Here is a 72,089-nt window from a genome sequence, read left to right on the forward strand (position 1 = left end):
TAAGTAATGCAAATGTCTTCAAAATCTAAAAGTTACTGTAAAATTTTAATTACTTATCCTATCATAGTCAAAGTATAGATTTTCTGAAGGGAAATTTGACGAGGAATCTAAATATGGACATATTTTTTCAGTATGGGTTAGGGGGAAAATGTTTAGGTTCAAAATATGTTAAATTGTAAAAAAATCTAACATACTTTGGGACACCCTATATTCCTAGATTACCAAACAGCTGTGATTTTGGTTTCTTCCAAAGTCAGTTGGCTCTCCATATCCTCTAACCAAATGAATGTTGTTTACTTCCAGTTTATTACTGTAAGTTGGTAATAAGCAATGCATTGAGTGACCCATTTGTTATCAAAATCTTTTTTATTCCACCCTGTATAACTTGCAGGTCACCCTGTATAATGAGTTGAAATGTATATATGTGAATTGCTTATGCCTTCAGCTTTCCAAAAATGTATACTTTTGCTAGTTTAGGGTTGATGATTGTCGAGATAATCTAATTAGAAACCCGGTTGGTGCAAAAATTCATAATATTTGTCATGTAACGCTAAGGGTGGCGAGTTCAGGACACATGGCCGTGCATATGAGCTGTTTGTGTGGGTTACATTTTCACCTCTTACCTTAACAATAGGTCATTTTATGATGTTTTTGTTGTCACATTTGACTATAATAATTGTTTTGTTTCGGGTTTTTTTTTACTAACACTATGGCAAAGTCCAATTTTTGGAGAATACTGTATGAATGGGTCATATTTTTGGAGGTTATTTATATATAAGAATGGGTCATATATTAATTATTTTGTACAATTTTACAACGTTTACAGTAAATTAGGCAAAATACGAGAAATGAAAGGGGAAGTTGTGAAAATTTATGTAGTTAAAAAAGTGATATATCCTGAAATGGTTTCAATTTACAAGGAAAACATATACTTGATACGTTTTAAGCTGTCATCTTGTGTTGTATTAGCTCTGCACTAATTGTTTCAAGTCTGAATTTGTCTGTTTGCTTGTCCATACAGCATGTTACAACTATAATATGGAGGCAATTGTGTCGTCTGTAAGTACTTAATCTGTAATATAAAACTTGCATTTGAAGAACTGTCAAGTAGAAGGATTTTGTGTGTTTTTATGTTGTGATTTTATGTAGAATTTGATTTTTAGGTGTGGGACTGGGGCTACAATTGTAGCATCTCTGAACATTTATATAATATTTTAATTGCAACTGGGTGCAAGATTGCATATCATGCTATTTCGAGCTGACTTCCTTAAGGGGTTTATAGGCCAACTTTCTTGGGAGGGGGCAAAATAAATGGTGTCTAGGCTCTCAACGAAAGACCTATAGTTTCGAACTGCTGTCCGCACATCCTGTCACTTCCAAAGTCGAGTGCCCCCCAGGGTTCTCGATATGGTAACTGACCAGTGGCGTAACTAGGGGGGGGCAACATGCCCCGGGCGCTACCGTTAGGGGGGCACCAAATTGACCAATTCAGCCTGGGCCAGCATCGATTCTGCGCCCCTCCAAGTGATGAAAGTCAAAATTTTCACGCGCTTCGCGCGCATTTCAACACAAAATCAATTGCAAGAACATTTTAAGACCGATATTCAACTTCTAGTAACCAAAATTAATTAGTGGTAGGCCTTATTTGTCCAAAATTTCGCGCGCTACGCGCGCAATTCTTTCATAATTTAACTGAAATTCTCGGGGGTATAGGGCGCCAATTTTGATTCTTGCCCCGGGGGCTACCGACCCTAGGGGTCTTTTATCTTTTCAGTTTCCGTAAGTCTTTTGTTCAGATACGAAAACGCAAGGGATTCAGTAAGTTACTATAATCTGACTTCATTCTGACTAACTCTGAAGTACCAATCAGCTTATTTCAATAGAGGTGATTGCTTATGTCAATAAAATCGGGAGAGAACAGATTATGTTAACACCAGTGTTTTTAATGGCCTAGCGCCCTCTCGTCTTTAACATTGGTAAATCTATATTAATTTGACAAAATGCATGCCAATCCGAATGACATAGTCCACTTTTTTCTGTAAAAACGTTGCAAATAAGCCCTAAAATCACAAAAGGTCCGCTTATGAGCCTGTCGAACCCCAAAGCACGTGTGCATGGCCACAGTGTCGCCCTTCCATCAATGTCTATCTCCTATTTTGCTTCCTCTTGCCCCCCCATGATCAGTCTCCCACCTCCCTCCCCAGTCCCTACTCTCTCCTCTCGAGTTCTTCTCTTTCTAGTCTTTCAGTCTCTCCTCTCCTCTCTTTCTTCCTCACCCCTCTTGTTCAGTCTCAAGTATTTCCCTCTCTCCCTCCCTCCCTCCCTCTCCGTCCCTTGCGAAATTTATCAGTATGATCCATGACTGAAAATAAGCTCTGCAAAAATAAACATTTAAAATAAACCCGAGCCTTGCATATAGACCCAACCAATTATCAGATTAGCTTGCCAGTGATACGAATGAATAGAATACATTATCTTTGCTCCAATGCAATTCTTTTGTTGTAATTCAATATAAAACATGATTACCAAATCACCACTTGTACAGCGCCTCATTGGGAGATATTTGACTATTTTAGGCGCTTCGTTTCATCGCCAATATGAAAAACTTTTGCTTATAACTTGGCAAATGGTTAGTATATAATTTCAATGCAAGACAATTTTTACGAGCCACTTACGTCTAGGCGTAAGTGCATATACACTAAACACAAGTCAATTGAAGCCGTACAATTTACATGAATTTAGGACCGTAAAATTTAGACTCTTCTTTTGTCTATATTAGCACCCAACCGCACATCTCAAGGTTTTATGTAAAAAATCTATATAACTTACCAAAACGAAAACTGAAATTCACGAGCTTCAAATTTTCAGTAACTAACAAAAGGCTAGAATAAAAGATTGGCCACACCTGGGAGACTACCACTTCAGAATAACAATGACTTACAAAAACTATTACGGTTACGGAAACAGAAACTGAAAAGATAAAACGACGGTAGTTACGCCACTGTAACTGACTTCAGGATTGTGTGTCAACAGTTGAATAGTATACTACAGGTTCAAATTTGATGTCCTTGTTCATTTGTTTGACAACACTTATTGCGTAGGAGAAGGTGTTCGCTGCTAAACAAGTCCATATTTGTGGTAACACACCTCCAACCGTGGACACACACCTAAACGTGGACTGTGCACGGTCTGTCGCTAGGTGCAGGAAGACGGTAATGATATAAAATGCTATTTACAGCACTCTCTCTCTTTGTGGTTATAGGGGGTGTATCCCCCTAAGATACCCCTTATGTCCACAGTATGTTGAATCACTGTCGGAATGTCCTTGATTGGATAGTACAGTGCTTTTTTACTTTAGGGCCTATACATCCTCGTTTGGAGGTGCTTAACGGCGGGGGGGGGGTGCATGTGTGGTGATTGCTACAGTGGGGAAAAATTAGAGGGTTACCTCAAAATTCTCTTGGACAATGAATTGATGTACAGATACTGAGATATCATTGGAAAGGTATTAATCATTCTGAGTCACCCTGTATACAGTTCTTGAAATTCACAGTTCACAGAGGGGTTGATTTTGGATTAGGTAGGGATATGCGGCTGGGATTCCAAAAACATACCATTATACAAAATTTTACCAAAAAAGACTCAAAAGGTACCTGTTTTCTATTATTTCTTTTCGAAATTTGCGGTAAATTAGCCAATTCTAAAAAATTGATCACAAATTCAGCTAAAAAACAGTATAAAATCTGTACCTTTTCCACATTTCAGAGAAAATTTTGGAAAAAAAAAAATCCATCCCTAAGCTAGTTTTCTGAAAATGGCGACACAAATATATCACAAAAAGCCTGAAATGCACCCTAAATCTGGGACATATTCCCATAGCCACTTTTGCACTAAGAACCTGGGTTTTGGTACCTCTTGCAGTTGTCAGGTAAAAGTAAAAGGTCAACTGTTAGGGCCAGTTGATTTCCAACTTGGCAAAAGAAAATACGAAATTTAGATTTGAAGTGCAAAATTAAAGCAAACACAAAACAATTTCCCAGCAAACACAAAATGTTTTGGAGATAATGTTTAAATGGTCATATAATGCCTTTAGAGATCCAAAGTCAGTGTCGATCGGTCGGTTTACTTTTGTTGTTGTTTTTTTGCCACCTTCAATAGCAAGAAAAGTTCACCACAAAATACCATGATTTATATGGTTTCTTAGGCTTGATCAGAGTTGTCAGTTGTACAGTACGAAACTACAAATTACAAACAGGAAGAACATTATTGCAACATGTTTGTGTATTTTATACCAACTATGAAAATTCAAATATGGAAAAAAAAAGAGACCTATTTTCGGTCGAAAAAAGGGCATTACAAATCTTTGTTTTTAGAGCTAATGGGTAAATAAAGGGTATAAAACATTTTGAAAACTTGCTGCAAAATATTGTAAACAATGTTATTGAAGTGTTTACAAAATCAAAATGTTCTAAAAAAATGTTTGCCAAAACTTATTTTATAATAATATTTTGACAACATTTTAAAGATGTTGAATTAGGGTTTTTTTCATATAGAAGCTTTTAAAAACATGGTCATGGCCTTTATATAACTGGACATTAATGTTACTAAAATGTTTGGACCAAACCAGAACATGTTTATAACCTAGATCTATTTATAACATTTTTAAAAACATTTTTCATATTTTTACATCAACTAAAAATGTTCCACAAATTCTACTGAAAACAAACAGCAAGAAAATCAATTATTTTGTGAAGTTTCAAAGGAAGAAAAACGTAAGGTGAAAAGACATAGAAAAGGAAAAAATATTTTCTTAAAATCACAACAAAATCAAATAATCTTTAGTTGATTTTGATCCCATGTTTCCTTTAATCTCAAATGCAGTGAACATGTTACTGTCGGGTGGTATGTTTAAAGCAGCGCACCGTAATCCTGCTTGTAGGTCACGTTTTGTCCATACTGAAATTTTTATTGCTTTACATGATGAGACAGGCAAAGCCGCTTATAAGCTCTTATAATTGCTTGCTTTTGTCTCTGAATAGACTAATTCAGTTTCAGGTTTTAAAAATTTGGTTTTGAAGTGATTAAAGCAACTTGAAATGTAGGTAAATGTCACATGGAATCAGGGCCGTCGCTGTACTGTACGAAATAGGAAAAGAACTAATGATTTTGCAAGATTGGCCAAGTATGTGTGTGTCCCATCACCCCCATCACACTGCACTCTTCATCAGCACCAATGGAGTATCGCCCAAGGGCAGGGTGGCCCGGGGTGGCAAATTCCCCTCCATACACACTCAGTCAACAGAAATATTGGGACCAAATTTGGGGTTTCCATCTTCCTTGTGGTCTATTTTAGACCCAAAATTAACATACTTTTGGCTCCTTTAGCATTAAAATGCCAAATTTCAGCGTGCGATCCCGGTAATTGTAAGAGCAGATCAGTGAGACGGGCCCCAGGAAATTTGCTTTTTCATCTTGAACTTGGTTAAAAATCAGATCTATAATTCCATCCTCATTATTGAAGTAATGTAAACCCATTAATATGTGTGGTAGAGCAGCTCTCCTGATGCCTCAAAGCTAAACTTATAGAAAACAATCAAGAAAATTATACCAAACAAGTCTTCAAGTGTGGCAACTTCAATTTCCAATAAGGGTACATGATGATCAAATGATAAAGCGATTGCCAATTAATTCAATGAGTACTTTACATCTATTGGTACTCAACTTGGCAACAAATTTAATGATAATATAATGTGTGTTCTAGACAATATTGTAAAGTAAATCAGTTTAAATTTAATGAAATTACACCAGAACATTTGCTGAATTTGCACTGCTGTCTCCTGGACCCCACCATGCACCTGAAACGTACGGATCGGAATCAAGGAGGGAGGGGAAGACAAATTTGCTCCACCATACCCTAAAAAGAGGATGCTAGACCACAAAATGCCCCTTTAAGGTATCCAAGTGAATATGTGACTCCTCGCCACAACTGAGCCCGGATGTCGCCAGTGCCACTATTGAGATATGCTCCATCGAACGTAACAATAAACAATAGGAAAGAAAGGATTTATTGACTGTTTTATTGATTTTCACTACTTAAATGTCAAGTACTATAGACATGATATACATCATTTTAAAGCTAATTTCAAGCAGAATATTTTGGTTGAATATCTCAAAAATGATGATTGGCGACATCCGGGCTCAGTTGTGGCGAGGAGTCACATATTGTCTTAATCCCATACTCCTAATCCCATAATCTCTGCTTTGTATTGATTACTCTATAGGATTATGTGCTAATCCATGTCATCCCTGAAAAAAAAAATTGTGTTGACCTTCAGTAAATCATAAATAATTTGTTTTCAATATGGCTAGGATTTTATGAAGCTATGTCAGTTTAATGATGCATTCAAATGAGTACAAACATACCTAGTATTTGGACTTTGTAGACTATATTAAGCCTATATCACATCATGGAAGTAAGTCCATCTTCAATAGCTGCCATTTGTCATATTTTTAGATGTGTACAGTATAGAATGCAGAAATTGTCAAATGTCTATGGGGCAGCTATTGCACTTAAGACCTTGCGCTAAGCCCTTGACTTCCATGATCACATGAACAAGATGAAACTCAAGTCTTATCTTTGATAACAATATAAACCTTTGAATGTTTTTTTTAATTTCTCTTATTTTGAATAGAAAAAGACACAGAGCTACACAGAGATCAGTTTCAGTTGCGTAACCATGCAGAACTTTTTCAGAGGGTGGGTAAAGGGGGGGGCAAGGCAACTTTCAAGTTAGACAATTTTGACGAAAATGGTCAAAAATGGGCTAAAAAGTACAAAAAATGCCTAAAATCTTAAATATCAGGGCAGCTGAGCTGTGAAAAATTATGAATACAAATATATAAAATTAAAAATGCTATAGTGTGGTCATTCCTGCATATAATAGCTTCTAGCCTATTGATGCATTATAACTGTCACAATCCTGTTACGTTTGGATTAAGATTATATCTTCCATCCTATTTTTTGGAGGTCTCTCTTTCAGACATTAAAAAAGCCTCATGCACAATGACTAAGCTCATTAGTTACATAACACATATTGCTGAAAAATTGTATTTTGCTTTCTGTGTATTATAAACTCATGTGCTATATATTCAACTTCTGTGTTTGTAAAATGTAAAGGTTATAAAATTGAGGTTGCAGTTATTTTGTCCTGCGATGACATACATGTATTCCTTATGTACTTCGAGTAGTAAAGACTTTTTCTTTCTGTGGGTGTAAATTTAGTATTGACTCCACCATCATCATCATTATGTGCATCTTCTTCAAATGGTCATTGCAAATTGTGAGTTGTTTTGATCCTGTGAGCACTCATTTATTGAGAGTATTGACAAGTGTGCATGCATATTGTGATAATGCAGTTTTAAACACTAATGTAGCAGATTTATGTACATTTTGAAAGTTGCTTTGGAATAACATTTTGTTGTTGTAACATCTTCAGTATGCAGAGGATATACTGTAGACAGGATGATTACAAATTGGTTTAACTAAGTTACACTTTATGTTGAATATATTCCTGATGAAATTCTCCATGTATGGATCTGGAAGGATAACAAGGTATATTGTTGTTTATTATAACCTTTTAATTGTTTTGGTGTTGAATATGATTGATTGATTGATGCATTGATTAATCAAGAGAACATGGTGGCTCAGTGGCCTTGGACTTATAATCTAAGAGCTTGCTCAATTCAGGTCCGGCAAGGCCCGCAGAGCTGGCATAGTATTTGTTCGCGGGCAACTCAACCCAAACCTACACGTGGTGTCGGATGGGTAACGCAAACTTGGGCAATGGGGAACGGGCTTGGATGCGAGGAAGTCAAGCTAGCGGAGGATCATGTAAAGTTTTGACCACGTTCTAGCCCTTCCTCGGCTGACTCAGCCTGGTGTGGCTCTGAAGAGATACCATTTGGTTTTTTACCACGTCTGCAATGAAATAAATTTGGATTCATTGTACGAATGTACACATACAGCAAGAGACATACAACATGGCACAATAACTAAGATGCAGTGAAGCATATAACGTTTTGTGACAGAATGAAGATATACAGGTGCAATTTGACAAAGTTGCGCGTGCATAGCAACCAGCTCAAGGAAGGGGAACTACACATGCGCACACTGGTTTTGCAAGGCTATTTCCCTTGTTTGACATCTGTCCAACCAAGAGCATGTGCATGAGTTTGAGTCCCTGTCCCACCACTGTGTTCCACCCTTGGGCAAGGTGCTTTGCCTCGCTTGCCTCACCCCACCCAGGTGCAATGGGAAGCTGTTAGGGGTAGTCACAGTCATTCAATATGCAGAGGATATACTGTAGACAGGATGATTACAAATTGGTGTAACTAAGTTACACTTTATGTTGAATATATTCCTGATGAAATTCTCCTTGTATGGATCTGGAAGGATGATAAGGTATACTGTTATAACCTTTTCATTGTTTTGGTGTTGAATATGATTGATTGATTGATTGATTGATTGATGCATTGATTAATCAAGAGGACATGGTGGCTCAGTAGTTACGGCCTTGGACTTTATATAATCTAAGAGCTTGCTCAATTCACTCGGTCGGACAGGTCCGGCAAGGCCCGCAGAACTGGCATAGTATTTGTTCGCGGGCAACTCAACCCAAACCTCAACGTGGTGTCGGATGGGTAACGCAAACTGGTGTGGCTCTGAAGAGATACCATTTGGTTTTTTACCACGTCTGCAATGAAATAAATTTGGATTCATTGTACGAATATACACATACAGCAAGAGACATACAACGTGGCATAAAGAAGATAGGAAATAACTAAGATGCAGTGAAGCATATAATGTTTTGTGACTGAATGAAGATATACAGGTGCAATTTGACAAAGTTAACGGCGTGCATAACAACCAGCTCAAGGAAGGGAACTACACATGCGCACACTGGTTTTGCAAGGCTATTTCCCTTGTTTGACATCAGTCCGACCAAGAGAATGTGCATGAGTTTGAGTCCCTGTCCCACCACTGTGTTCCACCCTTGGGCAAGGTGCTTTGCCTCGCTTGCCTCACCCCACCCAGGTGCAATGGGAAGCTGTTAGGGGTAGTCACAGTCATTGTACTGATAAACACTGCGCCATTTGTAGGCAGCAAACGTGGTTCCGACATATTATATAAGTTATAAGAGATATAAGTTGAAAAGCAAATGAGTGAATTGTTTGATTGATCGGTTGATTGATCATTCTTTGAACAAGAGATGTGAGATATACTTTTTTATAGGTGGGTAAGCAAATGAGTGAATTGATTGATCGATTGATTGATTGATTTATCAATTGACGATTGATCAAAGAATCAATCCGATATCAATCAATCAATTGAGTGGTAAAATGAGTGAGTGAAATTTATTGTTTGATTTTGAACAGTTCTTTTTAGAATAGGCTTTAACCACGGATGTAATCATCCAAATTCCATGAGCCATAGATAGCTGGCAGTTCCATGAAATGATATTAGAAGAGAAAATAGCCATGCCACAAGGAGTGTATTAGTACTAGTGAGGTTGAAATCCATACTTACTAGTTTTATTAGACCAAAATTGGAAAATCTATTTCTGTCTATAATATGTAGAATTGTTTGATATCGGATATACAAGGCATACGTTATGTTTAGAGGGGTTAGTGCAAGATTGAGGCCCAATCTGTGATAGCTGCCATTTAGATGCATATAATATAGAATGCAGAAATGATCAAATGTCTACAGGGCAGCTATTGCTGGTAGGACCGTCTTGCGCTAATCGTGATATTGATCATTGAGTATTCCATCATGGGAGTAACCTGATGTTTATTGTATTGTTGTTTTCTTCTTTACTTTATAATTGACAAACTTGACCTAAGGCCAAAATAAAAATGTTTGGTTGTCGTCCACCGATTGACCCTAGTTCTCCAGCTAACCCAAAACATATTATTTAATATTTTTATTTTATTTACTGTTTATAAACCATTAATATATTGCCACAATATAAATTAAGAAGCCCAAGAAATTATGACATAAATGATTTTATGAAGCTCAGGCAAACTTACATAAAATGATAATAAATTGAGAGAACAGAAAAATCAGGACTCAGCGGGGTTTGAACTCTGGACCTCATGATTACTGGTCGAAAGTTATACCACTGGACTACATGAGTTCACAGTTGATATAAATTAAACACAACATTTTCAGGGTACATAATATCAATATTACTTAAATGACTTAATGCTATCATATCTTTCTCATGATGAGATCTTAAGATATTTCTGTTCAGCATAGCTTAAACAATAAGTTGTGCTCTTGTTTACTGTGTACTAGTTTGATTGTCTCAAACCAAAATTTGAAAGTGTTACTCCTCTCTTGAGCCAACTTCATTGGTTCTCTGTCAGTGAGATGATTGTGTATAAGACGTTGCTTTATCTCTGAATGGGCTCACTCCCCAGTACATGAATAACTGTCTCACTGTGAAAAGATCGGCAGATTGTATTTCCTTCTTGGTGCTTCTTTCTAAAAAGGGTGCTCGGGATAGAACCTTTTCATTGGCAGCTCCATGTTTGTGGAACACCTTACTGGTTCATATCAGGAATGCTGCTACTCTGGAATCAGTTAAAGGTCAGGTATATTGCTCGGACAACATCATATCATTGGCAAGGTAATATTATGAGGACAATGAAAATGACTCTTGTTTTGAGAAAATAAGACGTTTAAAATTGACATTCCGCAAAAACCAACTCAAGCGATGAGTTCCTTCGAACGAGACAGATTTGGCCTAGAAAAAAATTGATGTCATGAAATGACTGTGCCTGCTCTGCGAGAGGGACTATAAACATTCTCAATGCACAGAGCGTATAAGTTGTTGTTCACAAAAAAGAAATATTACATACAAACGCATAGTAACAATACTGTGTGACGCTTTGTTCCCCAAATGAGAACAATAGTCTGCATATTGTTATGCAGCATTGTTATGGTAAATAATAGTACAACTCATTGTTGCTAATGTCAAACTTGTCAAAGTGATTGTGATTGTATGATGAGAGCATGGTGCAGTGTCCACTTTATTTACTTACGTCATCAGCCAAACGGGGGAAGAACATGTACGCTTCAACGGGGGAAGATTGAAGAACACATGTATACGAGGCTGAACTTTACCCACACAATTTCTCCTTTTTCAGGAGAAATACGCATAAAAAAATTGCAACGAGTGTCACAACTTGTAATGTAATAATTATTCTCTTCGAATAGAGATTAACTTGTTTTTGCAATAGACCTGCCCTTTAAAACTATGCTTGAGACATCTTTTTTCATAATATTGTTGCCTTTATTTATTGTATTTGATCATTTTAATGATCTTTTTGATGTTGCTTTTTTGCACTTTGAAGACATTGGAAAAGGCACACAAGTACTATAAAATGTAGTAAGTTAATAATTACTCTGTGTAGACATCACCAACCACCCCCTTCACCAGATTAATACAAGCATTCAAAAGTTGACAACATTTTGGCCATGTTTGAGGACATACAACCCATATCATGTGCAATTAATGTTTGCCATTAGATGATTAGATAATGAAGAAAGAAATCATGCATAGATTTTCTTTCGTTAAGCGTCATTTCCATTTTCAAAGTCACGACAGGACACTTCATCCATTCACATGATCTATGATAAACACACTCTCTAAAGCATGGAATGTTGTGCGTATGAAAATTTCATGAATTGCACAATTGGGGAGGTGTTTGTAAAACTGTATGCTCTCAAATATTTCATTTTTCTGTGGAAGCTAAAAGGTATACTAAAAAATTTCACTTTTTTGGCAAAAAATTTGTGCTGCAGAAATGAAGTTTTTCCAGAATCGCTAAAATATTTTGCCGCAAAAATATCGTGCTTTACAGAACCATTATGCAATCAAGTGAAATCCCAGGAGCAGCCAATCAACTCAATCATCCTTCACTAATCAGTCCACAATATTAGAGACCCAGAGAAGAACTCGTAGACATCCCATAATGCCATACAATATTTCCCATAATGCTTTGTACCAAGAGGCCACCGATAAACTCAATCATCCTCCACTAATCATTGCTAATCAATCCATAATGTTAGAGACCCAGTTTTGGGCTCCTACAATTTTTACCAAATTCACATTAAAAACATAGGCCTTCTATGCTAAAAATGGAAAAAAGGGAAAGGGGATTATGTTGCTCAAATAATCTGGATAAAAAATTGGATTTTTGGGGTAATTTTCTCCAAAACTGAGCATTTGTACTCAAAGTTGATGTTACAGATGGATTTGTCAAGTCTTTGCCATCCTAAATATGTATACTTTTGTATTATTCCTGGGTTAAGACCAAATAACCATAAGCTTGCACTGCAAAAACTTGGGTGTTAAAAGTAACACCTGTTGGAGTCAATAGAGCACCACACCCAGGTGTGTTGTTTTTTAACACCTTTGGTGTTATTGTTATACCTTCCAGGTGTCAAAAATGACACCAAGAGTGTAAAAATAACACCTAAAAGTGTTAAAAAATAACACCCCTGGGTGCAGTCTACTGACTCAACCGGTGTTGCTTTTAACACCCGAGTTTTTGCAGTGTAACTATTTCAGATGCTGACTAGTATTTTGGACAAACGTTGTGTACATGTTAAAATTGAAGGTGCCATTTTTGTGAAATCACACAATGGCCCTTTAAAGCAGTTTGTAATTTGCTGCTGTAGCAATATGTTAGAAGTTAATTGTTTTTTAGTAATTTTGTTATTTTGTATTATGTTGTTTCAGATATCTATAAAAAAGGAAATAAAAACCAACACAGATGGAATATGGACAGAAATGTGCCTTTTCAAGGTAAGAATTAAATCATTGTCATGATCAAATTAATTAATAATATGTGAGTGGGCGCGGCGAATCAGCCGTAAACTCGGCAAATTGTATTCTGAGTTAAAGTGTAAAATGTATGTGAAGGTCGTATTCATAGGTGTATCAATTTGTTGCGACAAGTATCTTATCAAACGCTGTTTAAATCAATCAATAATACTACTGCTGAAGAGGATAATAAGCTTCTACCTATTTCTATAGAATAGTTCATGTCTTTGTTTGCTTTGGCTAAATCCTGTTCAAGTGGTAGATAACAAAGCATTGTATTTTGTCTATGTATAATGAACAATGAGAGGATATTTCTGAACCTCTTTGACTTGGGGATGATTTGAAATGACCGCCAATTATGACTGTTGGATATTTATTACCAGAAATTTAGAAAATGAGACACACGTAGAACCGATAAAAATACAATTTTGTCGAAGGAACAGAGTTCAACAAATCATAACCCCGCTTTTGGATATCGTTTGAAGTCAAATGATATACCATTTTAAAGCTTATGGTATATATTTTCTAAACACGAAATAAAACAAAATTGACCGGGGCCGACTTTACGGCTGATTCGCCGCGTCCAGTCACATATTATGACTGAATATGATTCAAACCATCAGGCCTATAGCCTAAGGGTGTGAGTGAGTCCCGGGAATTCGAGTCACGCCCGAGAATCCTATTACCGGGCAGGAAATTCCCTGCCTGGGTACCCGAAATTTTGTTAAAAAGATAATAATAATAATTTGTATTCATGTCATACTCTATTAATGATATCAAAATGCATTCAAATTCAATGCATTTTGATATCATTAATAGAGTATGACATGAATACAAAATATCAATTTTCATATTAAAAACACAAAACATCATCCATTTTTTTTTTAGGTCAACCATGAATGATCCTAGCATTTCTAGGTCCGGGAACACTACAAAACCGGAGGGGGGGGGGTTCAATTTCGGGTACCCGGTTACAAAATTACCCAAAAATCACACCTCGACTATAGCCATGATTTATGGGGGGAGTGGAGGGCTAAAAAGTGGACCTTTTATGAATTATTCTTCAAAAAAGTGCTGATATTAATGCAGTGGCGTAGTGTGGGTCATCATATTGGGGGCACCGACCATGATTGGGGGGCACCGTGTCTGATTGGGAGGCACAAGCCGTTTTTCAGCAATTTTTCTATGGGATTTTTAAAAATTTCAGATCGACTGGGCCCTGCCCCCTGCCCCTGTGATGCTACGCCACTGTAGTAATGTCTTTATCAAAAAACAATCAATTTTTTGGAAACTTTTCTTCAAAACAGGGCTGAATTTGTATGTTCTTACAGAAAAAAGTGACTTGTTTGGATTGGCATGTTAGTGTGGATGTGGGAGTCCAGGGGGATACTCAGTACATATGGGTACATGCTGCAAACATGGGTAGCATTTTTGGCCTTTTGGTATATCAATGATCCCTTTTTCTAGGGCAATTTTGGTATATTCAGCTGAAACTTTTGGTATATCGATGGATCCAAATTTCTTGAAAAAATTGGTATAAATAAAAATTGATTGGTCCACTTTCAAATACCCCCCCTCGGAGAGGGTTGCATGCATCCCACACAATGCTACCACTTTGCACATTGAATTCTGCCATAAATTCTGATCCTGCAAGTTCTCATCTTTTTTTAAACCTGACAGTTTTTAATTCTATTTTCATTTATTCACTCTGTGTTGTGGAATATTACATGGCTAAAACCCAGACCAAAACCATGCTATTTTTATTATGTTTTTGTCCATAAAATGTGATTCGATAAAGCAAAATCAGTCGGAACTCGGAAATACTGATTTTGAGATATAGCCATACAAAGGAAATATTTCCTTTTATTTCCTCTTGATTTGGAAACTCTTAAATTGTTCATTACCTATGAAACTGGTTGTTCAATTTTTATGGGGTTTTCTGCAAAATCCAGCTTTGTAAATGCTGTTTACTATCCTATTAGAAACTGAAAATTTAAAATTTCTGAGTTCCAACTGATTTTGCTTGATCGCATCACAAATGATCAAAATATTCAATAAGCCTTCTTGCACTGATACTGGGATACTCCAGTTGAAAGCCATTCTCAGGGATTTGCTCACCTTTAGAGGTGATGGTATGTACCTGTCATTAGCCCCCTTTTTTGAAGTTATACCCAATGAACCCCATTGTTTTAAGATTTGGATACCCAGTGACCCCCCTTTTTCTTGAATTTAATCATCAAATGCCATCAAATAATGGCAAATAACTTATTTCAGCAAATTTATATTGTATTTAAAAAACAATTCGGCTAATTTGGAACAAAAAATTAAAATATTTTTGAAACTTTCTACCTGATTGGTCATCAAATTTGTCCTAAAATGGAGTCTTTTTGACAAAGGGCTATTCTATGTAGAAGATTTTCCACAGAGGAGTATGAATTTCAAATGGACCGAACACAATAGGCAGCTCCATTTGAAACTTGTCCTCTCTCAGTGGAAGATGCAGAGGATGTATGAAATTCAAGTGGAGCTGCCTAAAATGTCAATTCCATTTGAAATTCATACTCCCACTGTGGAAGATATTTCCAAAATGTTCCACAGAGGTTGTGTGGATTCTATATAGAACAGCCGATATGACACATACTGAGTACTGCAAAAATGTTTTCAAATTTTTGTACTGAAATTTAGAGATGATTATGAGTTTCATTATTTTTTCTCTTTCATCCTATTTCTTCTTTTATCAGTAAGATGAAACTGCTCTCATCGACTCATCATTTATAGCGTAGTCACTACACTACCCCTACCTGGAATAATTATGTCGTGCCGTCCCAATACCAGGAGCTCTTTACCTCAAAAGATGTATACAACTGGCATTGGCAGTAGCAAAGCTTCCCAAGCCAGTATCAAACATAAAATTGATCGCCATAGTGTTCCTTCGCGGAGATTAGCAAGTTTTGAGGAGGCATGCGAAAAAGAAACATTTGCGCGATGTTTGGCGGATTTGTCAAGACGTTCAAGTTCTGGAATACCATCAATGTACTCTAGTCAGAGGATAACATCATCAAGATATCCACCACCGTTTGAGAGAAGTCTATCAAGTTCTCAGTTACCAAGGGGGGACTATGGGTACATACGAAATGTAAGAAGACCGACTTCTCCCAGAGATAGCGGAAGATATAGCGATCCGTTCCCTGGTAAATCAATGGTTCGGCAACAGAGTGAACCAGGTATAAGCACTTTATATGAGAAAAGAACAACACCTTTGGTGTCATCAGCACCAAAGCCATCAAGGAGTGTAGAAGCTCTAGTTTCACCTACATCAAGACAAAGCCCCATGTCAAATCGGAATTCATTGAAACCATCTAAAACAAGAGCTTGTCAAAGCTTAGAAGCTATAAACGAACCTACAGGGAACCAAATGGTTACAAGTCGGTTTGTAGCTCGGATACCACGAAAAGCATCAGATCCAGGTATGACTGAGGAGAAAAAAGGTGGTTCAACCCAACATGCAAGTGTCAAACTTCCTGCAAAGAATAAAGACAACAATACAACTCAATCGGGAAAGAAAGAGAGAAGAGGGACACAAAGACCAATGAGAAAATCGGCATCTGTTGACGACAGGCTGTGTAGCAGTACTCATGAGAGAGAAAGGCACACCAGACGCACTAGCTCAATTCCAAAAGTGAAAAATACTAATGCACCTCAATCGCATAGTAAAAGTAAAAAGGATCAAAATGGCAATGATACTAGTCCTATTGTTTTTCGAGCGAAATCTCCGGGTAGTGTGAAAAGCAAAGTCACTGTAAAGAACCCCAGCAAGAAGCAGGACAGTGATAAGAACGCCAAAGTGAAAGAAAAGAAGGTAGTTACAAACACTGATTTGAAAGTACGCAAAGACAATCGGCAACCAAGCAACGAAATTGTGGAACATCGAAATCAGTCAAACTCGAAGCAGAGTGATGACAAACGTCAGATGGCCAGGAAAAATGATGACACACTTGACTCTCATCAGCAACAGACCAAGAGATCTTCAACTAAGATACCAATTTCAAGCAAAGTTGTTGGGCAACTGATGAGCAGACAAATTGTACCGGATGAACTGGTGTTGCAAGATAGTATTAGTAAACTAGGCATTACTGAAAGAAGCTGTATAGAAGATGATGCTGAAAGATGCCTTTTAGATGTTGGTCCTGTTGGAGCTGATGGTAGTCATGAAGAAGAACTTCCTGATCCAGACCATCTGGTAGAGAGTCCCGTAAAGAGTCAAGTGGAAGAAGTTGCCATGAGCAGTCAACCTCAGGACATCTTCTCAGGGGTAGACCTAAGTAGTGCAATTGAACAAGGTGGTAGGAATCTTCAGGGAAGGATATCACCTCCAAAGACTCTGATACCATATGTGCAGCCTGTATCGCCACCATCTTCACAGGTGAAGAAGCAGCAAAGAGACCAGATCCGTCGAGAGAAGATGGAAATGGTATTTGAAATGAATCCACCGCGATTAAGCCTCAAGAAACAAGTCAGTTTTGATGTGGATATGTCTGTTCTTCATGTCGATGGCACAAAAGAGAAGTCCAGTTTTCGGACAGAGAAGAGTGAAGCCATTGAGACTAATGATCAGTTGTTGTTCGGGTCTATGTTTGGTTGGAGGGCATCATCGCCAACCAATAGCGAGGTCAGTAGCGATAATCTTTCGGATGTGTTCGTGAGGACGAAGGAATCGTGATCGTGAGCGTAAACTCTCGATAGTGGAAGAAGTTCAATTGCCTTTGGCTATTAGTCCTGAAGAACTGTCAGCTGTTGAGGCTGATGAAAGGAAATTAGAAAGAGGGCGCAGAGGATCGGATCGCAGAAAAACATTACCGACGAAAGAAGCGCAGGATGGATTCCATAAATCACCCGATTATGGGCGGTCTCGCTCCATGCCAGGATCGTAAACAGAGAGAAATCATGGACGCGAGAAAAGTGAGAAACAAGGAGAGGATGAAGACGATTCAGTTTTGAAGATAAAACTCGCAAAACCAAAAGCGTTTTCTAGTAAAAATACAAAACTGATGGATAGACGGAAGGCGTATGCGAAACATCGAAGCGTTTCTGAAGGGAATATGTTTAGTGCCTTGAATACGAAAGCAGCCAAGCTTGGGAATGGACATCAGATGTCACCTACTGCAAGGAGTCCTTTGATGAGTCCTTTCCTTGGATTACGTAGGATGTTATCGCGGGAATCAGGACGGTGGAGCCCAGGAACAACGCGGAAAGCTGATGCTAAACGTAACTCAGGTGAGTGTATTTGTTTGATTATTCATTTGTTTGATTGTTTGTTGAACTCAAGGAAAATTTGTTCCATGTTAGTGTCAATAATCATTCATGCATCCAGCTGCAATGCACAAGACGTGATATTCCCTTAAAATAAAAAGTTAATTTAAAGATGAAAACTTATTTAAATTATACAAACTGGTAGTATATTCATATGAATTTTGGTGTCATGAAAGTTACAGCATTCCTTAGATATGGTTAGATAACAAGAAACAACTGCTGCATAAAAAAGTGAAGGTGAAAATGGCAACACTTGTGATCTTTGGATTAACTTGTTTATCAAAGACAATAACAGTGTTTTGGTGGAAAAAAAAGGTGTTTTGTTTATGTGAAATCTTGAAAGTTTTTTTCAAGTTTGACCAAGTTTAAGTCACAATATCTCATCTGTAATATAATTTCATTCATTCATTTTCTTATGTCCTGAGAATTCTACCTGTATGACTATTTCTTTCTCATTTTCCCCCTCCTCCTTTTACCCCACAACCCCATTTGTAGGAAGTGGATCCCCCAAGCCTAAGAAGAAGCGTTTCTATGGAGTATGTCGTGCTTGTGGATTTGATGTGATGACCGGTGATCAGATAAGTGTACGTCAATGGGTCTTCCACCGTGACTGCTTCAAGTGTTCCAGGTAAGTCATGTGTAGCATGGGGGGAAATGCCCCCCAGTCAGAAGTCTTGCCCCCCCCCGTCCCCCACCAGGAAAAAACCCAAATTATGAAAATTTCCACTTTTTGCACAATTTTGCGCAAAATTTGTTGATTTCCCCCCCCCCTGAAATTCACTTCCCCCAATGCCCCCCTCCCCCTGCCGAAAAAAAATTCCTGGTGCCGCCACTGGCCTCCTAGCCCAGATGAGTCGTCAATAAGAACCTGGTGTATTATCTCGCCAATTAAGTCAATGTTGTCTCGGAACATTTTCGATGGCTTTCATTTCATGCATTTTCAAGACACAGCACGCAGATGAATTAATATTCACCGTAGAAGTAGTGATGCAACAGGATTAATTACCATAGCAATGGCTTTCCATTATTTTTGAATGCATTGCCCAACATTAGTCATTACACCGATCCTCTCCTTTGCACATAATTATTGCACATAATTATCAAGAACAGGACAGGAATAAAGACCTGGATCACTATAGAATGTACACATCATGCTGATCACTTGCACCTGTCAGATAGTGTCTTTGAAAAGAGCACTATTGCAGTCTTTCATCATTGCACACATATGCAGGGATTAGTGAATCCTGCTTGTAGTTCCAGGCAATACATTGAAAAATAGTGTAAACCCATTCATATGGTGTTACATCACTACTTCTATGGTGAATAGTGTGGCCATATCACTGGTTGTGTCTTCGCAAGCAATTATGGCCTTTGATTTCACAATGTTTTGATATGTGTATCGGGCACATTCTGTGCACGGGCTCTGGGCCAGATTGGAATTTTTGTACCCTGGATTACTGTGTGACAGGCGAGCGCCATTCTACCGAGCTATCAACTCAACTGTAAACAGTGTGTGGAAATTTTAAAGTCTACGAGGGGATATCCAAAAGTTTTTGACATCACCCAGAAGTGAAAGAGCTATACCGATGACATTTTGTCAGTGTAATCACTGGTCCTTATGTACATTATGGTCCAAAAATGGTCTCATAAGTATGTTTACTTTCTTTACAGGTGGCGCTAGATGGGCAGTAGGTGCATAACCTGCAAGATGGTGAAAATTGAGACTTGCAGCGTGATTAAGTTCCTGCATTTGAAGGGTTAGGCCTACAATGCTCAGAAAATCTATGATGAAATGAAAGCAATCTGCGGTGATGATTGCCCATCATATGGCACTATTGCTTTTTGAAAAGGAATTTCTAAACTGGCCATGTCCCTCACAGATGAGCCAAGATGTGGACGTCCATCACTTACGGATGATGTGGCCACAGTGAAAAAACTCAAGAAAGTGGAGGATCTTATCATGAAAAGGTTATGCGCCTACTTCCCATCTAGCGCCACCTGTGAAGAAAGTAAACATACTTATGAGACCATTTTTGGACCATAATGTACATAAGGACCAGTGATTACACTGACAAAATTTCATCGGTATAGCTCTTTCACTTCTGGGTGATATCAAAAACTTTTGGATACCCCCTCGTATATCATAACATATTGGAGCCACGCATGAAAAAGTATGAAAAACCATATTTTATACTGGGGTGCACTATCATACCCCAATGGATTTAGCATAGTAATATATTGGTTGATAACGTAAATACAATTTTGGAAAACCAATGACGATGTCAAAATTTAGTCAATCTTGGCTAGCCCAGCAAACCCCCCCCCACTGACTATTTTAGTAGTGTGCACCCTCTAGAAGCTAGAAGAGAAAAGGTCTGATAATGCTTTAGAGAAATCATCAATAGAGGGCAGCTTCATGGAACACAGAGCTGCCAACTTAAGGGCGTATTACACTAAATCACTGCACGAAAGGTGCAATGGTGATGAGTTCCTGTTTTAGTATATGGCTATTGGAGACAACATGGTGTCCTTAGGGACCATGTTCTTTGTGAGGTTGACATGTTCTGATTTAAATGAAAGATGCTAGCCTATTAATGACTAAAATAGATATGAAATTATACAAATCGATTTCACAAGAAAATTAGGCCCTGTCCGAATTACTGCTAACAGAACAAGTTTTAATGCTAGTTTTGGCGTTGAAATAGCGGCGTCGCTTTTCAACATTTTTTAATAAAAAACTGAACCTGTAAAGTTCCCCAAAATTGAAGCTTAAATAAAATGTCTGTCCTTAATTAGTACAGGGATGACGTAAAAAAGTGAAAAATATTGTCACGCCTGGTAGAATACGCTGTTTAAAAAAGTTGATTTTTATGTGCTTTTCAATGGAGAAGTTATTTGGTGGTTTACGCCCTTAATGAAAGTTTGGAAATTGCAGTGTGTACAAGCTGCATGGAAGCACCACCTTCTATGAATATCTGTGGACCAATTGACATGAGTCAGTAGAAAATACAAACTTGCAAGCTGAGAATTTAGTGGTTTTACAATTAAAGGGACATAATTTCAGAGATCCGTTCAATCCCAAACTAAACTATTCCGGTCCCCATCCGTGTTAGTTTTTTGCACCTCTTCACGCGGGTGTCGACTGCAGACGACAAGTTTCAAACAAATTTTAAAAAGTCAACAATTTCAGATATGTGAATTTTCATGACCATATTTGGAATCAGCATGAAAAATGCATTAAAATGAGTACAAACAAGCCTACTATTGGTTCAGTGGTTCTTAAGATAGGCCTATCTCTTGATATTTTGAGAAAATATTTCAACACTTGAACTTTTGCCATTGAAGCGCATGGCTAGCACGCAGAGCATTAAGTTACTAATGTAGTAACTAACCCCATATGATTAGCTACTGCATTTTCATGTCAAAAGGAGACAGAATTCTTAATTCTTTATGCCCAATTTGAATTCAATAAGGGATGGGATAGCTCAGGTTTCTTCATATTTTGCTTACCGTAAAATGGGGTAACTTCGGTCAGCGGGGTAACTTTGGTCGTGGTCGGTCAAATATTTTTTTTAAATGGGCATATTTTCATACAGCAATATTTTTTTAGTCATATTTGGTGTCAATTTGTTAAGAAATATATTTGGAAGAAATAATAGTCGCTCATGTCCAATTTCCTCGAAATTTACAAAAAAATAGGAATTTTTGACCAAAAATTAGCATTTTTTTACATTTTTTTCAGAAAAAATAAAAATCGATATTTATGAGCATGGATGTGTGCTTGATTAATTTTTCAAGGGGTCAAATGTCACAAAAAATAACAACTTGCCCATATACAGCGAAGATCAATTTTTTTGATTTTTTTTTCTTCATGTGATGTAATACTCTGACCAAAGTTGCCCCAAATGCGGGGTAACTTTGGTCAGGCTATTTTTAACCCCTAGGGCACCCTCACGAAATTATTTAAAAATCTTTTTCAACTTCAAGTGTAGAAGGGAACCCTTATGTCATAAAAAAGATATAATTAGAAATGAGAACTGGTTTTGTTTGGAAGCAGTGGTTTAAAAACTCTGAAAGTGCCCAAAGTTACCCCATTTTACGGTATATTTCTGAAAAGAAAATGGTTCAAGAGTATTTTTCCAATTTATCAACCATTTTAAGTGACTTTTTTTTTACAGATTTTGTTGGTTCTTGATGGATCTCAAAAAGTCCCTTTAACCATATATAAATACTGAATTTTTTACCGATTATTAGTTTTGAGAATACAGGAAAGGATAAGGTTTGTAGATGGTTGGTACATACCTCTGCTTTGGTCAGTATTGGGGGGGGACCTTCTGTCCTCTGAGTTTTCTATAAAATCATATCTATCTGAAGATGTTACAGTTTTAAGCATCTCTGGGTAAGATCAGCCCTATGTGGGCAGAGTAATTTAAAAATTCAGGGCCCTAATTTCAAAAGGATATGTGTGTTCTCTAGTGGCCTTGGGGCCCCTAAGTCAAGGGCCTGGGTGTATTACTCCATTACATAACCCTCCCCCTTGTCATAGGCAGTTAGGCGGTGCTATGGGGGGAGGCAAGGGGTGGCATTTGCCCCCCCCCCCCCAAAAAAAAATCCTGGTGCCGTCATTGGTCATAGGTCCTGATTGAAACCAACAGAGCAAACATATGCAGGAGGATATAATTCAACTTTGTTGTTAAAGAAAATTTAATGCTGCAATTTTAGTTGTGTTCTTTTCACCCCCAAAAAAGTTTATTATATAATTTGTTCATAATAATATTGAGGAGATAAAATCATATCATGTCACAGTCATGCTTCCTGTAAACCAAAACCAAAGTGCGGAAATCATTGGTCAAATGAAGCACAGACCCTAGAAAATGTCTGTGATTAAAGTGTAGTGATACATGCAGTGTGTGATCAAACTATAGACCACTTGACATGCGACGTCATTGCCCGGCAGTATGCGCACGCATTATGGCACTTTCCTTTGTTCTTTGCCCTGCAGTGTGCGTGCGCATCGTAGTTTGCTCAGGGCATGTGTATTTTAAATCTCCCATCACATTTCATATAGTACAAGAAAGCCATTGAACAGTGAAGCGGTTCGTTCGAGCATATCGAAAGACCAATCCCTCGCCTTTGTTGATAAACATTGATGTCAAGTGGTCTATACCATTCAGCAAATTAGTTCAGCTGTGTTCGTCTGTTCTGTCTGATTATCGCGTAAAAAGAACTAGGTCACGCGTTGCTACACAGCTTGATCAGCGAATGAGGTGCCGATGACGTGATTCAATTAGCCAATCAGACTGCGCCAAATTGGCAGACAGCTGAAGTACTCTGCTGAAAACTATAGTGAAAACATTAGCATACATGTAGTGAAATGTAGGTGGAATGATATACATTTTGAAGAAATAGGGAAATGATCTGGGCACGTTTAAATAAATTAATTGAGTGGAGTAAAGTGCACAGTACAATTGATATGCCTTTTGTTTTAAGCAAATCAAACATTCTATTTGCTTAAAACTTGGGAATCAGATTATTTTAGTACAGGCCTCAATGTGAGATACAAAACACAATACGAAATAAATCTGACCAACTTACTAGTATTCTATGAATTTCAAAGAATTACATTATTATTGTCATCAGAGAAGATATCTCACTCTTCCCATAATGCATTTCTTCCATTTTAATTCCTTGAACCGATTTGCTATCTAGTGCAACATGGGTCTGTAGTGAGGAAATATACCTCAATGAACCTAAATCCAGAACTTACAAAATATATATGTTTATTTCTTGACTATCGATCGACCAATGTTTAACCAGTCTATTCTCAAGATGAAAACCTTAAATTAATGGGAGTGTCATTTGATGAAATGAGGTGATGTATCATGTTGCAAAGAATTCTGGGAAGGGTAAGATCTTTGTATCATCGTAACCGTGATAACAGGAAACTTGGTTTGTGTTAATGACAATAATTGTATAAGCTTTGGTTTCCTGACTAAACATAAAACCATGGAAAATGAAACTAAACTGTAAAAGCAAATGAATATGTTGCAATCCTCAATCTGTAGAAATACCCGCTTTGAAAGCAATGTTTTAGGATTATATAAAATAAAATTCTTTTTTCTTTTTGTATTTGATTAGAACCTAAATAATGTGATTACCCCAGCAAACACAAAAACGTTTTAAAACGTTTTAATTAAGTTATATTTTGGCTTTTGGTTTAAGTAAAAACGTTTTAATAGCATTAAAATGTCAGGTTATATAAAGGTCATGATAACGTTTTAAACCGTTTTCGTTTTGTATGAAAACACACTACAACAATATTTTTAAATGTTTTCAAAATATTTTTTCAACCCCAAAATAACATTTTGTTTAGAATGTTTTGTATCAAGCTTTCAAGAATGTTTTTGGAATGTTATTAAATCGTTTTTATACCCTTTATATAACCCGACATTTAAACATTTTCTGTAAAACATTTTTGTTTGCTGAGCAGTAGATTATCAAAAAATGTTTTATAAGGTTATGAAAACGTTTTATACTCTTAATATACCCTTTATATACCCCGACATTTAAACGTATTCTGACAACCTTTTATAACCTTTTGCGAATGATGTCGAAAATGTTTTGTGTTTGCTGGGACCATCAGTGGCGGCAAGAAATATGAAATATTTTTCTTGCCCCCCCCCCCCACTTTTCAGCCAAAACCCCCCAAATCACGTAACTTTACACTTTTTGCGGCAATTTTGCTCAAAATTTGTCGATTTTCCCCCCCCTCTCGAAATTCACTTTGCCCCCCCCAAAAAAACCGCCTGGTGCCACCACTGATTACCATCGTCATTATTACATTGGCATAATGTTATTATGCTGAAAAATACACATTTTGGTGCTTGTTTGACTTTCATACCACCTTCCATTCCTAAAATAACGTAAGTTTTCCCAGGAAAATTTGAATTTAAATTGGGTGTAAAATCTAATTAAATTTTTTTTTGTGTTCTTTAACATTTAAAACCAAATGCATGTATTATTGAGTCGTTATCTCAGCAAACACAAATGTTTTTTTAAACATTAGGCCTATAAAGGTGTATTGGTCAATTCATTTAATAGAATGTTGGGTTATTTAAAGGTGATGAAAACATTTTTAAAAAGTTTTAAAATGTTGTAGAAATGTTATTGTAAAATATGTTTGGCAAACATTTTTACAAAATATTTTGTTAACACTTAAATAAAATTTTGTTAGAATGTTTTGCAGCAAGTTTCAAAAATGTTTTTAAATCTTATTAAAACATGTTATATCCTTCATATACCCTTCATATATATATACAGGATGTCCCACAAATATGTGACCGTTCACGGCGAATGAGCCGTAAATTCCTCCCCCGGTCAATTTTTGTTTTATTTCGTGTTACGGTTTGTTAAACTTTGCTCCTTCAACAAAATTATAGCTTTTTACGTTTTTACATTTTTCCTCTTTTTCCACATTGCTGGCAATAAATATCAAACAGTCATAATTGGCGGTCATTTCAAATCATCCCCAAGTCAACGAGGTTTAAGAAAGTTCTCTCATTGTTAATTGTTGGTTATGCATACCTGTATGAGGATTTAGCAAAAGCAAACAAAGACCAGAGCTATTAAAAGTTCTATAGCCATCTAAGGTAGAAGCTCATTATCCACTTCAACAATAGGATTATTGATTAGTTTTGACTATCAAAATGAGACAGATGTCAGGCCAGCTTAAGTTACCAATGAATACGACCTTCGTACACATTTTACACCGTAACTCAGAATACAATTTAGGGAATTTACGGCTCATTTGTGCTGCCGGGTCACATATGGTGATATTTAGTGGCAATTTTCTGTACAAGGTGAGGATAATACATAATCTGTGTATTACACAGGGCTAGCCAAGCAGAAAAATGATGCTGCTACAGGGGAGGCTACATAAAAATTATGCTTATTGCTATAATGACTTGGCCAATATACACTATAGTATTAGAAGCAGAAAAATGATGCCGCCGCCAGTGTATAGGCTACATAAAAGTAAAGCAAGTTTTATAAGCTTTACCAGTTTTATTTAGCTCTGTACAACCTTCAAAAGGTATGAGAGCATATTGATACACTATACAATCATTATAAAAACTATGAAAACCAAACACAAATACTATTCCAATTCCAATTCAAAGATAAAGCTAGAAAGTGTATTGCTACAAAGACTTATGGCAAAATTGTGATGTCACTGTCCTCAGATCGTTATTTTTTTTTTGGAATTTTTTTTTTTTTTTTTGATTTTTTTTTTGGCATCGATGGGACATCGTATAAAACAGTGGTTAGTATAAATTTAAAGAAAGAAAATGTAAAGAAAATGAACAGTATAACATGCAGAACCATCTCAAGAGTTAAACCAGTAAAGTGCTGTGTGTTTTGACTTATTTACCAGTCTTCAAATTGTCAGTTTCAAGTGCAATATCTGTAAAAAAAAAAAAAAAAATCCGACCTACCGACCCAACTGTTTCATAAGCCTCTATGGACAAACAAACAATTTTTTTGGCCTTACTCTGAATTTCACTCTTTTGTTATTGATTGAAAAGCAAATACTGTTACAAAATAACGGGAATGACTCGCGTGTCAGCAATGTTTTATTTGAAGGTTTTTACGTCATATTTTGGCAGTTTACAAATGCTACGTTTTGAAGCAAACCCCATCAAAATTGGACATCTGGTTACCAAGTTATGAGCAATTTATCAATGACTGAAAACAACTTAACTTTAACTTTGTTTATTTTTCCACAATCAAACAAACAAACAAATACTTGTTAGAGACATTATTACAAAAAAGATTAAACGAAACGATTATGGAGGGAAATGGAGGTATCAAATACGTTTTAAAATCATATTTATGAAAAAGTGGTCCAGAATGACTCTGATTGTTGCTATTGGCTATGGTTCCCCCACATGAGAATCCTGTAATTTATATAAGGCAATACAAGAGTACAATATAGTGTTTGCAAACCCCATTCAGGCATGTAAAATTTCAGTTTGTTAATTATGCCAATATTACTGGAAATTGTTTTTGATATTCCATCAATATGACATTTCCATATTATAATACTCCTAAAAATTTGGTATTGGTTACTCTTTGCAGTTTAACATTGTGTAATATAATATCTGTATTTTTGTGAGACGTGCCATCATCAGAGTTTTCCATCAAAGTCATTTTTTGGGTACCCATTATCATATAATTAGTCATACTAGCATTAACCAAGAGTTTGTTTGACTTGAACCAGTTGCTTACTTCTGATAGTTCCTTGTTAATCATCGATATGTCATTTACAATATCATCACTTGAGTATAAAATTGTTGTATCAACGGCAAATAGTGTCAAGTCTAACAAACTCAACGCATTAGTTATATCATTGAAATACAGAATAAAAAGTAGAAGGCCTAATATTGAGCCTTGTGGGACACCACATATTATACTTCAGATTTGCTGGTATTATAATTTACATACTGTTTCTATCGCTTAACTCATGAACCAGTCATAAACTATTCCCCTGAATCCATAGTGTTCCATCTTATGAAGAAAAATATTGTGATCTATTGTATCAAATGCCTTTGATAAGTCTAGATACACGCCAATTGTGGTTTTATGATCCTCTACTGCATTGTTTATTTTTCAACAAGATGCATGATCGCCATATGGGTGCAATGATTGGCTCTAAAACCAAACTGTTTTTCATTTAAAATATGGTTTTTGTCAATAAATTCAATCGATCAGTTGAAACTAATCTTTCTAGGATTTTAGAGAAACATGGCAAGATTGATATAGGGTGATAGTTTGACAGTATTTCAGCATCATCCTTTTTGTAAATAGGAATTATTATATAATATAACAATATAAAACAATAAAACAATATAAAACAAAAGAATTTAAATAGCTCAAACACAATATTAGCGACATCCGATTTCGGGTCTGACTCGTTCCCCTTGATCATGTCACATATAATAATACATAAACTTAAATTAATTTGATAAAAATATTTTAGCTTAATTGCTCTTATATGTGAAAAACACATGCCTATATGTTTCCTCTGGCAATACATAATGATATTTTTTGATTAAATAATAATGCTAATATTTTTGACATCAAAACTTTCAAAGCTTCTATATATTGATACTTTAACAGGAAACAATTACAAGCATCTGAAATATAGTCATTATAATCAATTATGGGAAAAAAATGATTTGCACACAACTCTAATACTCTTTATACTTAAAGATAATCATGAAATCAGTTAATTAAACCGGCGATCTATTGGCACAGGTCTCTTGAGTTCCTCTCGAAGGCGTCTCCAAAACAAAAACTGTCCATATCCATCACCTGGCCATTTTAGGGACTGCACTTGACAGAGTAATTGTCTAAATAACAGAGTCTTTTTATTATCTGGAATCTCTTCCAGGATGATAAGAATCATCACATTGCGATTCTCTTCCAGAACTCTATAATTTGCCATGTCTAGTTCTTTATTACACCAATTGTCTTCAAAAAATTGTGGCGAGAGTATAACAAGAACCTTGTGGCTTCTTTGCATGTGAAAAGATATTTCAACTAACTTGTTTCTTCCAATACGCATGTCTCGACACCTTAGGAAAAGCCTGAAAGGTTCCCCTCCTTGCTCGATATTGGGTAGAAGCTCTCCATGCACCCGATCAGCACTTTCTTCATGGTAGGGAACATAGGCATCATAAATAGGGATACCATCCTCATCATCATCCATACGTTCATCATTTCAATAAGATGGTGTTGTTGGTTTCTTCTTCTGTTGAACACTAGGAACAATCTGTACTTAATGTGCCACCAATAACGCACTATCAGAATTACTGAAACTATTAGAACTAAAGCACAAGTAATACCAATTGTAATGTACTTCCATACGTGAAATGCACAATCTATATTTACCTGTGTAAAGCTCAAGTCTTTTTCTGAATCTGGTAAAAAACATGTATATTTTTCAATCCCGGAAAGTTGGACCATGGTATCAGTGAGTATCCATTTCCTAAATGCCTTCACATTGCAATCACATTGAAATGGATTGCTACTGAAATCCATCTGTGCTGGTTGAGTTTTATGTAGAATTTCTTTAGGTATTATTGGGATTCTGTTGTTACTAAGGTCCAAATGAGTTAAGTGTCTTATATTTTTGAAGTGTTGAAAATTACTCACTGATACTAGTTTGTTGTTACTTAAATCCAGGAATGTTAAGCTATTGTAATACATAACAAGTTTATTATCAATGTGGTCAATCTCATTGGAATTCAAATAAAGATTTTGCAATATGGGTGCTTTGAAGATATTCAGTAGACCAGCAAGGTCAGACTGATAGTACACAATGTTATTTAAGTACAGTTTTTGTAAAACAGGTAATTGCATTTCAGTATATTCATTATAATCAGCGAATTGGCATGCATCTAAACCTAAAGTCTCAAGAAATGGGCAGGTAGAATTAGTTTGATGGAAGTCGATGTGGACTGCACTAGCATCAAATGATTCCAAATGTGGTGCAACCTGACATATGTGTGCACTAAACCAGTCATCAAACATTGGATAATCTGGATTTTGGTACCCTATACTTAATTTTTTTAAATTTGGTGGAGAGCATGACCAAAGTTGATTTCCATAAAGAGCATTGAATGCTACATCTATTTTTTCAAGTGAAGATATGTTGCATAATTGTTCCCATATAAATTCAAATGTACCACCTAATTGATTGTAGGACAGATCCAAGTTTGTTAAAGATTCATAGCTACTAAATATATTCAGAGCACCAAATGAAGGCAAATCAATGTGTACATTTCTGAATTCTAATTTATTTAAATGTATCAAACCTTTGAAGATGTTCACAGACAGGGTTAATGGAGGCCGAGTATCCAATGATGAATGTAAAGATAACACTTTTAACTCCTTAAACCATTCAAAAGGTGCACCTTGAAACTCACCAAACCTCTCAACACTTAATTTTAATTTCTGCAATGATGCCTTCCAATTTCCCCATGATGCAAATGTTGTTGAACTTAAGTTGACAGCCTTGTTTAATATTTCTAAGGTTAGGTTTTGAAGAGGTGAATCCAATGAGTTCAAGCCCTCTATGGCTGTATGGATGTCAACAGAAAGATCAAGAAAGAGACTGGTAAGATTATTCAGTATTTCAAAATCTGGAAAACTGGTAGTTGTTAAGGATTTCTGGTGAAATTCAAGATATGACAAAGGAATCACTCTGCTGCATTCATGACCTGTATGCAAGTGATGAGAATATTCTTTATATGATGAGCAAAACTTGATTTCAGGACAGGATCCACCAACTATGATATGAAGATGTTGTAGGTTGTGTAATCCAATAAACAGGTTGCCAATATTATCACAGTCATAGATAGCACTAACAATGTGGAGTTCACGTAATGATGACAGTAGAGCTAGAGGGGTACCAGTAATATTATCAGGCCTGTCATTAAATGACATTATCAGAATTTGTAAGTTTTCCAATCCCACCAGTGATGAAGTACTAAGACTTGTTACATTTTGCCAATCAATGACCATACTCTGCAGTGAGATAAGGTTCCGAAAGGGGACACCTTCTAAAGTCTGCAAGTAGTTTCCAAAGCCTAAATCCAAGCTGGTAAGTTTGCCAAGTGTGCTAAAAGTTTTGTCACTGATGGAGGATATCAAGTTATCACGCAATTCCAAACTTAGCAGATCATGTAGTCCAGTAAATGCACCAATATGCAATGCTGATATACGGTTGGAAGAAAGATCCAGATGCTTTAACTTGCGAAGGCTGCTAAATACATTAGCCTGTATTTGGGAAACGTGGTTGTAGGATAGTCGCAGAGTTAATAGTTTATCAAGTCCAGTGAATACACCATTATGTAATGTTGATATTTCATTATTAGAAAGATCCAAAAGTTGCAGCTGTCCAGTGAATGCACCTTTATGTAATGTTGATATATCATTATGAGAAAGATCCAAAAGTTGCAACTTTTTAAGACTTCGAAATGCATCATCAGGAATAGCAGTAAGTTTATTCTCTTTTAGATCAAGTGAGTTGATAGAAGCAGCATGCCGTAATGGTGGAATACAGACTAGATCTCTCCAGCTACAATCCATATTGGTAGAATTCCACATTTTACAAGCAACACTTCCCTTTGGATAACATGAGTTCTGTTCTGTTGGAAGTTCATGTGAGGACTGCAGCGCCAAGTACATGAGCAAAGTACACAGAAATTGTATGAGTACAGATGCCATGGTGGAATTCAAAAATGCTGAGCTAGATTATAGTGAAAATAGTAAAATGTTTGCATTTTTCCTACCACATATTTATCTCAACTTGTTAGTGTTGGTTATGGCTGAGCTTTTATGATACATTGGTTTGCTGTCGTGTATGAAGTTGCCAGAATAGAAATGTAGAGCATAGAATTACAGGAAGGTAGTGGTGGATGTAGTTCAGACAACAGAAATATTGAGCCTATTAAGGTTGGTCTGAACCCTGGAAATATGGAAACTGTCGGGCCTCATAACTTCTAAATTGTTGGTCCAAAGTATATAAAAGTATACATATTTAGAATGGCAAAGACTTGATAAGTTCATCTGTGAGGTCAAATTTGGGCCAAAATGGCACTTTTGGCCCAAAATCCCAAAAATAACGGTTTTTGGCCCACTTCTTTTTTGTGCATCGTAACAAAAAAATTCTTGGGCCAAAATTTTTTTTAATTATTTTTTAAAAACTAGATCAAAATATCTAGGACCCGTTTTTTTCATTTTTTTGAATTTCGACCAACTTTGAGAAATTTAGCCCAAAATGGCTAAAAAATGCTGATTTTTCAAAAAATCATAAAAAGCCAGATTTTGGCCCAAATTTCAAATATTTTTGGTGAAATTGGTCAAAATTCAAAAAATGAAAAACGTGTCCTAGATATTTTGATCTAGTTTTTAAAAATTAATAAAAGATTAAATTTGGCCCAAGAATTTTTTTGTTACGATGCACTAAAAGAAGTGGGCCAAAAACCATTATTTTTGGGATTTTGGGCCAAAAGTGCCATTTTGGCCCAAATTTGACCTCACAGATGAACTTATCAAGTCTTTGCCATTCTAAATATGTATACTTTTATATACTTTAGACCAACAATTTAGAAGTTATGAGGCCCAAAGTTTCCATAATTCCAGGGTTCAGACCAACCTTAAGGAAATGTATAAAACCAAAAGGGTCTGGGTGCTAAAGGAATCCACTAGTTGTATACATGCAACATGATTTTCCAAAATATTATCACTACAAATGTACTCAACAATCAAAGTTATGGTGCGGTGTTCCTTTAAAAGAAATATGAATTGTGAAGAGAATTCTGGAGTGTATACCAGTATAAATCTTAAAAGGTACATTTTTAGTGCAACTTGTATATGAATATGTGACCGTACAGCACGAATGAGCCGTAAATGTCCTCAATTGTATTCTGACTTACAGTGTAAAATGGGCATGAAGGTCGTATTCATAGGTACCTCAATTTGGTGCTACGTGTACCTCATTTAATGAGATACACGTAGCACCAAATCGAAATACCTATGAATATGACCTTCATGCCCATTTTACACTGTAAGTCAGAATACAATTGAGGACATTTACGGCTCATTCGTGCTGTACGGTCACATATATGAATACAAAAGCCACCTAAGTCCATACTTTGGCCAAATTGAGTTAAGCATGGGAAATTGTTGCTATACATAGGCCTGTCATATGTATGAAAGAACAACTCAAATTCATCCTCCGTGTCTATTGGGCATGTGAAAAATAGCATGTATGAAAGAATCACCCAATTCCATGATTTGAGTCTTGTAACACATTGATTGAAATCCAGTATGTATAAAAGTCCACTTGTAACACATTCATTGCTAGAAAGTGACTTTTGAAAAAAAATGGGTTTAATAAAGGAAAGTGTGTGGTTTATATTACATGGCAGAATGCTTATCAACATTATACATACTTGTGTGCTTTATTTTGTATTATCTTACTAGTGGTAATCTCATTTTAACATTGTTGTCTTTGTATATGATTCAAAAAACCACCTAAGTCCAAAATTTAAAATGAACCCCACGAAGTCCCTGAAATGCTAATCGTCATACTTAATACAGGTTAATCCACTCATTTGCACATAAAACTTACCATATTGACCAGGTAAATCTAACTGAAGGAATTAAAATGATACACAGGGTTTTCTCTCAAAATCACTTCCCATAGACTTAGGTGGCTTTTGTATTCATGTATTCATATGTACTGCTATAGATAGGACTAAAACACCAGTAGTCAAGTATAGCAACCAACCAAACCCTGCGGTTTGGAGGAAGGAACTGGCAGTCAAGTATCAATATTCAGCTGTTGCGCAATACAGTTCAATTTGTGAAAGAATTCCCCAATTAGGCAGATAAGTCAACTCTGTGGTAACTATGAAAGGAAATCATTTCTATAGACTTGGATTTGTGTTTTTTTGTTTTTGTTTTTTGTACATTTGTATGGCGCTTTCAACTACTGTGGTTATTTGCCCCAGTACTCACTCCTTTGTCAAATTGCACCTGTATATCTTTATTCAGTCACAAAACGTTGTATGCTTCACTGCATCTTAGTTATTTCCTATCTTCTTTATGCCACATTGTATGTCTCTTGCTGTATGTGTATACTCGTACGACGAATCCAAATTTATTTATTTGCAGACGTGGTAAAAAACCAAACGGTATCTCTTCAGAGCCACACCAGGCTGAGTAAGCCAAGGAAGGGCTAGAACGGGGTCAAAACTTTACATGATCCTCCACTAGTATGACTTCCTCGCATCCAAGCCTGTTCCCCAGAGCCCAAGTTTGCGTTACCCATCCGACACCACGTGGAGGTTTGGGTTGAGTTGCCCGCGAGCAAATACTATGCCAGCTCTGCGGGCCTTGCCATACTTCCTTGGATTTGAGGGTAGAGCACTCAACTTTTATTTTGGTAGGGGTGATGCATGCTGCTATTTTCAAAAGTTCATACTCCCCCTGTATTAAGGCTTTACCTATATATTCCACAATTGGAGTGAGTATTTCAAATGGAAGTTACCCAATTTTCTATTCTATTCAAAACTCATACTCCCTCTGTGGAAGACTTTAATTAAATCTTCCACAGGGGTAGTGTGAATTTCAAATAGAATAGCCCAATCCAGCAAACACAAAAATGTTATAAACTTGTTTTGGTTTTGGACAGAACAGTTTAATAACATTTTAAATGTTGGGTTACCGTATATAATGTTGCTATCTACTGACATCAGATCATGTTAATGTTGATATCTACTGAAGATAGTTGATATCAGGTTGTGTTAATGTTGTCATCAACATTGCTATCTACTGAGGATGGTTGATATCAGATTGTGGTAATGTTGCTATCTACTGAAGATATCATATATCAGATTATGTTAATGTTGATATCTACTGAAGATAGCTGATATCAGATTGTGTTAATGTTGCTATCTACTGAAGATATCATATATCAGATTATGTTAATGTTGATATCTACTGAAGATAGCTGATATCAGATTGTGTTAATGTTGCTACCTACTGAAGATAGCTAATATCAGATTATGTGAATGTTGCTATCTACTGAAGGTAGCTATTATCAGATTATGTGAATGTTGCTATCTACTGAAGATAGCTATTATCAGATTATGTTAATGTTGCTATCTACTGAAGATAGCTGATATCAGACTGTTAATGTTGCTACCTACTGAAGATAGCTAATATCAGATTATGTGAATGTTGCTATCTACTGAAGGTAGCTATTATCAGATTATGTTAATGTTGCTATCTACTGAAGATATCATATATCAGATTATGTTAATGTTGATATCTATTGAAGATAGCTGATATCAGATTGTGTGAATGTAGCTATCTACTGAAAAAAGCTAATATCAGATTATGTTAATGTTGCTATCTACTGAAGATAGCTATTATCAGATTATGTTAATGTTGCTATCTACTGAAGATATCATATATCAGATTATGTTAATGTTGATATCTATTGAAGATAGCTGATATCAGATTGTGTGAATGTAGCTATCTACTGAAGATAGCTATTATCAGATTATGTTAATGTTGCTATCTACTGAAGATAGCTATTATCAGATTATGTTAATATTGCTACCTACTGAAGATATCATATATCAGATTATGTTAATGTTGATATCTATTGAAGATAGCTATTATCAGATTATGTTAATGTTAATATCTACTGAAGATATCATATATCAGATTATGTTAATGTTGATATCTACTGAAGATAGCTGATATCAGATTGTGTTAATGTTGATATCTACTGAAGATAGCTAAATATCAGATTATGTTAATGTTGCTATCTACTGAAGGTAGCTATTATCAGATTATGTGAATGTTGCTATCTACTGAAGATAGCTGATATCGGATTGTGTTAATGTTGCTATCTACTGAAGATAGCTGATATCAGATTATGTGAATGTTGCTATCTACTGAAGATAGCTAATATCAGATTATGTGAATGTTGCTATCTACTGAAGGTAGCTATTATCAGATTATGTGAATGTTGCTATCTACTGAAGATAGCTGATATCAAATTATGTTAATATTGCTATCTTCAATTGAATTCAATTCAATTCCCTCAAATGAGGGAAATTTATTCAGTATATAAAGGCCTCCGGCCCTAAAATACATTGTAAATTACATAAACAATATTAACGTATACATCTACTGACGAAAGTATATATCTCTCTTCTTACATGCATTAAATAGATATTTACACAGATTTTTCAAGATCCTGCTATCAGAAGTCTGCATGAATTGGCAATACTTCAGTTCAGATGGGTTTTCATGATAGTGTCTAGGAATAAAACTTTGCCGTTCATTCCTAAAATAATCACACACTAGAACAAAATGCAGTTCATCTTCGACCAATCCAGACTCACATAATTTACAGAGACGTTCATCGCGTGGTATACCTTCATATCTTCCTAAAACTACTTCCAAATTCAAACTACCCAGTCGGAGTTTAATCAACAAAATCTTCATCATAACATTTTCAATTATAAATAAATACTTTTCACATATGATCTCAGTCTTAAAGATTGAATAATATTTTAACTTAGAATTAGTACGCATAGACTCATCAAAACGTTGTAGTTCTATGTCTGTACAACATTGCTTAAAAAGTGAAATAAAAACATTTTTATTGGCAACACCTTGTGCAATCCAAACGTGACCAAATCCTCTAGAGAACAAAATATTTTTGACAGCTAGAGGCCAACACTCCTGGCCACGTTCGGCTTTGTTGTACTGAAATTTATAACACTGAAATAATGTTCTATTATGACTTAATTCAAGAATATATAACCAATACTTGATAACTCTCATCAGGGTTTGAATAAACAAAGGATATCTGCCCAATTCACCTCGCACGCCATCACTAGAAGGTGTTTTTGGTATGTTGAGTAGGTACCTGCAGAAACTTAAATGTACTCTTTCAATGAACATTGATTCATCTGTTCCCCATAATTTGCAGCCATAAAACATAATTGGGGCAATTTTAGTATCAAAAATTTTGCACATTACATCAGGAGGTCTACAGGCGACCAAATTTACTGGCAATGCTTTTAACACTAAAAAGGGCTCTCTTAGCCTGTACACTTAAATACTCCTGTGATTTGATCCATGATCCAGACGAACTGAATGTAACTCCTAAGTACTTAAATGAATTAACAGTGTCTATTTGTTCATCTAAATAATACCATTTTTCATATCTCTTTAATGCACCACCACAACGAAAAACAATGATATTTGTTTTCTCAGTATTGACTGTTAGACCCCATACTTTACAGTAGTTTTCAAGAATATTTATTTGTTGTTGAAGTCCAAATACTGTATCACTGATCAATGCTAGATCATCAGCATAGAGTAAGTGGTTTATATATGCGTCGCCAAGTTGGATTTCCTGGACGTCAGAAGAATCCAGCTGCTGACTCAAGCTGTTGAGGAACAAATTAAAAAGAAATGGTGATAATACAGACCCTTGCTGAACACCTGATAAACAAGGAAAAGAATTTGTGACTCCCATTAGGAGTTTTAACATTTAATTGCATATACATGGAACGCAACACTTTACAAAAGTCTACGAAAGCAATATATAATCTACCTTTTTTACGTGACAAGTATTTATTAATTACTGTATGCATAATAAAAACATTATCTGTTGTGCGATAACCTTTTCTGAAACCAGCTTGTTCTTGGCAAAAGAAATTCACTGCGTCTGCCCAGAAGTTCAATCTATTCAGGAGAACTCCCGAGAAAACTTTACATAGAACTGAAATAAGTGATATTCCCCGATAATTACTGGGCTCATCACGTTTACCTTTTTTTTTTAATGGGGACAATCAGCCCAGTGGCCCACTGCAAGGGAAATTCAGCAGGTATGCCATCAATACCAGTCACTTTGCCCTGTTTCAAAGAGTTCACTCTGAAGATAGCTAATATCATATTATGTGAATATTGCTATCTACTGAAGATAGCTGATATCAGATTATGTTAATGTAGCTATCTACTGAAGATAGCTATTATCAGATTATGTTAATGTTGATATCTACTGAAGATAGCTATTATCAGATTATGTTAATGTTGATATCTACTGAAGATATCATATATCAGATTATGTTAATGTTGATATCTACTGAAGATAGCTGATATCAGATTATGTTAATGTTGCTATCTACTGAAGATAGCTGATATCGGATTATGTTAATGTTGATATCTACTGAAGATAGCTGATATCAGATTATGTTAATGTTGCTATCTACTGAAGATAGCTATGATCAGATTATGTTAATGTTGATATCTACTGAAGATAGCTGATATCAGATTATGTTAATGTTGATATCTACTGAAGATAGCTGATATCAGATTGTGTTAATGTTGCTATCTTCTGAAGATGGCACATACTGTTTCAATGTTGCTATCTACCAAAGATGGCTGATATATGAGATTTTGTTAAGGCTGCGGTAATTATAGTTTCCAGTTGCCCACCAGTGTCACACAAGGGCCAATTGCCGTTGACACTGTGCAGTCTTTTTCCTGTTCATCGAACCAGAAATTACTCATCATACAACGCTAGTTCGCCGAGAATTGACTCATACTGATATGCTCGTTTGCTCATACTACACCCTCGCACTTTGTGAGATATCCCTATAAGAGGTACCTAGCTGGGCTAGGTAGTAATGGCTAAAAGTAATACCTTTATTTTCTAAATCATATTCATAGAACCACTGGCCTTTTATATAGTCGGTTGCAACACATAGTGGCGTAGAGTGATTTGCCAAATTTTCCGTTTCACATAGTGGCGTATAGTTTGAACCTTAAACTTCCATTTGATATGGAATCGGGCCACTGGAAGATAACAGTGGAGGAGTATCGACTCCGTTACTAGTAGCATATCCTTCAAAAACAGATTGCTCGGAAACCTAGATTGCTCGGAAACCTATTTTGTCCTTAACGTACGCCACTATGTGTTGCGACCGACGATATGTAACACAATCTGGTCCATGGGGGCCAAAGGTGGCAAATTTGAAACTGAGATAACGGTAAAAATATGGAGTAAAAAACAATAAAATATATAAGAAAATAGACATCACAAAACTTCATAAGTTTAGAACCAAGTATAGGCCTACTAGACCTTCCATGTTTTCAGTAAATGATAGCCTATAGTATTTTAATGTAATAATTACAGTAACTCAGTTTTCAAAAATGCCTCCTTTGGCCCCCATGGACCAGATTGTGTCACATATTATATTATAATATCATTTGTGTTTACATAATTTTGTTTTATTTTGTTGTTTCAGATGTGACCAGCCGCTGTCACTGAAGTTTTACCTCCAAAGGTAAGTGAGTAGAGATTAGGGGGGGCACTCTCTCAATTTCCCCAACTTATATTCAACACTCCCATCTGAAGTTAAACTTCAAAATGTCCCAACTGAGTGCAGTGAACCTTTTTCAGGAGGATTACGATTTACGAAATACCGAGCATAATGATGTGCAAGCATCAAAATATATTCAACCAATCAATTTTCTGGCAATTTGAACATCATCCTGGAACACGGTGTTTGTCAAAAATACTCGCTATAATGACTTCTGCGTGTATGTGCGTGTATACGCTAAGTGTTATGGCAATGCGCACACAATGTTGTTGCGCTTCTGTGATTGGCACCTGGTCAATTTTTTTGTAGGGTAGGTTTATAATAATGATTAAAACTGTTTATATTTAACAGCAGTTTATGGCATAAAATACCTTAAAATGCCATTTTGATTTGCTCAAAATATCAGATACAACGGTAATGAATGACAATAATAACTTTGCACAATCTATTTTCAGTTCATTGTGTTTGGCCCGAGGTATTTTTCCGAGGGCACGGTAGTGCAGTTATTATTGTCTAAATCAATACATACAAGCCTGTGGTTCAGCAGTATAGTGTGTTGCCATTGATTACCCTAAGACAGAGAAATTGAAAAACACTCGGACGCAAAAATTGCATGCATGTTGGCAATCAGACACGACAACCATTTATTGACTTTTGTTTAGGACCCGCACCAAGTACCTACACTCTCAGCCGTACTATATCAAAATATATAATAGGAGATTCTCTAATCGAGCGAACAATACCCAACCCAAGACTCTAGCGATACAACGACCAAAGGCGCAGAGAAATCTCGTTTGGAGACTCAATATATAAAAGGAGATTCTCTAATCGAGCGAACAATACCCAACCCAAGACTCTAGCGATACAACGACCAAAGGCGCAGAGAAATCTCGTTTTGGATAAACCAACACATGATCCAAACTTGCATTCGGTAGCCGCCACCAAGCTCAAATTCTGAGCGCTTGACCCCGAACCCTTGGATCATTAAATCAAATATAATGGCTGGAAACTCAACAATAAATTACGGTACTGGTGCATACAGGTCAGACGCTCCCGAGTGGAACAATTCTCGAGACTCTCAACAGGTGATCGACCTGAAGTTACAAAGGATAAAGTATTAATGTTAGCATTCTATGACATGTACATATATCATAATAAATAAATACAGAAAAGATAATTCAAAACCCAGCATTATTTTCTTTTGCTTACTGTGTGAAGTCTTTGACCTTATAAAAGACTACTTTACTGTTTTTGATGACACCTGTGCCTGCATGTAACAATACGATTGTCAATTCCTGTACATATTAAGAATTATATAGTTTTGACGACTTACTTTCCCTCTTGAACTATCATCCTAAAAAGGTTGATACAGAACAATTATATAAAATTTTATGTAGCAACATATTGAACACATGATCTAATTAAACAGTGTACATTGTATCTTTGAAGAACTGAGAAAGGGAAATTATTTGCAAGTCACATGTAATTTTAATGATTGGCGTCAACTCTTTATTCCTCCCTCCTTATCTACAGGGACCATAATTCTTGATTTTTCTTTTTAAACTTACAGACACTTAAATGCTTTAATTAGCTATTTAACACACTACCATGTAGTAGATAAAATATATCTGTATTTATACAGGTCATTATCTCATTACTGTCACACATAATTATATTTTACTTCCTTCTCACATGTCCACACAGGGAGCGGTGGGTGGGAAGATTTTGGTTGGTGTCGTGTCCAATACAAAACCAACAGTGAATAAATCACCACCTAATCACGCCAAAAACCCGCGAAAAAATCCATTGGTTCCCGGGTCGAGCCAAACAATACAAATTTATCTGCATGACAATGATTGACCTCTGACCCAGTAAACAATAACATGGATTCGCCCATTTCTTAGCTAGGTAAATTGAGTTTAACTTGTTGCACTGTGTTAAACTTTATTACCCTAAGACAAGGAAATTGAAAAACACTCGGCCGCAAAAATTGCATGCATGTTGGCAATCAGACACGACAACCATTTATTGACTTTTGTTTAGGACCCGCACCAAGTACCTACACTCTCAGCCGTACTATATCAAAATATATAATAGGAGATTCTCTAATCGAGCGAACAATACCCAACCCAAGACTCTAGCGATACAACGACCAAAGGCGCAGAGAAATCTCGTTTTGGAGACTCAATATATAAAAGGAGATTCTCTAATCGAGCGAACAATACCCAACCCAAGACTCTTGCGATACAACGACCAAAGGCGCAGAGAAATCTCGGGTTGGATAAACCAACACGTGATCCAAACTTGCATTCGGGTAGCCGCCACCCGAAGCTCAAATTCTGAGCGTTTGACCCCGAACCCTTGGATCATTAAATCAAATATAATGGCTGGAAACTCAACAATAAATTACGGTACTGGTGCATACAGGTCAGACGCTACCGAGTGGAACAATTCTCGAGACTCTCAACAGGTGATCGACCTGAAGTTACAAAGGATAAAGTATTAATGTTAGCATTCTATGACATGTACATATATCATAATAAATAAATACAGAAAAGATAATTCAAAACCCCACACAAGGGACTTATTTTATAAGGAACTTGGTTAACTCCCCCTTAAACTTGTTTGTTCACTTTGCCATACGGATACCATTACCTAAACCTCCTCTAACACTCCTGGAGGATACACAATGGAATGAGGCACATGTTTAAATTTGACTAGCGCATTTGAGAGCGTCTGCTTGAATACCAGAAACCACATGGTGATGGATGAACCAGATATATCTGCCTATGTTTGATAATGCTACTGATAACTAACTGGTGCCTCAATGAAGGATTTTATTGTTGGCACATTGAAATATAAATCACCGTTTGGCTCGACTGTGCCACTAATTGTTCATTAGCATAAAATAGCACTAAAATTTCTTTGCTGGATATTGACTGTAATCCATATAATTCTCCACAATAACACTACTAATTGTGCTGGCTCTATATGCTGCGAGATACATTGACCTCTATATTGTATGTTCACAATAGGATATTGAAAGAAATCAACGCGATAACTAGCCGGCTGCGCAACCTCACAAAAAAACTAGAAAAAATGAGGGCATAGTACTTGGCCCCAGAGTCTAGCTACCCCATGCCAACCTGGAGTTGATTCCTACTTCCCTTTAACACAGACTTAATCAAACAAAAACCAGCACGATTGACTCAATGTTATTAATTTCAAATGTACAACAGAATATATGTGTTGTTGAGATATATAAACCCCCGTATAGTCATACTATTACATAACGCAAAGCACATCAATATAATATCAGAGGGCTCACAACTGTATAAATTGTTTCTTGTAAGATTTTACGTACCATGCAATTCAATTTTAGAAACCCAGATATTAGTGATATTCCAAGTCCCATGAGATTCATTTGTCCAATGGAACTTCCCATGTTGACTCTTTTCGTCCAACTCTGCAAAATTGTATAAATTGTTTTTGCATATGTTGTCCACTACCAATGCGAAGATGGATGAATTTACGCCTCTTTTAAGTTAATTCTTCTTTCTTCAAATATATGAAGAAGTTGATTTGAGCTTTTTGATTATCAACATCGCAATGGTTAACTTTCTTTCGTACTTTTAGTTACCAAAATCTTTTCGTCTATCTCAGGCAGAAATCGGGTTATTCTGTTGTGTAGTGAAATAGACCTTGTAATCCGAGTAAGACACCCTAGCCAGTACACTTACGCACAACCGCATTTATACGGAACCCAGTGATTGGGTTGTTTAATTCCATTTTATGTCCGGAAATATGGGACCAATGTGGCTAACAGCATTCTGCCTGATGTCTTGCTTTATTTTATTCTATTTCAGCACTCTCGACGTTCATGCGACCCTTTGTTCCGGAGTTGCCTTACCAAAGCGCCGGTCATGGCTAAATCATGCACAACCCATCTTTCAAATTTCCACTACTCGACATCGAAGGAATGATCAAATTAATATTTCCCATGCAAAGTTCAACTGCGGTTGATCAAACGATGCTATTATATACACCAAGAGAAGCCTTAAAGTGTTTACTTTTTCGTTAGCTGGACTCCGAACTTCAGAACTTATTTGGTTCAATAGACTTCTGACAGTACAATTTGTGTACAAGATGCATGCTCTCCCTTGTATTGCTCGTGCGTAAGTTCAGTTTCTTGCAGATGACACAAAATTTTCCATATGCTTCGCTGTGCATGTCAAAGTCTACTGTCGCCTCACACAAAGTCTAGTAGTCACTAGCAATTATATGGTTGTCCAGGTGTACATGTACATACAGGTCAGGCTTCTTTCTTACCACCAGCATCAAAGTGTCATTGGTATCGCCTGCAATATAAATAAAAGGAAAAAAAAATGGGAAACAACCTGCCAGCACATCTATACTAATTACCCTGTGTAACTTGAGATTTTGTTTGTGATCCAACACAGGTAATCGGGAGACAGGTGATTATTTAATTTGTATTAATTTCTTCCCCGACCATTTTTATGTACCATCGTGTTATGTGGATAAGCATGACAAATTATTTGTGCGATCTATTCTCATACAAATTTAACCCTTTCAAAATATGACATTTACTAATTACTAATTCCAGAAACTGAAGCAATCTTTGCCTTAATTACCCTTAAGCCACAATAAAATGCTTTGACACAAAATATACTTGTCATTGTATCACAAATGCAAGCGCTGAGGGAACACATTTTCCCCAATTTTCACACAATCGGCTTTTACTTACTTGACCTCAGGAATTTTTTATCCCCGTTTTCATGAAATCCTTCTCTACATTAATTAGTTCTTTGACCCTGCTCAACGATTTTACCTAATCAGATATCTTTATATTGGTTTCATGACCACCCAATCTACTTAAGACTTTAAATTGACCCCCCTGTGGCCAACAGGGAGATAACTCCTCCTCCTTAAATCACCATCCAAATATTTGATGACCTGAGAATTACCACAAGATTATTAAACTATCCAAAATCCTTCTTTACCAAGTTTTATGATCTAAAATCTTCCGTTGAACTTCTGAACTTCAAATTACTAATACCATCAAGTTCTATAAAGACTCGAAGAGCTCGCACACATTCCCGTTGAGCATGTGAACAAAGCCAAACAAGGGATGCAAGGGGAGTGCGTTCATATCAATTTCTCCCTATACTTAAAAAAGGTATGCAACTATGATCAAAATCCCTCACACAGACCGTAAACACACATGATAAACCCTGGTCTTTCATTATTATTTTTTTTTTTTTCAATTTTCAATCCAAATCCAATTTTCAATCCAAATCCAAATTCAATCCAAAGAAAAGAGCATTGCAATTTTTTTTTTTTCAATTTTCAATCCACATCCAATTTAAAATCCAAATTCAATCCAAATCCAAAGAAAAGAATATTACAATTCCAGTCCAATCAAATTTCCAATCCAAAATTCAATTTTAAATCCAATTCAAACCAAAGAAAAGAGCATTGCAATGTTATTATTATTTTTTATTTTTTATTTTATTTTTTTATTTTTTTATTTTTTATTTTTTTATTTTTTATTTTTTATTTATTTATTTATTTATTTATTTATTTATTTTTTTATTTTATTTTTTCAATTTTCAATCCACATCCAATTTTCAATCCAAATTCAATCCAAATCCAAAGAAAAGAACATTACAATTCCAATCCAATCAAATTTCCAATCCAAATCCAAAATCCAATTTTAAATCCAAATTCAATCCTAAGAAAAGAGCATTGCATGTTTATTTATTTATTTATTTATTTTCAATTTTCAATCCACATCCAATTTTAAATCCAACTTCAATCCACATCCACTTTTTAATCCAACTTCAATCCAAATCCAAAGAAAAGAACATTACAATTCCAGTCCAATCAAATTTCCAATCCAAATCCAAAATCCAAGTATTCAATAACAATTCTAGTCTAGGGACATATCGGGGCTTGCCTTATTTATCAATACATTTTGTCACAAAACTACAACCCGTGACTAAAATTAGACCTACACTATATGACCACTTTATGGATGAAACTAGGTTACCTTATAAATAAGGCATTATGCCACAATCAAACCAAATTCAACCAAACAAACAAAACTAATGCATTAACGACTCTGTCATGTAAATTATATACTTTTATGCAGAGTATAAAGCTTAGACATAATCGTCCATTATGAAGGTAAATATCCCGGGGTAAATATACTCATGATACCCTTCCTTTCAATAAGCCACAAAACCTGGCCTGCTAATGTTATACTAACAACTATCACCCTAAATATGCTTGCATTAACATAAAAAGGTGAAATCACACCTAGAAATTGTCTAAAATTTTACCACAAACGTCCAATACGCTAAATACGCCAGGGGGACGGGCTGTCTTTACCCCATTTTGACGAACGAGGGAGACAGGAAATTACACAAGGATTTTTCCAGATTTTTTATGGCTAAAATAAATTGCCTTTGTGATATGAACTATTTTGCTACAAGTGGCGTTAAATATTATCATCTGCACACCGTATCTTTGCTACTTAAAACTATTATCATTATTATTTCTCAACCCAATCACGTAACTGTTGACCGACATTATCATCGTCTTACATCTTCCCTTTTGTTATCCTATTTTTATTGATTTTGTTATTTACAAGTATGAACATAAAATTGACCATGATCTGTAAATTCTCTACTTACGACTTTCAAGCTTTTAATACGGGAAGTCGAAAGCCTAATGATCCCAACATTTTTTAAATTTTAACTATAAAAGGGATCCCTTGATTGATAACCACATTAATTAAAACTGACCATATTTCTTGGCACTGCTTGAACTGAAATCGGCACCAAATTAAAATACGACTGTCAACTTTACCCTAAAAACATACCCGATTGCATCGTCATTGATTTGCAATGGGAAGTCATTGTTTGCCAATCGGGATATCGATTGATTCGCCCAAGTCAAATCCTCAAGGACCCTTACGTCATAATGAGCGCGACTTTTATTACTCCTTGCCTTATTTGGATAATGAGCTACGTACATGTTCGTTGAAAATCTCTGCCCCGGGTTGTATGTGGGGCCATAACAATTACACCTCATATGAATTATTCATAGAACCACACTTGATAAACATTAATATTAAATGCGTAAAAGCCACAGGAATTGCACAGTTTTGGAGCACTTTTCGTGTGCAAGAGAACCCCATTAAATATTATTTAGATGCCTTCAAATACAATTTCAACTCCCGCATTATACATAAATTAAATAAATTTATTCTCACCCGGATATTCTCCGTCTATAATCAGAAATTACTCAATTTCATGAAGTCTTGAAGATGACTGCTTTGCGTGCATGTTGCACCGGTCAGTGGGATACGCCTACCGTAAATTTCCACGACGATTGTATAGAATACTGACTTCGGCTAGCTCACAAAACGTGCACAAAATGTTGATATTACTACATGTATCAATATTTTTTACATCCAAGTTTTAGCGCTGCATAGATGACTGGAGTGACCTCTGCGGTTTTGCCGACAATTACATTTTTGTATCACGTAAACCAGCGCCGAACTCGCCTCCATTAAATTCGGAACCTGAATCATGATTATATTGTTGTGCAGTAAGCAGAAACAAGGTAGAAAGATAAGCGTGTCCTTGTTATTGATGCAGTAAACGTGCACATTTTAAGCTTCCCAAGGCTTGATTTTTTATCATCAATCAGTCAGTTGTTTATGTCTTATGAAGTTGCTGTTGATTTCTAAGAATCGGTAACCGAAGATTTTTGTTGTTGTCGTGTCCAATACAAAACCAACAGTGAATAAATCACCACCTAATCACGCCCAAACCCGCGAAAAATCCATTGGTTCCCGGTCGAGCCAAACAATACAAATTTATCTGCATGACAATGATTGACCTCTGACCCAGTAAACAATAACATGGATTCGCCCATTTCTTAGCTAGGGTAAATTGAGTTTAACTTGTTGCACTGTGTTAAACTTTATTATGATCCAAATCAAGGCTATAGTAGCAATTATATCTTTATATATTATTCAATTGTTGTATTATTATGTAAATCGAGAGAACACTCTCTGCCTGAAAGATTAATTGTATATATAATTTTAAGTTCTGATAGGCTGACATTTTAGCAGAAAACTGTTATAATTAGTCAATTTGAGTGTAAAAACTTGTATTTTTTGTTGAGGGATTATTGAGGTGTTCATTAAGTCGTTGTTGTGCAACAGTTTAAAGAAGCCGCTACCGCCCATCAATTGGAATTTTATTATAATGTTGTCTGTGTGATACCAGTGTTTCTTAAGGCTGAGTTCACATAGAAGTATACGGTATACGGTATTCGCTATACGAAATACGCTCATTCGATCAGGCTAAGTTCATATAGGAGTATACTATGTGAACTCAGCCTGATCGAATGAGCGTATTTCATATAGCTTAATAGCTTAATATGTACAGTTACCCATTTTCTTCGTCTTATCAAATGCTTGTAACTTTACTTCTTGAGGTCACATTGCATTTAATGAGGTGTCATAATGTGCAGAATTAGATAGGGCATCTATTAAAAAAATGAATTTGCCCACATATGGTTTAGGTTTTTTAAATTTGGACGGTATACGCTGCACTAAAATCGAACACGCGCGATTCCCACTATACTATACTATACGCAGGTATACGGCCTTTTCGAATAGCTCTTATGTGACCCGGTACTAGGCCTATGAAATTACCTTGCCCGATTTAATCTATACGCGTGCACCTGCAAAACGTGCATCGTATACCCGAATAGTATACTTCTATGCGATCGTAGCCTTATGTGACCGGTACTATGAAATTGCCTTGCTCGATTGAACTATATACGCGTGCACCTGTAAAACGTGCACCGTATACCCGAATAGTATACTTCTATGTGAACGCAGCCTAAAAGAGATGAATCTTCATTTAATAGCTTTTGGCCAATGTGACACTTTTTTATCAGGAGAGGAAATGAAGGATAGAGGAAATCCTTTATACTATCAGCCTACCATATATGGATACACTTATCTTAATTCTTTGTATGCTGGTCATAGGCTTCAACATAAAAAGTTTTGAGATATTTTCTCAAAATATCAAGAGCCATTTGGAGAACCACTGAACAATACTGGGCCTGTTTACTCATTTTGATGCATATTTTATGCTTATTCCAAATATGGTCATGAAAATGTGAAATTCTGAAATTTTTGAACTTTGAAGAAATTTTGAACCTGTCGTCTGCAGTTGAACACCAGCGTGGCATGATGGAGAGGGTTATGTGAAGGTGACTCTGAATCATCATTGGGCTATGGTTTAGATGATTTGGATTAGTATCCTGATTAGTCAGATGTATTCTTTTGGTTAGATGAGCGAGGAACTTAAAGATATTTACTGGAAAGGATAATGCTCTGTTGTAAGCCATGTTCATGAACCATTGACAACCACCACTACCATTATGGAATTCAATAACATTTCCTCAAATACCACCAATTTTGATCGTGGACTCAACATATTTGGTGCTGTCATGACTGGAATCATATCGCTTACAGGAATTGTTGGTAACAGTATGATAATCATAGCGGTTATGCTTTCAAGGCGTCTCCAAAATGTTACCAACGCTTTTGTGACTAGTTTGAGCATTGCCGATTTGACGACATCGATCTTCATGATATTCTTTATCGTCGGATTACTTGGCATAGATGAATGGCCTATACCAGGATTTGAATGGTTGTGCGGCTTGACTGGATTAGTCATATACTTGTGCACTGGATGTAGTTTATACACACTGGCAATGATAGCAATCGTTCGCCTATTAGCCATTACAAAACCGGTCTTGTTCCGTCAAAACCAGTTGCTGATATTCAAATCATGGCGGCTTGCTGTTTTAGTCGCTATTCCATGGCTTATACCAACGCTAACATTGGTTATTTTTCTTCCATCTGGAAACGGTGGCTTTGGTTATGACTACACGGATGGGACCTGCTCTGATTTAGATGGTCACAAGAATGCGGCGATTTTTAATCTTGCTCAAACTTTGATTGGTCTGCCGATTCCACTTGTTACACTCCTGATATGCTACTCATTGATTTACATTCACTTGCGGAGTCATTTTAAAGAACAAAAACGTAACTTGCCGACCGTCACTCATATTTCAAGCGACGTCTCTGTAACAACTTGCAATATCGAAGATCCTACTGTTAAACGAAAGAACCAGATAACGAAACAACAGATCAAAATCACCAAGAATTTATTCTTCATCGTCTGTGCATTTTTTGCTTGTTTTGTACCTTTCTTGATATTGAATTCCATACCTATATTAGGTCATAATATTGATTATCTTCTACCATTAGCAAACAGCGCCACCAATTTTATCATCTACGCGTATAATCATCCGGAATTCAAAATTGTGTTCGGACACATGATGAGATGTACTTATGCTAACATTCCAGAGCCATCAAGACTATTGCAGTATTTAATGTCAAATCACCGCAGCTGATTGGTCTAACCCATCATGCTTTGCTGTACCATAATAGAACTATACTTGTCATAGAAAGTGTGCACAAAATCCCTCACTTCAACTTTTAATAACTCGCTTAATTAAGGGGTACTAAGACTTTTATTTGAAAAAAATATGACCTCTAATTGTGAAACTATCCACAGCTCTCAATATTTAAAGGAGTATTTCGTGATCCTAGCATCCTCTATTTATGTCATTTTTTATTAGATATCCACGAAAAAAACCTATTCCCAAAATTTCAGTTGATTCCAATTTTGCGTTCGCGAGTTATGCATGATTATGTGTATTACACTGCTCCATAGACAATGCGTTGTAATTTCGAAATTCAAATTTCACGATATCTTTGCTAAACTAATTAATCTGCAAGAAATATTTTGTATATACATAAACATATGTAGCCAGAGGTTTCCAGTGATATAAAAATCTCAACTTTTTTTGAGAAAAGTGGGGGGATGAGGCTGTGGATCACGAAATGCCCTTTTAAGCGGCTCTTTGTATTGTTTGTATGTATTTGCTGTGGAGCAGATAGGCTGCAATGCATGATGGGATACTCCATTCAACTGCTGTGATGTCAAATATAAACTTAATGTAATGCCATCCATAATTTGTGGGTGTGGGGTGAATTGGAGATGGTGGGGGACATGGGATATAGCCTACTATAGAGAATATCTTCATTTTGATAACAATACACAAGGTCTGCAATTGCTGGCTCAGTATGGTAAGGGACCCCTCCCCCCGAACAAAATTAACTGCCAAACTGAGGACATCCACCGAACACACCAGACCTTTTATAAATTCCAAGGGGATCCTCCTACCCCTACAAACATGGACTTGTTTAAAATGGTGAATAACACACTGCTGATTCTGACAACCGTGGATATCCTCGGTAGCAGGTGTGTCCCCATTTAGGAGGTAAAAAGTAATATTATTTCACTCCAGAAAATTGATTTAATTCCAATTCAATTCAATTCTTCCGATTACTCACAATTATTTCAATTGCAATCCAATTCAATTCATGCCCAAGCCAAATCATTTTTATTCAAATTCAATTCCAATGCATTGAAATGAAAGTCGCCCAAATTCATTTCAATTCAAATTTCATATTCAAATTTCAATGCATTGAATTAACATTAGTAGAAAGTCAGATTAAGGTCCACATTTGCTGATCTTTATAAACAGTCCGTCCTACTGCCTGATCAGGAAATACTGCCAAGTTAGGCAGCATGTTGCCAAGTCAGGCAGCATGGTATCCCACAATGCAATGCTCTATTTCAAGTAGAGCATCTTTTAATATACCGTTATTTCTTGGTTTAGAGTAAAGAAATAGGTAAAATATATAAAATTATCAATGGATGTACAATTAGTAGTATTTTTTCATTAATTTTAGTTAAAATAAAGTTAATTTGCATGTTTAGATCAAATTTTTTTTAAACCGTTAGAAATTGTTTTGTTATTTAAATTATTTTCCTCCCGGTGGAATTTTTTACGCCCGGTGAAAAATTGTCAACTTACATGTAGCTCATGTGTGTCAAAGTAAAATTTCCACCGATCTTTTATAACATCACTATGAACAATTTAGTCCTTAGTCTGTCAAATTCGGAAGGGTTACCAAAGCCTGTGTTGCCTGACTCGGCAACATGCTGCCTGATTCGGCAAAATTTCCTGATCAGGCAGTCGGACCAGACTGATAAATACCTGCACACAATAAGGGGTGCGTTTGTAAATGCCTTCAACTGTGGAGGTGTGTGTGTTTTGTCACATTCACACTGTGGAGTCTGCTAACAACCGTGGAGCTCCACAGTTGAAGATAAGCTCAAAAATGGGGTTTTTTTTCCTTATTTATGGGTATACCACCTGTCATTTTCTGATTAGAGCAACCTCCACAGTATGGCGGTTGCTGTGAGATTTGTGTAAAAAAATCTCCCCAGTTTGAATGTGGGTGTGTGAATCTCCCCAGTTGGAATATACACACACCTCCACACTTGGCGGCATTTACAAGAGGGGTGCATGTATGGGTGTACCATATCTGTAATGTGCATATCGGCTCGCTTGACATAACTGGAATTTTAGGTACAAACTAAAAGTGCCCACTCATAAAAATCCCACTTGCAAATAAGGGCAATGGACCCTTAATTCTTTGTTGGGATTTTCAGAGGAAGGAGCTCTCTATTTGTACAGTGTGGGCCAAAAACAACTTTACCCAATTTCAGAGGGTTGTTGCTCGAATTGTAGAATAGCTATTCATAATATTGTTACATATTCTAAATGCAAATATTGCAACGGTTCAAAGGGAACTTGCCGCTAACCCCAGAGTCAGTTGTCGACGCAACAATTTGCCGAACATACCACAAACGCAATAAGTTCAATAACTTCGCGGAACTTTCTTGTATAGATAACATTTCGTAATGACAAAAAAAATCAGGTCTGAGGTTACAATTGCTTTGCGCATTTGAGAATTGTGTTTATTTTTGCAGCGTGAAAGCTGCATATCATGACGAAATATCATAGCTTGACATTTAAATTGTTCATGTTTGATTTATTTGATTGTGTTATATAAAATTGCTGAACAAATTTGTGCGTATACTGAGTGGTTCTCATTATCGAACTCGCCATTGCAAGTGATGCGACGCGACAGCTAGTAGGCCTTCGTGTGGACAAAGTTAATTTTGACTCTTTGATTTAAAACTAGCGTCACATTTTTAATTTAATACATTTTTGGATAGTTTTTTCACCAAATACTCTAAAGAAGATGTTCTTTACGAATATGTGAAAACAATTTGCAGCAGATTTTCAATTTTGAGATATGAACCTTTTAAATTGGGTAAAGTTGTTTTTGGCCCACACGTACTGTACAAGAAATTTACCCTGAGGCAAAGTAAGCCTCTTTATTAGTGCGACATTATGCGAATCTTTACGGTATTTATGATAGTAGTTTTTAGTTTGTCAGTCTGTTTGCTAGTGTGCAAGAATACATTGAGTATGCATAAAATAATGTGTAGGTGTGTGATGACTCCAGTCCTATACTGTTACAGTAGGAATTTTCGTGGTACATTAATTTTCATGCTTTTCGCGCTCAACACAGCTACGCCAAAAATAAAAATACAAGAATCTGTTCTTTTTATGTATAGGTCTATGTAAGAAAACTCAAAATCACGAATTTTAAAACAAGTGAAATGGTTAGAAATCGGCAAGGCGCGAAAATTTACACACACAAAAATAACCACTTTGACAGTATTACTTGAGATAATGAAACTGTATCAGGAACAGGGTTACAATTGGCTTACATTCATCATAGACAATGATATCACATTGGTTGTTTTAACTTCCTTTTAAACCATGTTGAACTTTTTGAGGAAATGCTTCATGTTTCACCTAATCACAAAAGAATCACATGGCGTCACAATATAGTGATTCCAACCATTAAAAAACTTGACTCGTCATATCAAAAGGTACTTTTAGTCGGAAAAGCCTGTATTAAAACATTAGTAAAATAAACTTGTAAATTATAAACAAAATGACAAGAAAAGTTACAATTTTTTTCATATTTTCAAAAGTATCACCTCAAATTTAAAAACCAAGATATGATTTTAAAGCTTGTTCTTTCAAATAGAGTTAAAATCTTAACATTTTGAAAGTGACTCATAAACTACCTTTTGATATTTCATGTCGCATATATATAAATCTTTCATTTATAACCTTTTTTATGCTGAAATATTGTCATTTATTTTAATAGAATTCATGAATATGGGATTCATATGTACAAAGTTATCTGGGTTTTCATTTGTGTTGTGGGTAGCCTTGTAACCAAGTTCAAATAGCACTGACAAAAATAAACATACCGGTACTAAACAATATACCGTACTACGCCAAACAAGTATTCTTACACTTAGGAAAAAAATCCTAATTTTAAAACTGAACCATATTTCATTTGGGTAAATGTATTTTTTAATAGATGCACTATCTCATCTGGCACAGCAGTCAGGGAATCAATACCCGCATACCCATGCCACCCCCCTCCCCCTTGTGAAAACCAGTTACTTATTTGAAGATATTGCATTTTGTCAGATCTCAGTGTAATCCCTTTCCCACCCACACAAATTGCACACTATACAAAACCATTCAACTGTTTCATCACTCAAATCAAATTGTAAAAAGGAAACTCTATATAATTCACTTTGACATTGAAATGCATTATTGCAGTAACCTAAAAATAAGTGTCAAAAGTAGGTGAACATTTTACCAACAAAATAAGACTAAAATATTGGTATAACTTTGTACTGGTAAAGGACTGAAACCCACATTTTTCAGTAGACATGCTTCACTAGGATCCACAACATGCTCCTCTATGACACAGTTCTTTAACCCCAATACATTTTAACTTTCATTGAATGACCTTTGAAAATTTGGGTACAAAAACTCATATTCTGAAACTTGAGGTCAAATTTTGCACTATGATTGTTTAATGCAGGTTATTGAACTATGCCATTGGGATGAGGCCTTTGTGGATCATAGTGCTTATTGAACCAAGCATGCAGAATTCACTGTGACATACCTACTACATGCATGCTGGTGTGCAAATTCAATTTGTTTAAAACTTGATGCACCTTTCCAGGAACATTTTGTACATGTACCAATATTTATATAGGGCCTATATAATAACATGATAGGCAAGGGGAACACATTGATGGTGAGGTTATTCTCTTCAGTGCTGATGTTATTCAAGTAAGGAACTGTATTGGACTTCAACATGACCATGAATAGGAGTCGTCAGACACTCGTCACCATTGCATTACATTGCATGGAATAAAAGGACATTCGCCTCATTGGTATAAACTGTGGTAGATGGAAGCCATCAAGAACATTTAACAGGTGTTACAGATTGCTTGGCTCACCAAAAGAAATGTCCAAAACCATGGCAATACTTCTTTGATGTCTGGTGATCTCTAGCGGATTTCTGCTAAGATCTTGATCAGTTTTGAGTGGTCACTGGGCCAGACCAACACTAGTGTGATTTTGGTCTTCAAGTGACTATTTTAGAAGAGGAATTATTATAAGCAAAGTTATAAGTATGTTACAATTTCTTTGTGAGTGGCCACTAGACCAGACCAACATATTGTGATTTTGCTCCTTAAGTGACTGTAAGGAAGAGGTAGTCAAATTGTTAGTTTTTTTAAATAAGTATTGCAAGACATTACAAAATCTTCTGCAGGAGTGGCCACAAGACCAGACCAACAATGATATTGTGACTTTCAAATCAGGAAAAAGAATTTTAAACACTATTTCTTCTCAATCTGGAAATTAATGGCAGCTTAAAAGTGACAGAACCTGCAGTTTGAAACCATTTGGTACCCAGAGTTAGAGATCGAGTGCTATCAGGGTTGAGCATTGGATGACAGGATGGATAACAATACTAATATCATTGCGGACTCAAACAGACTCATAGTATTCTACTGGGAACAGGTTCTCACTTCAACTTTCATCTTCCTCATTGCCCTAATGGGTGTCATCGGTAATTCTATGATTATCATCGCAGTATCATTTTCCTGCAAACTTCAGACATCCACCAATGCATTCGTCACCAGTTTAGCCATTGCCGATCTGATAACGTCTATATTCTTATTCTTCTACGCCATCGCCGGTTTGGGGAGAAACGGCTGGCCTATTCCGCAAGCAGAATGGCTGTGCGCTTTTACAGCATTCGTAATATACACATGTAGAGGGACTAGTTTGTATACCTCAGCAGCGATAGGTGTGAACCGACTCATACTCATCACAAGACCGTCTCTGTATAGAAAAATATTCGTCTCTTGGAAGCTTGCCGTTTGTCTGACTATTCCATGGGTGGTTTTAAGCGGAAGCATAATCATACTGTTACTCACTGGATTTAGTGCATTTGGTTACGACTATGCCGATTTAGCTTGTGCTATCGACGATTCAAACAAAAATGCAGAAGTGGTCTCTCTTGTCGCGACTCTCATAGCTTTTCCAATTCCTCTTATCGTCACGACTGTAAGCTATTCTTGGATTTACGTGTTCTTAAAGAAACACTTTCGAGCTAAGAAACGGAGCCTTTGTCCGCCGACTTCAGATGGAAGCAATATGACAAGTGTGACGAGTGATACGCCCTCAAGTAGCGCACCAACTGGTGTAACACTAATAAGTTATACGCCATCTAATGCTGTGCTTCCTGTAATAACAACACAAGAGTATGCGCCCTCTAAAAGTCCGTCTGTAGTGAAGTCGGACAGCGAAATAACAAGTCTCACAAGACGGGAACAAATATCACAAAAACAAATTGAAATCACCAAAAATCTCTTTGTGGTTGTCTGTTCCCTCTATCTGTGTTATCTGCCATATTTTATCCTTATTTTTGTGCCGGATTCCAATCATATATTATTCTATGCACGCATTATTACTTTAGCTAATAGCACTATCAATTTTGCGATTTATGCTGGTAAGCATCCAGATTTTAAGTTTGTCTTTGGACACATGATGAGGAGATCCTACAGGGATATACCTCAGCCTTCAAGATTTTTGAAGTTTTTTCTGTCACAAAACAAATAGTCCAAATAATTGTGCATTTTATTTATTGGATTAATACAATAACTGTACAGTGTTTTGTTTTTTTATTTGGAAGATACAGTAAAACTAATATTTTAATGTACAAAAAGACAGAGGAAACATTTTCAAAGAAAAAGACAATAAAAAATAGACTTTTCCTCAATGCTACACAAGTTGTATAATATTGTTCAAAAAAGCTGCTGACATAATTATTTGACACATCCATGTACATTTGCAATATTGTGCCCCTCCCCTCTGAAAGCTGGCTATGCCGCTTATCCGGATATCTCAGTTATTCTGACAAACTATCTTCAACAGAAAACAGGTTCACAGCAAACACATTATGTTTTACAGGAAATGTTTAAATGTCTGGTTATATAAAGGGTATAAAATGTTATACAAACATATTTGCCAAAAAATAATATATTGCTATAACATATTGACAACATGTTTGAAATGTTGTTGTAGTGTTTCTATGATATACAAAACCTGACATTTAAATGTTATTAAAATGTTTCTACCAAAACTAAAATGCATTTACAACATGTTTATAATATTTTATAAAACATTTTTGTGTTTGCTGGGTCTTTCAATGCCATTAAAAAGAATGCCAATCAAAGAATGTCAGTTGATGTCAAATCAGCTGCTCAGTTAACCGGACTTTGCCAGCCCTTCGGAATGACCATCAAGCTAGTTATGCACCTGCCAGTGGTGTAGCGCGAGTCATCATGGGGGGGGGGGGGGCAGTGGCAATGATTGGGGTCCACCAGGCCGGATGAGGGGGGGGGTTGGCTGAAGCTGTTTTGGGCCATTTTCCTATGGGATTTTCTACATTTTCAAATCAATTCAGGGGCACATACCCCTTCCCCATGCCCCTATGACACTACGCCACTGGCACCTCTTGTTTGTTTTACATGTAGCCTTTATCGAAATGCTTTTGTGAAAAGAATCTAGAACAATTAGATTTGAATGATTGATAAGGCCTAAAAAAAGTTGTTTGATTGGCGTAACATTAAAAAAAAATAGGGTAGGTCGGTTGGCTTTTTTTTCCACACATTTTAAGCTGTAAATTGCATATGATAAAGGCCCTGGAACTTTTTTCTTTCTTTTTTTTAATTTAATTTTTTTGTTACAAAAAAATGAGAAAAAGCTCTAAAGGTCAGGCAATTCGTCCACACAGGAACCAACAAATGAATTTCATGTGGCCTAAGGAATAATAATTTCCTTTGATTAAATCACTAAAGTGTTATAAACGAAATGAATTGTCATTAATAATAAATTATATTTTGTGAACTACTCTCATTTTACGTCATCCTGCAACTCGGTCCCTTTGCTGGCATGCATCAGTGTTTGGGTCCGGGTCACAGTACTGATTTATTTTAAAAATTCAGTGAAGTGTACATCAGGTCACAATAGTAGTTCTAAACTACATGTATCTTGTTTTTTAGGCCTTCACTTCCTTCTTGTGTATGCCTACTATCCCAGCAAACACAGGATATCTTTTAAAGATATTTTTCATATATAAAGTGCTTTTAAATCATTTTAAATGTTGAGTTATTTTGGGGAAATGTTTTAAAATATTGATCAAGAAAGTAATTTTTATTGTAAAAATGATATTGTGAAGGAAGTTTTTGATAACCAAACAACTAATAATAATAAGGAAACCAGAGATCTTGGAGAAAACCTGCAAGAACGAGCATGGATCGTAAAACATTCAAACTTTTCTGGCAACATTTTATCCCATTAAAAAAATAACATTACAGATATGTTTGTGTTTTGCTGGGATGTACGAATGCCATCGACAAATATTTAAAACTCTATCATACTTTCCATGCGTGCATCGAAAAAATTACGGAAAATTTTGCTCTGCACCCCCTCCTCCCCCTCTTTTTAGATTCTTGAACACACCAGGCAAAAAATATTGGAGTCAACAACTCACAACTTCTGTTCATCAGGATAAAGTCAGAGCCACATCTGACCAGTGGCGCAGCGTGGGTCATCACATGGGGGGGGGGGCACCGACCATGATTGGGGGCACCGGGTCTGATGGGGGGGCACAAGCCATTTTTCGGCAATTTTCCTATGGCATTTTTAAAATTTCAGATCAACCCCCCCCGGTGCCCCTATGGCGCTCGCCACTGCATTTGACTGTGTGAAAATGGTCAAGCTTTTCGTCAGATGTGGCTCTGACTTCATCAGGATGAAGTAAGAGCCACATCTGACAAAAGCTTGACCATCCATTAGCGACTAGCTGCACCAGTTTTCACACATTGACTGGTATGTAAATGTGATATCCAGCAGCGCACCTGTATATTAAATTCAGTTGTTATGAATCCCATCGTGAAAGCCTTTTCCTACTAGACTCTGTAGCAATATTTTATTTATCAAATTCCTGATTATCAGGCCCTTTAACCTGGATCTTATCATTTCTGTAAAAATCAGATCACCCAACAAATTGTGAAAATTGATCACTCGTAAAAATAAATTGTTTGTAGAAACCAATTACACAGAAGTCACCTTTGTGACAGTAACCTTATTCTTTCTATGCCACGCATGATCAAAGGTTTATTCAATATAGGTAAATAGAAACATGAGGAAGCTTCATAATATAATGTGAATGTTAAGGCGGGTCGAAGGGGAACATGATCTGGCGGTGTTTGCACTCAAACATTGAGACAAATAAAGCTGACACACAAGAGGAATGGTATATACTTTATAAAGAAGATCCCATGGCTTGATATCAAATAAGGGAAGTCATTTCTACCGCATGTGCATGATTTCCAGTGCACTGGGTCAATTCAGCATCAATTCTGCGCCCCCTCCAAGCGACAAAAGTCAAAAGCACAACTTTATTTGAAAGATCGATTTACCGCGACCGATATTCAACTTCATTATTACCAATATTAATTAGTGATAAGCCCTATTTGTGCAAATTTTCATGACTTCAAGTGCAATTGATTCAAGAATTAGGGTAGAGTCCGAAGTTTTCCGTTTCACGGAATCGGAGGTACAACACAGAAAATGACATTTTTGTATGATGTGACAAAAATTGTTAAAAGATAAGAGAAATAAATGTTAAAAACCATCATGAGTTGTGTTTGTCAATTTTTATGATAATAATACTGTTTAATAATACCGAAATAAGGGTATATTACCAAGGTATGAACCCCATATCCCTCCAAACATCGTAAAAGTCGGCCTATTATCGTGAGAATATTCCAATCAGAGCATATTGATCGCGATATTGAACACTTCATTGTTTATACATTTTAAGCTGTATTCATGACACGGATTTGCAAATTTTACAACATGGATTACAACACGGAAAATGGATTCTAGAAAAACGGTTAACTTCGGACTCTAAATTAGAAGCCTTAGCCCTGGGTGCCACAACCCCTAGCTACGCCACTGATGATTTCAGTTTTTTGGGAAGGGGAAAATTTCCAAAACTTTTGTTTAATATATCACTGGCCTAACTCAAGAACCTCAAATCCTATTGAAATATAATGCTATTATTAGCTTCCTTGATAAGATAAATGTATTAGTTCTCTGAAGTTTAAAACTGGAAATTGGCTCCTGCTATCTGACTTGCCTTAAGGTCCTTTGACGTTTTGTAACTTGGTGCATGTAAAATGCATACTACCTAGTATCTATTGAACTGTGAATCCAAAATCAAATCAGTGAATTCTGAGTGCAAAATGGTACATAAACCAGAGTGTTAGGGCTGTCACATGTCTTGCACACTAGTGGTGGACACAAAAGTTGTACATTGTTTTGGGGGTCTGGGGGTATAGAATAAATGACCATACATGGATGTGCCGCAAACATACGGGGTGGGGGCTATTCAATGGGCTATTCCATTTTAAGAGTTTGAATTTCAAATGGACATAGCACATTAACCAACTCTATTTGAAACTCACCCTTCCTCTGTGGAAACTTCAGGTTTCTCAGAGGGTGTATGAAATTCAAATGGAGCTGTCTGGTGTGTTCCTTCTATTTGAAATTCATACTCCCCCTGTGGAATATATTTTGAAACTTTTGCACAGGGGGAGTGTGGATTTTAAATGGAATAGATCAATACCGGCAAAGTCTGCCAAAGTTTCTGTTTTGTGAAAAATAATCATGATACGAGGGGCGGTAAAAAAGTTTGTAGAACAAGTATGATACTTTGTCGCACGGCAATGAATTTGGTCCATTTGAAAAATTGTTCCTTCAAAACATTACTGCAAAAATATTTATATTTGCATCATTGTATATGGGCAGGACACTCTGCAGAGTACTACCAGAAGCGAACACATGGTCATCATGGAAATTTCTCCCGGCGGTGGTGAAAGCTCAAATGAAATTTAACAATGTACAGTTGCTGTAAATGGTCCTTGATATTCAACAGCAACAAAATGGTCCTTAGAGTTCAAGGATGGAATGAGCATCCTTGAAGATCATCCAAGGTCCACAAGACTTTCTGATGTCACCATTAATGATATACGTGTTGGTACAGTGGCATTGATAATGAATTGATAAAGAACCAAAAAAGAACGATGAGATAGCCACAAAATATGACAACTCTGGTGAAAGCGTTTTTAACATAAATCCATTGAAATTACGGTATTTCAGGGTGTCTTGTAGATGGGTCCCAGAATCTTTATGAACAAAATTGATCCCAGTTGACATTATCAGGTCCATACCTGAGGACCCAGACAAATTTCATCTATATTTAAAAGTGAGAAGACATACATTATGCAAGTGCATTCCAATTGTTGCAATTTTGAGCAGTAGGATCACTAGTGCCTTTGACTGTCTTAAATTTGTGTAATGGTGAACATATAGTCACTCTGTGATCAGTGGTGGCGCCAGAAATTTTTCTGGGGGGAAAAGGGGAAGAGCCTCTAAGTTAGAGTCTAACTGGGGTGGGAACATTTTCACCTAATTTTTGTTAAAAAAGGGGCTTTTCACCCCTCTTTCCAATTTTTCTGGGAGGGGGGCAATGGGGGAGGGTAGAGCTTCTGTCTGGGGGAATTTGCCCCCCCATGCCCCCTGTAGCGCCACCACTGTCGATGATAATGAATTGTTCTATTCCACTTCTTGTTCCTGCTCATGGAATGGAACAAGCCATCATTCACCTCATCATTATATTTAGACTATCACACTCCTAGACAGTCATTAATAGTTGTGTACTATCTTCCTAATAGCTCCTAATAGTTGGTTTTTCCACTTATTTATAAATAGCAATTAACTAATTATTGGCAGATATTTATTATACCAGTGATAAGCTATGTTGACTGTCTCAGATAAAACAGATATAATTCATTTAATTATGTTGACTGTCTCATTGATTCTGCAAAATAAGGATTTCATGTGAGATGTTATGTCAATTTAGACATTCATTCAAGGAGCTTCACAATTTCATTAAAAAATAAAATATTTTAGCTACAACATTACAGATAGTCACTTATTGTAGGCCAGATAAAATTAATGTTTTGGTTCTCGTCCCTCCCTCCTCAATTTCTGGGATTTGTCAGATTTTTTTTTTATAGATTTTTCAATTATTTTAGACTTTGGAATGATTTATGAATTTTTCATACATATAAATAAGTTTATTAGATAACAAGAACCACTTCCAAGTCTTTTTGTGGTACTCTAGGGGGTTTATACCTCAGAATCTCACATTTGAAAAAAAAAAAAAGTGCCTCATCGTTTCCTCGAGCACTGTTGGAAAAGACCGAAAACTACAGACAATGCTGATTTTACACTGAAAAAAAAAAAAAAACACCTCCTCCCCTCATCAATTCATGAAAATCCTCTGGACGAGAACCAAAATATTAATTTTATACGGCCTAACCAGCCCAATTTGTACTCATCAAGTTGTAGTAGATAAATAAATAAATAAAGTAGCTGTTAGAAAATCAAAGTAGCCAATTGAAAAGTAGCCCAATTGTGCTGCTAAGTTAGTTTGCAGCAACCTGCTTTTGTACACATACATTGACAAACCCGTACCCGGATCTTATTTATCTTATTTATCTAGATATCATATATCAATTAATGGCAGGGTTGCCAAGCCATAAACAGTGCTTAAAATGTTCATAAAAATGGGACATATGATGGTGACATCATCAGTGAGCATGTTTGTGTCAAAACAATGTGACTTATAAACATGAAAAAGACCGTTTGTAAAACATCAGAGTCTATCTTCATGCGTGAGTACCATTCACTGTGGAAAAAGGAGAAGAAGAGTTTTGTATGATGCAAAACTAAATACTTTGTGAACAGCCAGAGTTTGTTACGATTGCTGGAATAGTACACACACTATTAAACTTGTGGTGTATCGGATGAAAACGAATTCAACAACTGTCAAGAATTATAATCAACAGTCACAATGATGGAGAACTTCAGTACTCCTGTACGAAATGAGACCACCAAGTATTTGGATGTGGCTTACTGGGAACAGATTATCACTACGATAATGATCGGACTTGTCGCTGTCGCTGGAATCGTTGGAAACTCTATGATAATTATGGCTGTTGCATTTTCCTGTAAGCTTCAAACTTCAACAAACGTGCTTGTCACCAGTTTGGGTGTGACAGATCTATTGACTTCGGTCCTGTTGGTGTTTTATATGCTTGGCACTCTTGGTAAGCCTGAGGAAGGAGGATGGCCGTATCCGAAAGCTTACTGGCTCTGTCAAATGACAGCCTTTGTTCTTTACGCCACCGTAGGAACCAGCCTCTACCACATGGCTTCTATAGCGCTAAACCGATTTGTACTTATTGTAAAACCGGCTCTATATCCAGTGATATTTGCACGATGGAAGTTGGGTATATTCATACTGGTACCATGGCTTGTACCCAGTATTGGCATAATGATTCTTGTACTTTCAGGGATAGGGGAGTTTGGATATGATCCCGCCGATCTAGCATGTGCTGCTGTGGATCATCCAGATAATACATTTGCATTGTCATTGTTTATAACTTTGATTGGTTTTCCTGTGCCCCTGGTAGTCATCTCAGTAAGTTACATGTGGATTTATGTTCACTTGAGGAAACATTTTCAAAAGAAGAAGAAAACTTTTGCAAGTAATTCGGGCCTAAATGCAAGCACAGATTCAGTTTTGACCATGTCATCGCATGCAGAAACTGATTTCGGTGAAAACCAGAGCACGGTAAATCTACCTGAAGCGGTAGAAAAAATGGCAGCTCAGAAGAAGAAACTAATTTCGCGTCAACAAGTCAAAATCACAAAGAACCTTTTCATGGTCGTTTGTGCGTTCTTGCTCTGTTTTCTTCCGTATTTTATTCTTATCTTTGTGCCAAATTCTGAGCATATCTTGTTTTATACTAAAGTGTTGACTTATGCAAATTGTGCCATAAATTTTGGTATATACAGTTTTAATCATCCGGATTTTAAAGTTGTACTAAGATGCATGATTAGGTGTTCTTACAGTGACATTCCACAGCCAAGTAAGCTGTTAAAATTCTTTCTTTCAAAATAAGCGAATTAGCAGCAAACACAAAACATTATTAAAATGTTATTAAAGGCCATCGTGGAAGGGGACGTCCATCAACATCTTGGACAAATGATGTGGAGAACGTTTCATCACACGGAATGTATGGTGCAACACGTTTGGCTTTTGATAGAAGTAGATGGCGTACTCTTGTGAAGACCACAGCAGCGCAATCCTGCGCCATCTGACCCAGAGAGAGAGAGAAACATCGTTCAAAAAAGTTATATCATGTTTAAATGATATAAAATTGTCGGTCGCAACACATTGTCAGCATATACATGAAGGACAAAATGTGCTTCCGAGAAAAATGTGTTTCCGAGAAAAACATGTTTGAAGGATTGTATGCGGGAGGATATGTTACTAATAACAGAGTCGATACTCCTCCACTGTTATCTCTCAGTGGCCCAATTCCATTTGAAATTGAAGTTTAAGGTTCAAACTATTGAACTGTATCTTTAATAGTTAAAAAGGAAACACTATTATAAAAAATAGCTTTCTCTAGTCTAAACTTATGCGTCACTATGTGAAACCGAAAATTTGGAAAAATCACTCTACGCCACTATGTGTTGCAGCCAATGAAATGTAGTAAATGAAAGACTAGGAAAACATTTTTAAATAACTTTGAAAATGTTTTATAACCTTTACCAGAGTCAACATTTTAATGTGTTCTGATAAACTTTGCGAGTCCTTTAAAAACATTTTACAAAGAAAACAAAAAATGTTTTTGTGTTTTCATGTTGCAGGTGTAATTAGTTGACAACGATCGCCTGGCTAGTCCTGCAGGGCACAGAAAAAAATAATTTTCTTTCAGCTAATATGAACTATTCTTAAACACTTGAGAATTTTCTTGCAATCTTATTGGTTGTTACCCGTGTGATATGACACGATATCACACACCTTAGCGTGTGCGTGTCCATGCGTTACTCGTACAAACGCGCGCTATTGGAACCAATCGGATGTGCATAGCAACAACAGGACTGATCGATTCAAGCCCTAGGTAATTCCTTGTAAAATATTCAAGTAATTTAATTAAAATTTGGTATACTTATGATTAATATATATATTTGAATTGAAAAGTTTAAGAATCAGAATAAAGGTATTGTTTTTAGCTGCTGTCGTGCATCTATCGTCTCATATAACACCCGACATCATTATTTTTGGTGTAATACAACTCGGCTTCACCTCGTTGTTTTACTTAAAATAATGATGTCGCCTGTGTTATATGAGACGATAGATGCACTCCAGCAGCTAAAAACAATACCTTTATTCTCTTACTATATTAAAAATGTCCTGTAGGTGCAAATCCGATCCTTGCCTGATATTTTGTTTTTGAGCCCAAAGGCAACAGAAAGAACCCCCTGTTCTACGAGCACAACCGTTCCAGATTTTCTGTTTCAGAATTTTTTAGTTACATTTGACAGAAATTGCTGCATGCACGTCAAATCAGCTGTTTTTGGGCAAAAAGTAAATTTATTTTGACTGAAAAAATGTGAGTAAATTTGTTTCCTTAAAAAAAAAAGGTCCCAGCTACTTCCGCCCATAGAACAGGGTTGCTGTTTTGTCATCACCCAACTTGAAAATTATTTTAGCGACTAGCATTAAGGGATCCAAAATGAGCGTTTATTGCTTTTTGACAGTATTTTTTGTGGGACATGAGAGCACCTCAGACCTATCGAATTGCATTCTGAATACTGAAGCATGTCTTTCTGATATCAAATAATTTTCATTTTTTTAAATCACAATATAATACAAATTTTATGACAAATTATAAAAATTTGATATTTTTCAAATTTTTGATATATAACAGTCCTCGAAGTAAATTATATAAATCTAATGATATATTCTTAAAGTGTATGTAGCAGGGAGGAAAAGCCGACAGTCAATTGAAAATTTTGACCTTTTCGTATAGAAGATATGGATTTTTTTCCCAAAAGACCTAATTTTTGTTGGTGTTTTGGGAAAAAAAATCCATATCTTCAATACGAAAGGTCAAAATTTTCAATTGATCGTCGGCTTTTCATCCCACCTACATACACTTTAAGTATAATCATCAGATTTATAAAGTTTACTTCAAGTACTGTTAAATATCAAAAATATCAATTTTAATGATTTGCCATAAAATGTGTATTAAATTGCAATTTCAAAAATCAAAATTATTTGATATCAGAATGACATTCTTCATATTCAGAATGCAATTCGGGGTCATTTTTGACCCCAGCATAGTTATCAACTAAACACCATACCACTAACGGGGTCATTTTGACCCCATTGGTCGGGGTCATTGCAATGACTACGTATTTGGGTCAAATAGTAACCCCATTGGGGTCAAAATATTACCACATTTCGGGGTCAAATGAAATGACCCCTTCAAAAGGGTTGCCTTATTGGGTTACTTAATGACCTCATTTCGGGGTCAAATGAAATGACCCATTTGAAAGGGTTGTTTTATAGGGTTACTCAATAACCACATTTAGGGGTTGTTTGGGTTTTTTAGTAGGCCTATGGTCATGCTGGTCCCACCAGGACATAAGTGTGTTTCTGCACAGAGAAAGCATTACATAAACAGCAAACTGCAAAATGCATCTGTGTATCACACTCACACACAGTCAGTCATCGCCTATGACAGTTCACGTATTATAAGCTTACATGATATAAGCTTATAACAACTGCAACCAAGACACCAGCCACGACAGCATGAAATTGGAATGAATCTGCGTGCATAGACAAGGGTCTATGCATCCTTGCAGTCTCACTTTTCAACTAACTTTTCATATTCCATCATGCAGACAAGCACACACGACAATCCGCTGAGCTGCACAATCAGAATAAATATGGCGCTGATGTGACCACGTGAGCCGATGCACACCGTGTGTGCAAATAGTTCCGAAATGCAAGTCATTATAAAGTTGACAAATTGTGTAACTTCGGTCAAAGAATTAGTTTTATTTATTAATCAACAAACATTAATTGCAGCTCATGTTTAAACTCATTTATGAATTGAGATTTTCAAAGCGGAAGATTGAAACTGATATCAATGCGCGACGGTATCGGCAAAATGACCACTACGTTTTTGACCACGTTCGTCGTGGCTAAAATGACCTCGTGAATGTGGTCAAATTAAAACAGTACAACCCCCTTGAAGGGTCAAAACAACCCCAAACGTGGTCAATTAAAAATGACCACGGAAAATATAACCCCGTAGTTTTTAGTGTGAAGGGTTACTTAGTACTTGAGGTTAATGGTGTGCACGTTTATGATTAATGGTGTGCATGTCATTAAATATTTGTCGATAAAATTGTTCCAAGCTTTGGACTAAGCTGAAATAGTATTATCAGCTAGATTGGAGCAAAATAAAGAATTAATCAATAGACACAGCGATGGGGAACCTCAATGATGAAAATGAGACCACCGAGTATTTGGATGTGGCTTACTGATGGGAACAGATCGTCACTACGATAATGATCGGACTTGTCGCTGTTGCAGGAATCGTTGGAAACTCTATGATAATAATGGCCGTTGCATTTTCCTGTAAGCTTCAAACTTCAACAAACGCACTTGTCACCGGTTTGGGTGTGACTGATTTATTGACTTCGGTCCTGTTGGTGTTTTATTTGATTGGCACTCTTGGTAAGCCTGAGGAAGGGGGATGGCCGTATCCGAAAGCTTACTGGCTCTGTCAAATGACAGCCTTTGTTCTTTACGCCACCGTAGGAACCAGTCTCTACCACATGGCTTCCATAGCGCTAAACCGATTTATACTTATTGTAAAACCGGCTTTGTACCCAGTGATATTTGCACGATGGAAGTTGGGTATATTCATACTGGTACCGTGGCTTGTACCCAGTATTGGCATAATGATTCTTGTACTTTCAGGGATAGGGGAGTTTGGATATGATCCCGCCGATCTAGCATGTGCTGCTGTGGATTATCCAGATAATACATTTGCATTGTCATTGTTTATAACTTTGATTGGTTTTCCTATTCCATTGGTGGTCATCTCAGTAAGTTACGTGTGGATTTATATTCACTTGAGAAAACATTTTCAAAAGAAGAAGAAAACTTTTGCAAGTAATTCGGGCCTAAATGCAAGCACAGATTCAGTTTTCACTGTGTCGTCCCATGCAGAAACGGATTTCGGTGAAAACCAGAGCACGGTAAATCTACCTGAAGCAGTAGAAAAAATGGCAGCTCAGAAGAAGAAACTAATTTCGCGTCAACAAGTCAAAATCACAAAGAACCTTTTCATGGTCGTTTGTGCATTCTTGCTCTGTTTTCTTCCGTATTTTATTCTTATCTTTGTGCCAAATTCTGAGCATATCTTGTTTTATACTAAAGTGTTGACTTATGCAAATTGTGCCATAAATTTTGGTATATACAGTTTTAATCATCCGGATTTTAAAGTTGTACTAAGATGCATGATTAGGTGTTCTTACAGTGACATTCCACAGCCAAGTAAGCTGTTAAAATTCTTTCTTTCAAAATAAGCGAATTAGCAGCAAACACAAAACATTATTAAAATGTTATTAAAGGCCATCGTGGAAGGGGACGTCCATCAACATCTTGGACAAATGATGTGAAGAACGTTTCATCACACGGAATGTATGGTGCAACACGTTTGGCTTTTGATAGAAGTAGATGGCGTACTCTTGTGAAGACCACAGCAGCGCAATCCTGCGCCATCTGACCCAGAGAGAGAGAGAGAAACATCGTTCAAAAAAGTTATATCATGTTTAAATGATATAAAATTGTCGGTCGCAACACATTGTCAGCATATACGTGAAGGACAAAATGTGCTTCCGAGAAAAATGTGTTTCCGAGAAAACCCGGTTTGAAGGATTATATGCGGGAGGATATGTTACTAATAACAGAGTCGATACTCCTCCACTGTTATCTCTCAGTGGCCCGATTCCATTTGAAATTGAAGTTTAAGGTTCAAACTATTGAACTGTATCTTTAATAGTTAAAAAGGAAAAACTATTATAAAAATAGCTTTCTCTAGTCTAACACTAGGCTGAGCGAAAGTCCTGAAAAAGCTGGTTTTAGTCCAGGTAGCTCCAGGCTAGTCCATATTAGTCCAGGTTAGTCCAGAGAGGATTGATTTACAACCCAGGTTAGTCCAGACTCTTGAAAATGAGTACAGACTGATCCATAAAAGTCCAGGTTAACCCAGGAAAGTCCAGGTTAGTCCAGAGAAGACAAGATTTGGCAGACACAAGCTGCTCATCATGTCTGGGCCCAGCTACTCCCTTTGTTGTGCAAGTCATAAAATGTTGACCCATGAGATAATACTATTGATTGGTATTGATTGGCTATGTGATCATCATGGCTAGATTCTTTTCTCATATCATGTGTATGTGTTTGTTTTATGTTTGTTTGTCCTTTCTAAAGTAATAAACATAAAACGTTGTAGACTTCATTCGCAAAAGGTTAGAAAATGTTTCTAAAAAACGTTTAAATGTCAGGTTACATAAAGGGCATATAAAGGGTACAAAATTAAGTATTGACAAAATAGTTGGCAAAATGTTTGCAAAAAAATATTTTACAATAACATTTCTAAAACATTTTAAAAATATTGTTGTAGTAAATTTTAATAAAAAATGTCTTAAAACGTTTTCTTGACCTTTATATAACCCGACATTTAATGTTATTAAAATGTTTTAATCTTAACCAAAACCAAAAATATAACCTGTTTAAGGGCTGGGGTATGAACGTTTGGGCAGTATTTATTTTGGGACATCAGAGCACATCAGACATATCGAATTGCATTCTGAATACGAAGAATGTCATTCTGATATCAAATAATTTTGATTTTTGAAATTAGCAATTTAATACACATTTTATGGCAAATCATTAAAATTGATATTTTTGATATTTAACAGTACTTGAAGTAAACTTTATAAATCTGATGATTTATACTTAAAGTGTATGTAGGTGGGATGAAAAGCCGACGATCAATTGAAAATTTTGACCTTTAAAGATTGAAGATATGGATTTTTTTTCCCAAAACACCAAAAAAATTAGGTCTTTTTGGGAAAAAATCCATATCTTCAATATGAAAGGTCAAAATTTTCAATTGACCGTCGGCTTTTCCTCCCTGCTACATACACTTTAAGAATATATCATTAGATTTATATAATTTACTTTAGGACTGTTATATATCAAAATTTGAAAAATATCAAATTTTTATAATTTGTCATAAAATTTGTATTATATTGTGATTTTCAAAAATGAAAATTATTTGATATCAGAAAGACATGCTTCGTATTCAGAATGCAATTCGATAGGTCCGAGGTGCTAGTCCCATGTCCCACAAAAAATACTGTCGAAACGCAATAAACGCTCATTTTAGATCCCTTAAAACGTTTTTTAAACGTTTTTGTGCTTGCTGGGTCCCTACTTTGGTATTGGTTTGGAAGATTTCTTGCTCATTATAAATGTGTGTATAGGCCTACAATTATGGGATGAGTAAAAGTTGGAATAAATCATGAGAATCTTTTTTTTTTTTTATAAAACATTGATATAGATATGTACAGAACTAGGTAACAATATTGTTTACCTCATCTTAAACAACTTCTGTCATAGGCATAAATATTTATCTGTTCAAGAGCTTAACTTAATTATGGTTTTGAAGTTTAAGCAGTTCAAGCAAATAATCAATACAAAACTGCTCTTAAAACACCTTAAGAATAGCTAACAATGCACTGGTGAGAGCAGAGGTACTCAGAATGATGATTTGTATTGATTGGATCCATCATGTAGTAATAATATCATTGATTGAATCAGAGTGGCTGATTGATATAGAAAATGAAATCTTTACTACCGATTGCAGAAAAATAATACTATGTTCTTTTTCTATAGATCTATGGGCATTATGGTCTATGTAAGGAATTGTAATTTTTAAAATGTAAATTTAGAAGCAAGAAGTTAAAAATTGAGAAATAGTGGAAAACTACATAAACAAAAATTGGCCACTTTTACATTAGTTTTAAAAACTTTGTGTGTCCTACACTGTAGGCAGAAAACAAATTTAACACTGATGTGATATATGTGGTAAAGTCTGAGTTTCATATCCTCTTATACCAGTAAAATTCAATTATATACCAAGTTTTACATGAGCTTTCATTTTATTGTTTTGTTGTTACCTAGTTCTGTACTTCTCTATATCAATAAAATAATGTTTTATAGAAAACATTGATTCCAGTGATTTATTCTAACTTTTACTCATCCCATAATTATAGGACTTTACACACATTTAAATTATAATGAGCAAGATATCTCTCAAAACCAATACCAAAGTAGGGATGTACTTCTACACATAATTGCTTATCTAAACCATAGAGTTCTAAACACACCCATATTAATCGTGAAGTGGCGGTATAACTTATAAAACATTACTACAGTGAGGACAGACAAACACATGCACATGATATGAAAATAACAGTTGGAGAAAAGCATCTAGCCATGCATGATCACATAGCCAATCAATAGTATGATCTCATGGGTCAACATTTTATGACTTGCACAACAAAGGGAGTAGCTGGGCCCAGACATGATGAGCAGCTTGTGTCTGCCAAATCTTGTCTTCTCTGGACTAACCTGGACTTTCCTGGGTTAACCTGGACTTTTATGGATCAGTCTGTACTCATTTTCAAGAGTCTGGACTAACCTGGGTTGTAAATCAATCCTCTCTGGACTAACCTGGACTAATATGGACTAGCCTGGAGCAACCTGGACTAAAACCAGCTTTTCCTGGACTTTTGCTCAGCCTAGTGTAAACTTATGCGTCACTATGTGAAACCGAAAATTTGGAAAAATCACTCTACGCCACTATGTGTTGCAGCCAATGAAATGTAGTAAATGAAAGACTAGGAAAACATTTTTAAATAACTTTGAAAATGTTTTATAACCTTTACCAGAGTCAACATTTTAATGTGTTCTGATAAACTTTGCGAGTCCTTTAAAAACATTTTACAAAGAAAACAAAAAATGTTTTTATGTTTTCATGTTGCAGGTGTAATTAGTTGACAACGATCGCCTGGCTAGTCCTGCAGGGCACAGAAAAAAATAATTTTCTTTCAGCTAATATGAACTATTCTTAAACACTTGAGAATTTTCTTGCAATCTTATTGGTTCTTACCCGTGTGATATGACACGATATCACACACCTTAGCGTGTGCGTGTCCATGCGTTACTCGTACAAACGCGCGCTATTGGAACCAATCGGATGTGCATAGCAACAACAGGACTGATCGATTCAAGCCCTAGGTAATTCCTTGTAAAATATTCGAAGTA

At 36.2% G+C, this 72,089-nt stretch overlaps 5 protein-coding genes across 5 annotated transcripts; 4 read left to right on the plus strand and 1 right to left on the minus strand.

Moving 5' to 3' along the window:
* The first annotated feature begins 12,808 nt into the window (after positions 1 to 12,808).
* On the plus strand, positions 12,809 to 17,613 carry LOC140157861 (uncharacterized). The gene is made up of 2 exons (XM_072181109.1): positions 12,809 to 12,875; positions 15,635 to 17,613. Exon 2 carries the CDS (start codon positions 15,706 to 15,708, stop codon positions 17,611 to 17,613), a length of 1,908 nt encoding a protein of 635 aa, XP_072037210.1. The 5' UTR covers positions 12,809 to 12,875; positions 15,635 to 15,705.
* LOC140157862 (uncharacterized) lies at positions 17,610 to 39,612 on the plus strand. Its single transcript, XM_072181110.1, has 4 exons — positions 17,610 to 18,167; positions 18,699 to 18,831; positions 39,113 to 39,151; positions 39,594 to 39,612. The coding sequence occupies exons 1-4, from the start codon at positions 17,942 to 17,944 to the stop codon at positions 39,610 to 39,612; spliced, it is 417 nt and encodes a 138-aa protein (XP_072037211.1). The 5' UTR covers positions 17,610 to 17,941.
* Positions 28,839 to 31,493, minus strand: LOC140156500 (toll-like receptor 8). The gene has a single exon (XM_072179443.1). It carries the CDS (start codon positions 31,491 to 31,493, stop codon positions 28,839 to 28,841), a length of 2,655 nt encoding a protein of 884 aa, XP_072035544.1.
* A 15,523-nt stretch (positions 39,613 to 55,135) lies between the features above and the next one.
* Positions 55,136 to 56,302, plus strand: LOC140157863 (G-protein coupled receptor moody-like). The gene has a single exon (XM_072181111.1). The coding sequence runs from the start codon at positions 55,136 to 55,138 to the stop codon at positions 56,300 to 56,302; it is 1,167 nt and encodes a 388-aa protein (XP_072037212.1).
* A 6,370-nt stretch (positions 56,303 to 62,672) lies between these two features.
* On the plus strand, positions 62,673 to 64,546 carry LOC140157864 (melatonin-related receptor-like). Its single transcript, XM_072181112.1, has 2 exons — positions 62,673 to 63,302; positions 64,541 to 64,546. The coding sequence occupies exons 1-2, from the start codon at positions 62,673 to 62,675 to the stop codon at positions 64,544 to 64,546; spliced, it is 636 nt and encodes a 211-aa protein (XP_072037213.1).
* The last annotated feature ends 7,543 nt before the right edge of the window (positions 64,547 to 72,089 follow it).

This window comes from Amphiura filiformis, chromosome 7, assembly GCF_039555335.1.
Source record: "Amphiura filiformis chromosome 7, Afil_fr2py, whole genome shotgun sequence".
Lineage (NCBI taxonomy): Eukaryota > Metazoa > Echinodermata > Ophiuroidea > Amphilepidida > Amphiuridae > Amphiura > Amphiura filiformis.

Coding starts and splice junctions, on each gene's coding strand:
- LOC140157861 (XM_072181109.1), top strand. CDS start 15,706: ATGTCGTGCCGTCCCAATACCAGGAGCTCTTTACCTCAAAAGATGTAT.
- LOC140157862 (XM_072181110.1), top strand. CDS start 17,942: ATGGATAGACGGAAGGCGTATGCGAAACATCGAAGCGTTTCTGAAGGG. Junction 18,168..18,698: donor TGATGCTAAACGTAACTCAG/GTGAGTGTATTT, acceptor CCCCATTTGTAG/GAAGTGGATCCCCCAAGCCT. Junction 18,832..39,112: donor GACTGCTTCAAGTGTTCCAG/GTAAGTCATGTG, acceptor TTGTTGTTTCAG/ATGTGACCAGCCGCTGTCAC.
- LOC140157864 (XM_072181112.1), top strand. CDS start 62,673: ATGATGGAGAACTTCAGTACTCCTGTACGAAATGAGACCACCAAGTAT.
- LOC140157863 (XM_072181111.1), top strand. CDS start 55,136: ATGGATAACAATACTAATATCATTGCGGACTCAAACAGACTCATAGTA.
- LOC140156500 (XM_072179443.1), bottom strand. CDS start 31,493: ATGGCATCTGTACTCATACAATTTCTGTGTACTTTGCTCATGTACTTG.